Source organism: Alosa pseudoharengus, unplaced genomic scaffold, assembly GCF_046254945.1.
Source record: "Alosa pseudoharengus isolate Yale_2024_CS ecotype anadromous, Long Island Sound unplaced genomic scaffold, YU_APseudo_1.1 YU_APseudo_1.1_scf_1, whole genome shotgun sequence".
Classification (NCBI taxonomy): Eukaryota; Metazoa; Chordata; class Actinopteri; order Clupeiformes; family Clupeidae; genus Alosa; species Alosa pseudoharengus.
This window is the reverse complement of record NW_027468564.1, coordinates 881,983-954,071: the sequence shown is the minus strand read 5'-3', so window position 1 is coordinate 954,071 and position 72,089 is coordinate 881,983. Positions and strand designations below refer to the sequence as shown.

General features: G+C 41.4%; 2 protein-coding genes across 2 annotated transcripts; both read right to left on the bottom strand.

Annotated features, from left to right (window-relative positions):
- Positions 1–13,286: 13,286 nt before the first annotated feature.
- On the bottom strand, positions 13,287–17,599 carry LOC143120859 (stonustoxin subunit beta-like; the record flags this gene model as incomplete). The annotated part of the gene is made up of 3 exons (XM_076281403.1): positions 13,287–14,616; positions 16,055–16,098; positions 17,568–17,599. Coding segments are annotated over 3 exons (621 nt in total), but the record flags the coding sequence as incomplete, so codon positions are not given.
- A 1-nt stretch (position 17,600) lies between these two features.
- LOC143120698 (NACHT, LRR and PYD domains-containing protein 3-like) lies at positions 17,601–51,386 on the bottom strand (the record flags this gene model as incomplete). The annotated part of the gene is made up of 12 exons (XM_076281395.1): positions 51,300–51,386; positions 39,781–40,049; positions 35,798–35,835; positions 33,452–35,231; positions 32,779–32,952; positions 31,989–32,162; positions 30,344–30,514; positions 27,774–27,944; positions 24,735–24,905; positions 24,092–24,262; positions 18,625–18,795; positions 17,601–17,739 (listed from the first exon to the last, which is right to left on the bottom strand). Coding segments are annotated over exons 1-12 (3,432 nt in total), but the record flags the coding sequence as incomplete, so codon positions are not given.
- Between the last annotated feature and the right edge of the window lie 20,703 nt (positions 51,387–72,089).

Here is a 72,089-nt window from a genome sequence, read left to right as displayed (position 1 = left end):
GACATAATTCACATTCACATACAGTGATGGCCAAAAGTGTTGGCACCCATGCTAAAGTTGACTGAAAAGAGGAATATAAAATCATCTTTTGGAAATTGATCTTAATGCCTTATGTGAAAAATGAGGAAATATATAACCTTTAAGGACACCAATTTTCTTAGTGAATGAATAATGTATCATAAATAAATAAATGTTCTTCCTTAAAATACAGGGGTCATAAGTATTGCCACCCCTATGTTAAATTCCCATAGAGACAGGCAGATTTTTATTTTTAAAGGCCAGCTATTTCATGGATCCAGAATACTGTGCATCCTGATAAAGTTACCTTGGCCTTTGGAATTAAAATAGCCCCACATCATCACATACCCTTCACCATACCTAGAGATTGGCATGGTGTTATTTCAGTTAGCTGGTTTGATTTGCATTGAGCTCAATGAGCATGAGCAAAGGCATTAAGATCAATTTCCAAAAGATGATTTTATATTCCTCTTTTCAGTCAACTTTAGCATGGGTGCCAACACTTTTGGCCACTGTAACTTAAAAGCTAGCCAAATGAGCGTGTTTACATGCACCCTAAAAAACAATTACTGGCAATAATCGGGTAACTGGAATAATCCGTTATTCTGTGTTTACATGCATTTAAGAAATCCGATTACCAAAACCGAACGTGTTTACATGATTCGGTCAATTGTCAGGTTTTTCTTCAAGTTTGTGATATAAAACCGTGACGTAAAACTGTCATCAAAACTTGTTGCTGGTTACTTTGTCATGCGCAGTGGTTACGCGGTTACTACCAGTTGCTACTGAGCTGTGAAGAATGGTGTCGTTAGCGTCTGTACAGGTCAGGGCCGTCATAATGTGGGTTTTGCTCAACATTATAGCTCAGAACACGGCTGCCTTACTTCTGGCACTACACTCAAACAGACAGAAGATCCGCATTTATACGCCAGGCTACTCCAATCAGCGTTATCAGCCTTCCTCCACTCCCGCCCAAGACTCGAGCCTGTTGGATGCGAGTCAGGAGCAAAGATTGGTGGCATGATGAAGTCCTGAGGGAATTTTCTGATCAGGAGTGGAGAGAAAATTTCAGGATGTCTAGGAGGTCTTTCATGAAGCTGTGTGGCATGACAAAGGATGGGATGAGCCCGGCAGGGGCGTCACTAGACCTTATTCACTGGGGCACGTGCCTTACTAAAAGTCTCTAGTGCCCCAGTAAAATTCTAGCGCTGCACTCTAAAAAATACTGGGTTATTTTCTCAACCCAAACGTTGGGTTGAGGCTGTCAGGGCATTCTGTGGGGTTGTTTTTACTCATGTTGGGTTATTTTCTGTAACCCAGCTTGTTGGGTTGATAGTTTAGGACAGCGCCCCTCCTCTCTCCCACCTGACGTGGAGTACACTACCCAGTACCTGGGTGACTTTAACACAGCTGCATAGTTATTTGAGAATTCGAAAAAACATCGTTATTCTTCCAACCGTCCAGTCCACCAGCTGTCAGCATGCAATGGAAATCAGGCGATTTCGTAAGGTATGTATCTTAAACTTTTTTTAAATGTTTTATCCAGACGGATTTTAAAAGTCCACCCAGAGATGTAGAAGCTACCCTTCATGATATGAATGGATATTCTGCCTGCCAATTTCGTTCAGCCTCAAACAGGTTAACAATTGTGTCATTCATGCTAACGTTAGCTAACATTAACTTACAATTACTGTTCATGTTAAATATACACAAAGACAGACTCATAAAAACATAGTTCTTTGTTCACTGGGTATGAACTGCTGACAGAAACAAAACGAACTTTTACAACGAACTAAAATGAGCATACCAAGCTGGTTAACATTAGCAGACCATATAGCTAGCATAAATGCTAATTAAATATGCTTCGTGGTGGTTGTAGCCTAGACTATGGTTGCAGCAACGTTTGTCAGCTAATATTAGCCACCACAGTTGAAGTAATGTTAGTCTCTTCACAAGCCACACGTACGGTAATAATAATGGCAAACAACATCTTATTAATTCATTCAGGGTAGCTTCATATTATAGCCATGTAACTTAACTTTACGGGGTGTTTTTGGTTGTAGCAGAGAAGATGGGCTCTGGTTGTAGCATCAGACAGTCATTTAGCTAACGTTACCCGGTAACGTTAGCATCTAGAACTAGAAGCTACAAGTTATTATAACAACTTCATAGGTGGTCATAATTTCCGAGTGTGTTGCGCTAATATTTTGTCTCCTGGTGGATTTTTAATGTTTGTCAACATCATTCAATGATAATGGTTCATGAAAATCTTGATATAAAGTTCTGTAAATAACAGTGATTAATGCACTCTTTTTTCCCCCTTTGATTCACAGGGGTGATCCCCAAAACGGACGGTGGAATCTGCCTGCCTTCATGGAAGTATCACAAGCTTTTTCTAGCTATCTGTTCAAAAAATAAACTGCCAAAGAAATAAATGTCGAACTGTTTTATTTCATTGCATGGCTATTGTTGCCCATTGGATGGATTTTAAAACATTATATTGTAACATTAATGATTTGCAAACATTTATTTGAATTATTATCAATTAATATGATTGGATTAAGGAGAAAAATAAGATACTTAGAATAACCCATAAATTAGGTCAGCATAACCCAGAAATGACAGTGAAAATAATATAAATCCTGGGTTGTATAAGATCGCCTACCCAACAATTATGTAGGTTTAACCTAACAGTTTTGTTACGATAACCCAATGTTTGGGTTAGACTATCAACCCAACTCATTGGGTTGACCGAACAACCCAATTTTCGGGGCTAATATAACTCAGTGCTGGGCTCGACCACTATTTACCCAGTGATTGGGTTGAAATTGGGTTGTTTTTAACCCAATGTTTTTTAGAGTGTGCTCTCGCTGGAAACGGCATTCATGAATGCATTTCCGTGCCTGCTTTAGTCATGACTCGAGCCTGTCACTTACCAGCCAATAAAAATAAAAAAGGAAAAAAAGAAAAGGGCCATAATAGCCAATCAGAAAATAGCACCTCTGTAGCTGGGTAAGATTGAACGCAACATCCAATGAAAATCGTTCACATGATTCTTCCGAGTGTTTCGTTGTATTGTGGAAACTGCTGGAGCTCATCACATCACTTTAAGCGCAGAGTAAGTTGTCCCCTGTTTTAATGTTACAACAAATTCACAGCTTGTTTGACAGAAAAAATGACAAGTCGATCGCTGTTAGAGAATGTTGCCCACATAATTAGCATCTGTTTTTCAATGCTTAGCGTCATTGTAGCCTAAATTTAGCAACAGTTTACCAGCTAGTGCTCTCTCCTTCACACACACACTATGCGTAGGCTGCATGCACACATGCGGAGAATTAATAATGATTTACGTATACTGTAGAGAGAGTCCTGTAAAAGTAGCTTATACTGTTTGTGAAGCTGTCCTACTGTAAAACTAAACATAGCCTTCTGATAAACTATTCAGAGATGGACTTTAAGAAATTCTTCCTGAGCAGAGGGAGAGGAACAGTGAGGAGAGATGAGGATGAGGGAGGTATGATAATTGCCCACATTAACGATAACATTAGCATTTATGTTGGTAGCCAGCCAGTGCTGTGATTTGATCTATGGTTTAATGGCAAACTTAAAAAAGTTTGCTGCATTTGCAAGGCTACATTTGGAAATTATCAACAAAAGTCAGTATGAAGGCTTTAGTAGGCTATTTAAGCTACAAAGAACTGCAGTATTGCCAGGATGACTATAGGACCCTTGCCTGGGAGGGAAGTATATCGCAATTTTGACTAAAAATAAGCTTCCCTTGTGTTAGTAGGAAAGCCTATTAAATTCATGCAGTGAGTATAGGCCTACTTATGCCTATGTGTTTGAATGTTGCTGGATAGTGGCTGCTACAACAATTGAGGGAGAGTGCTGGTCCTACAGTATGACAGTGACAATTATGATTTTGAAGCTTGTAGCCTACCCGTAGGCTAGCCATTTATTTCATATTGCGCGCACATTTTTTTTTTATGTAGGCTATTGGGAGTTGGGGGCCTGTGCCCCAGCAAAGCTGTAGATCTAGAATCGCCCCTGGAGCCCGGCCCCCGACGACATCACAGTACGTCCAGCCATCCCACTTGAAATGAGAGTCGCGCGCTACACAAACTTGCCAGCTGCGGAGAGTAGCCTACAGATTAGTTGCAAATCAGCTTGCAGTAACAGAGACTGAGCCTGTGATTCTGTATTTATGTTTGTCTTCTGATTTCCTGTCTGTATGCATGTGCAGCAGGAGAAATGTTTTGTTGTGTTCTGTTGATTTGTGATGCCTAATTACTTGTCTGCTGCAGTCTGTTCAATGTGTTTCTGCACAGAACCGAGCGCTAGCTGGGTCGCAGTTGCAGTGCGATTTGAGCCGTGATGTGCATATGACGGAGGCAGTGTGGCTGCTGTAACCTGTTAACAAGTACTGGGTCCTCCTTTTCAGAGTCTGGTGGGTGGTCACCCTACTCTCTTCCTGTCCCTGTCACATGCACACACACACACACACACATAAGCTGATGCCAGCAAGTCTCACCATTTGGTTGCTATCTATAGGCAAAGATTTGGGATATCCTCATTTTGGGCCATTTGACCTCACTGTTAGCCACAAGTGTTCTCCTTTTCAGAGTCTGGTCAGTGCGGTTTGAGCCTGGTCAGTGGTCACATGTAGCCTCCACTTCCCCTTTTAAACACAAAAAGGGACCATCACCCGCTCTGTTCAATGTGTTTCTGCACAGAACCGAGCGCTAGCTGGTCTGTTCAATGTGTTTCTGCACAGAACCGAGCGCTAGCTGGTCTGTTCAATGTGTTTCTGCACAGAACCAAGTGCTAGCTGGTCTGTTCAATGTGTTTCTGCACAGAACCAAGTGCTAGCTGGTCTGTTCAATGTGTTTCTGCACAGAACCTAGTGCTAGCTGGTCTGTTCAATGTGTTTCTGCACAGAACCGAGTGCTAGCTGGTCTGTTCAATGTCTTTCTGCACAGAACCGAGTGCTAGCTGGTCTGTTCAATGTGTTTCTGCACAGAACCAAGTGCTAGCTGGTCTGTTCAATGTGTTTCTGCACAGAACCAAGTGCTAGCTGGTCTGTTCAATGTGTTTCTGCACAGAACCAAGTGTTAGCTGGTCTGTTCAATGTGTTTCTGCACAGAACCAAGTGCTAGCTGGTCTGTTCAATGTGTTCAAGTGCTAGCTGGTCTGTTCAATGTGTTTCTGCACAGAACTGAGTGCTAGCTGGTCTGTTCAATGTATTTCTGCACAGAACCAAGTGTTAGCTGGTCTGTTCAATGTGTTTCTGCACAGAACCAAGTGTTAGCTGGTCTGTTCAATGTATTTCTGCACAGAACTAAGTGCATTACACGCACCTCAGGAAATGAATAAACTACTATTTGTCAGTTTATTCGCTCTTGGTGATACATGCGTTGTACATGCTAAGTTTGTCAGAAAAACAAGGTGTATGATGATGACTTGTTGACTTGTTGGGAACACACACACGTACACAGCACACACATACACACAGCACAGACACACACACACTCAGACTAATAATAACAAAGAAAATGTAAGAATAATAAAATTCAATTTGACCCCTGCACCTGCCTATTTTCTGTGATGATGTCCATTCATATTAGTTAATGTTTTCCTCAGAGTTGAATTCTGTATTATTATGATATATCCGAAACTGACTTATAGAAATCACTACACCATTTACATGGCAGTAGCCATGGCAACATGGTTCATTTTGTGAGCACACCAGGGGCGTGCAGAGACCTTTGAAGGGGTAGGGGCTCAAATTTTAAAAAAGGGCACATGGAACAACATTTTCAGAAAACGGTTTAACTTTATTTAAAACTTAATTTTGATTACAACCCAATAGAGAATACATAGGCTACATGCAAATTATATCAAAATAATTCCTATTCCCTAGCCTATAAAGCTTTAATCATCTGAACCTGAGCTGGACATTTTTTTTTTTTTTTGCATTTAAATTCTAGCATCATGCTATTTCAATGATGATGGTGGGACAGGCTATTATATGGTTTAGCAATTTGCAAAGTAGTCTAATGTACTGATAAACATTTTATACATTTTCATATTTATTCATTATGTATCAAGAAGAATGGGTGTAAATAACAGACAGAGCTGTAACACATTTTTTTCATTTCTCTCCTTAGTTCTGAAAATTCAATAGGAGTGCATGTACTGTAGACCTACTGTAGCCAGGGCACAGACAGATAGGTCTTTTCAGATTTCATTAGGCTATTGTCTACACAGAGATCTATAGCAGAGCTATAAGGCTACATCTTATTGATTAAATTCAAAGCTAATTTTAATAGCCTAGAAATCTAGACGCACCCTAGCGGCAGCAAATATGTTATTGCCTAGTCTGGCTTGTCAGGCGATAATTTTAATGTTTATCACATTGAACTACCACCATTAGCAAGCTGGTGTCTTGCAGATTCACGTGCTGTGCGTGTGGCCACTGAGTGAAATGACGCGTAATGTAGCCTACTGTAGCTAAACAGAGAACGACGTGTGGAGTTGGGTTAGTTAAACAACTACAGTAGCCTATGTCGTCGGCTTATGACGATTTAGAAAAGGTTTGCCTACTCTGTTTTATGAACTAGGTCTACTAACCTAAGCTAGGCTACTATAACATAGTAACCTAAACAGAATATGTTATGAACGTTCAGCCTTAGATTTTCGAAGCTGCCAGGTTATTGAAATGGATGGTTAAAACGGGTTTGATAGCCTACTTCATTAAACGCGAAACAAATTTAAACATTTTATTCTCTATCTCTAAGCTGAATACTATTGCATGTTCAGATAGGCTAACTGCCAAGTGACCTTACCGTGCTCCCAACCGTCTCCTGCAGCACTGTGCCTGCGTGCACCTTCTGAGAGTTCACTGAATGTATGACGTCACGGATTGGTGGCCGCAAGGCATTTCAATTAACACAGAAAATTGTTATTTTTGTAAACTTCTAATTTCACAAACTATTAATGAGACATTTTAGCTAATATTCACGTTGGAACTAGCGGAAGTATTACAAATTTTAAAAAGTAAAAAACGGGTCTTGTCAAATGGCACTTGGACATCAAAGGGGCAAAAGGGCAGGTGCTAGAGCCCCTGTAGCCCCCCTTCTCTGCACGTGCCTGGAGCACACACCCAATCATGCACAACACTAGAGTATGTGTGTGTGTTTATGAGTGTGTTTGTGGTTTGTGTTCCGAATCCGACCTGTGGTCATCTCACCCCATCTCTCTCTCTCTCTCTCTGTCTGTCAGTCTTCAGTTCTATCAATCTAAACAAAGACAAAATACCCCAAAATATGTGTAAAAACAGACCATTTCAACTGGACACATTATATTTATTCATTCAGCAGATGCTTTTATCCAAAAAGCTTTACAAAAATGAGAAATGGCATTCAAGCTACAATGCAGAGGAGACCTTATGGAATTACCACCACATCAACAAGACTATTACTAGAGGATGAGATTGCTGAAGTTATAGCTACTATAGTCAAAGTGTAGTAGAAGGAGAAAGTGGGAAAAGATGGAGGTTGCTTCATCCAAGCAGATATGTCAGAGAAACAAAGTGATATGAGCCATGTAAGTAAGGCGCCATGTTTGTTACTTTAAACAAAACTAGACCACTGAAGTTCAGAATTCATATTTTTAGTAAAATAGTGGGTATTTGATATATAGGTCTACAGCAGACACAGGAGAGAGAAGCGTGTTGAGTTCAGGTGCTGAGGTCAGCCATCTCCACCTCATCTCCACTCTGCTGACCCTCTCTGCTCTGACGTCCAGAGGTCTGCTCTCCTCTTCTGCTCCTCAGCTTGAACCAGATCACAGCAGTGACCAGCCCCTGCAGCACACAGCCTGCACACACTATTGGAAGTACAAAGATGTAGTAATTATAGTGAAAGCTGTACACAAGGTGGATCTCTCCCTCATAACAAACCCTGACATTTGACTTGTCCTCTCCGTATACTCTCCATGTGTACACACGTTGGGTTGCAACCTGGTACACACCACTTTTCTCTGCTGTGACACAGAGCATTATTACTCTATAATCCTAAGCCCAAAAAAGACCTGGATTCACTTGATAATTGCCATCCTATTAGCCTATTAAATAATGATTACAAAATACTTGCCTCTGTACTTGCTAACAGGTTGAAGAACGTCCTAGAGACCATAATTGATGAAACTCAATCAGCAGAGCCGGACAGTAACGGAGTAGCCTACATTTACTTGAGTATAGTACTTGAGTACAATTTTGAGGGATCTGTACTTTACTCGAGTATCATTTTTGGGGAGTAGCCTACTCATGACTTTACTCAAGTACATTTGAGAGGCAAATATTGTACTCTTTACTCCACTACATTTCTATCCATAACCGTGAGTACCCGTTACTACCTAAAAGGAAAAAAGAAAAATCTCAGAAACCCTCAATTTGTTGTTTCCCTCTCAAACGTGATTGGATTGTGCAGGCGGCAGGCGCCACTGATTGGGACAGCCTATCAGCAATCACCTTCAGCTTTCCGCCAAAGTCAACTCCATGGTCAGATTTAGATCAGAGACGAAACCCTAGCAGGTCCATCCCGGGAATGTGCCAACCTGTGGCCCCACCTCGCCAGACTATTTAAAATTTCTGAACAAGTTAATGATAGTTTTCAATTACAAAATAGTATTTTGTATTTGAAATACGTATTTTAAATACATGTATTAGAAATACTGCCCATCCCTGGCAACATGGTAAAAAGATGAAAATGACTGAAATGATTTTACTGAAAATGACTGAAATGATTTTACTTCCAATTCCTTTTACATTCTCCAAGGTATTAACGTTAACATTTTTCATAACTCCATGTAGGACGTTTCTGTACATATAAATGTAAGCACTGTGGCAGTAGTAATGCAATATTTAGAAAATGTAGGCTACTCTTGTACTCTTGATACTCAAGTACTTTTAAAAACAAGTACTTCAGTACTTTTACTCAAGTAGACATCTGACTGTTGTACTTTTACTTGTACTTGAGTAAAATTTAGCAAAGGGTATCTGTACTTTTACTCAAGTAATGAAGCTGTGTACTCTGTCCGCCTCTGGCAATCAGGCTTTATGCAAAACCGTCAAAAAATCACCAATAACATACGTCTGGATCTACAGTAATAGACTACAATGAACTTGCTGATGATAATAGCTTAATTCTATTTCTTGATTTTTATAAAGCCTTTGATTCTGCAGAACACCCATTCATTTTCAAAGCATTAGATAGGCCTATGTTTGGGTTTGGTGATTATTTCTCTAGTATTGTTAAGACATTGTATAAAAATGGCAACAGCTGTGTTAAACTGAAACATGGTACGAGTAGCCGCTTTTGTGTAGCACGTGGAGTAAAACAAGGGTGCCCAGTCTCGCCTTATTTATGTCTCCTGGCCTCTCAGCTGCTTACCAGGGCTTGTTAAGCTAAGCGAAGCTAGCGAAGCGGTCATATAGGGATTGTCAAAGGTTTTTTTTTTTTTTTCCCCGTCATCTACTTCCTGAATTTTTGGTCAACGATACCCAGGACACCGAACCACTGGGGCACATGAAATTTGGAGGGTATGTAGCCCCACTAGACTTTTACGGAAAAATTTTGTTTCGTAGAATTGCACTTTCTGTGCAGCCGCACACACACACTCAGGCATGCCAAACAAGCATACACAAAAGTTTCAAGAGTGGGGGATGGAGTAAAATATGGAGACAAATTGAAGTGTGATTTTTTTTCGCCGAAAGGATGTACAGGACTGAGCGGCGGTCATATTTTGTACCGCTCTGCGGTACATCTAGTTTACAACAGAGTAACTTGCAGGGGATCTCTATAGCAGGCCGTCAAATTCTCATTAGTCAATTAGCTGATGATACTATGCTTTTCCTCAAAGAGAACTCTCAGGTGTCTCAAGCCATCTCTCTTATCAGAAACTTTTCCAGAGCACATCAGGATTATGCCTTAATATTACAGTAATCGTCATCAGGATTATGCCTTAATATTACAGTAATCATCATCAGGATTATGCCTTATGCCTTAATATTACAGTAATCATCATCAGGATTATGCCTTAATATTAATAAATGTGAGCTACTATTTCTAAGAAATAAGAAAGCTTCCAACATTTGTGGTGTACCAGTCAAAGATGAAGTCAAATACTTAGGGGTATCAATTCATAGGAATGAGAATTCTGTAAGTTCTAATGCTAACTTTGAACCTGTTATTAAAAAAAACACAATCCAGATTAAACTGCTGGCTACAGATATATCTTTCGTTAAGGGGAAGAACTCTATTGACAAAAGCCGAAGAAATCTCAAGATTGACATATCTTGCCTTGGCTCTCCATGTCGATAGCCCTCTTGCCAAAAAAATAGATAAAATGTTGACTGATTTCTTATGGAGAAATAGAACCCATTATGTTACAAAATCTGTCTTGATGAATACAAATGCGTAATAACTCGTCTTCTATATGGAATTTTATCCCTCAATACATATTCTCCAAAGTGGGTGGGCTGAACTTTCTTCTAATGTGCAATTACAACATAAACAAAATCCCAATTAAATTAGCCAATTTTCACAAACAAGTACTTTTAGCCTGGTCCTTAATTTACAAACATAACTTCTCCCCACATAAATATCTCATCTGGAACAACCAAAATATCTTATATAAAAACAAATCTCTTTATCTAGACAACTGGGTAAAACATGGTATCCTCTTGATCTCTGAACTTGTAAATCCAAATGGTCTTCTCCTCAACTACTCAGAGTTTCTATCTAAGTTTCATCTGCCAGTCAAGCCAAAAGATGTTGCCATGGTTATAGGAGGAGTACCGCCTGGTGCCTTGATGTTATTAAAAAGTCAGCATTCATTTGCTGCTCTGCCTCAGGTGGCTGAATTAAATCCTTATACCACAGCGGTAGGGCAGGTTTGCTTCTCACCTAAAATACGAAAGAATAATAAAAACATCAGAGCGTTGTTCCAGAGGGATATTGTAACCATTCCCTTGGTAGTTCCATACTGGTCAGGATTATGTGATGACATTCCATGGAAGAAAGTGTGGACTTTACCCCTGAAATACTTACTAATAAACAAAGTATGTGAAGTGACTTAGGCTTATCCATAGATACTATCCCTCCAAAAGCTTTATCATCAGAATGAAGAAAGACCTAGATGACACATGCTAGTTTTGTAAAAAATCACCAGAAAAATCCATACATTTATTTTGGTCTTGTCCCCACACTGAGAAATTCTGGGCAGATCTACTCGCAATCTTGTGCACCAAACTTAATTATAATTTTGAGTTTCCTTTTAAACATGTTTTATTTGGCTTCTATGACTTTACTATTGAAAAAAGAAATATTTTTTATATTATTAACCTTTTTTATTAATAAATGTAGATATACAAACAATAAACCACTCCTCCCTTTATTTACAAACGATCTAAAAATATACATTACAGTCTTCAGTGTTCAACGCCATTAGACCATTAAAACAACCTCCTCTAGGCTCTTTCAATCTTGTTGATTAATGCACTAATAGTAATTATTATTATTTTATCTTATTTTATTATTTCATTGTTTTTATTTGTTCTCATTATTTATTAATGTTTTTTTTTTCATTCCATGTCCTTATGTTTTTTTGTCTGTTCACCATTGTATTATTTTAACTACTTGTCCCCTGGTATGTTATATATGATGTAACTTTTGATAACAGTTGATGTTGTGTATATACTGCATACTGTACCTCTTGATGAGTTTGATTAAAAAAATAAATAAATAAAGTTACTTACCTGTTAATCAAATCCAGTATTTACCATTCAGAGTGCCGAGTCATTGACGAAAAGTAAGTTCATATGATGTTTAAATCGTGTTAATCCACACTGGTATGCAAGAGGTTTTCTAACATAGTTAAACTTGCTTTTGCTATAGTTTACTTGAAGTAATATAATGTAATTGTTCTATGAGATTGTAATTTTAATATGTTTAGCGCAGGAATTTACCACCTGACGTTTCTACTGTTGTAAGAACGTAGCATCTCCTAATGGAGGAGAGATGTGCTGTTGTGCTACATGTGCTGTTAACGTGATTACGCAGTACCGTTTTACGCCGCTAGATGGCAACATTGACCATGGAATAATTGTAGTCACAAACAAAAGTACTTCTAAACTGGAAGGGAATTAGTGTTGTATGTGTTTCAAGCCTACGATTTCAGCTTGATGAGCATAATAGTGATGCATTTATGTATAATGAGCTGCAGAAATATTACTGTAAGTAATTAGAATCTAAGTCGTATTTTGTTTTTATAATTTCAGACGGTGTGTTTAGCCTATACTATATTGGCAATTCTGAATATCAATGCTGGAACAATACAGAGTTAAGACCCATCTCTTCTTTGTCCTATATTCTGACCGATATACCATCCAGTATAGTGCCACTACCCTACACCCGACTCAGCGCAACCTTATCACCTCCCCAATGCCCCTGGTTGCTGCATGAGGTAACACTGTTCCCCATCAGAACCGTATGTGTACGGTAAGCAGTGTGAAGAGAACCTAGGCCACCAACTCACAGCTGCCCTCACTCATCTACCTGCAGGATACAGTATCTGCAAAAAGTGATATCTTACTGTTTTAATCTTATATATATATATATATATATCTTATATTAAGATAAAAAAATGGCTGTGTGCATCTACTGTACTTGCAGGCTACAGTATGGAAACAGGAACCTTAGTTATCATACTACTGCAATGTACTCATCTGGTACAGTGTTGCACTGAATGGAGATATGGCCTTGGTGGTTAATGCATGTCATGACCAACTACAGAAAAAAGATCACATACTCATAATATTTTGTTATGGCATAGAAAACAATGAAACAAAACAGAAAACAAAGAAATGACCACAGGTTCATCACGAGTCCTTTCAGAATTTTTATTTAGACATGTTTTAATTTTTAATTTTAAATTCAGAAACACATTTTTATTTACATATTTCAAGTTAGAAAAACAAGCATTTTTTTATAGTTCTGTGTGAACAAATATAGAAACACTGACACCCCCAGACCGGTAAATAATTTTCAAAGAAATTCAGCAAATAACTTTAGAGAGAACAGAATGCATCATGTTGTTGCTGAAACATTCTTATAATCCAGACATTCATTTTAGGAAAAGCGCAGAATATGAAGAAAACATCAGCATTTGTATAGTATCACCCAAACAGTAGCCTATACATTGATATCAATATGGCTATGGTATTTGGCAGACACACATAACAACAATACAATCATTCAATTTAACAGTTTACAATTTAAAAAGTTGATAAGACCACATTAAGGAGAATGACAATAATAAACAACAATGTCAATTCAATCAACAGCCTAATGAATATAAATAAATACTATAATATAATCTCAATAGCATAACACTTGTGTATGAACAGGAGTGTGTGACTCTGGTGTTCCTGCAGCATGCTCAACTGCCAGGGCCACAGAGAATGAATGTTGCTACGGTTACATGGTTACTGCGGAATGTTGCAATTTAAGTTGGATGTTGCTACGGTTACGTGGCTACTGCGGAATGTTACAGAGTGTTTTGTGTTGATGAATTTGTGTTTTAATTTTGCAGTTGGTGAAATGGCCTCATTTATACAGAAAGAGAGAAGGAAGAGAAGAGGGGGAAGAGAGAAAGAGAAAAGTGTAGAAAGAGGGTGATGAAGTCTGCAAAATAGACAACAGTTTCTCTCTTACACACACACACACACAAATCTAAAAATGGAACAGCAGCAAACAGGTGATGGATGAAAAAGAGAGATAAGAAGAGAAAGGGAGGAGGGGGAGATGAGGGAGAGAGAATGAGTGGAAGAGGGAAAAGGGAGGAGACAGAGAAAATGAAGGGTCAGAAAGAGAGAGGTGGAGAGTAAGGGATAAGAGAGAGAGAGGAAGAGAAGAAGAGAAGGGAGGGGAAGAGAAGAGAGGGGGAGTAGAGAGAAAGGGTGACATGTGGACGTACCGGTTGGAGGACGAGCTCATGTGATCTTGCGCAGGGACACTGAGGAGTCATACCAATAAACCATAAACCCTGGATAGAGGGGCTCAGTGAATGTGGAGTGGAACGTGTGCAGGTGGGTGAGTGTGTTAGTGGAGACGCTGTAGAAGGACAGAGTGCCGGCCGGCCAGTCCAGGTAAACTCCTACTGTTCTGGAGCGGGAGGAGGAGGCAGGTATGTCAGTGCGTTTCTTATTGTGCCAGACAGAGTATCTGTGATTAGAGTAGCAGCTCAGACTCCAGGACTCGGCATTCAGTCCCATTATGACGTCATCATTCCTCCCTTTCCTCTCGATGCTTTTATAGGCCACAGATATAAGAGCTCCATTATCTCCACTCCTCTCAGCCTCCCAGTAGCAGCGTCCAGTCAGACCCTCTCTACACAACACCTGAGGAGACCAGTCAAATCTCTCTGGGTGTTCAGGATACGGCTGCTGCTCTAACACACGTGTCACCTTTCTGTTCCCCTCAGAGAGAGAGAGACGTCTGTCTGCTGTGTTTGGGTCCAGTGTGAGATCACAGGCATCTGCAGACAAGAGGAGAGGACATGAGAACAAACACACACACACGTCAACACAAACACACTCCTACACACACACACACACACCATGTCAACACAAACACACAAACACACTTCTACACACCCTACCTACCTACACACACACACACACACACACCATGTCAACACAAACACACTTCTACACACCCTACCTACCTACACACACACACACACACACCATGTCAACACAAACACACACACACACTCCTACTCACCCTACTAACACACTCAAACACACACACACACACACCATGTCAACACAAGCAAAAACACACACACACTCCTACACACTCTACCAACACACACACACCATGTCAACACAAACACTCCTACACACCCTACCAACACATACACATACACACACACACCATGTCAACACAAACAAAAATACACACACTCCTACACACCCTACCAACACACACACCATGTCAACACAAACAAAACACACACACTCCTACACATCCTACCAACATTGCTATTAGACACCCATACACACCTAATGCTAAAACATGTGACAGACAGACATGAGAACACACACACACACTCCTACACACCATGTCAACACAAACACACGCACACACACACTCAACATAACAAAACACCCTCACTCCTACACACCCTACCAACACACACATACACACACATGTCAACACATACACACTCCTTTGCACCCTAGTACCCACACACACACCCACCATGTCAACACAAACACACACACTCCTAAACACCCTACCAACACACACACGGACACCATTTCAACACAAATAAAAGACACACACTCCTACCAACACACACAGTAAACACAAACAAACACACACACACACACACCACACACACACCACGTCAACACAAACACACTCCTACACACCCTACCTACACACACACACACACACCATGTCAACACAAACACACACACACACCGTGTCAACACATACACACTCCCACACACCCTAGTACCCCCACACACACACACACACAATGTCAACACAAACAAAATACACACTCCCCTACACACCTTACCAACATTGCTATTAGACACTCATACACATCTAATGCTTAAAACATGTGAAAGACAAGAGAAGAGGACATGAGAACACACACACACACACACATACACACACACACACACCCCTACTGAACCTACCAACACACACACACACACACCATGTCAACACAACCAAACATCATGTCAAGACAAATACACAAATTGCTATTAGACACCCATTCACACATTCAAGCATAAAAACATGACACACTCACACACACACACTCCTATTCACCCTAGCAACACAGTCACACACACTGCTATTAGATACCCACACACACATTCAAGCATGTGAATGATAATACTATATAAATACTATATATATACAAATACTGAATAAACAAAACAAAAAAAACTTACATCTCAGCAAATGTGGCCGTGCTCTGCTTACAGAAGCCCCAGTTCTGTAAGAAAAACAAAATGTCACACACATGTACCATACAATGTCCAACTAGTTCTCAGAAGGAGACAATCATGATGTAAAAAGCCCCAACACTGTCTGTCCTGCACTTAGATTAGAGTTAGTGAGCAACATGAGGGCTACCTCTGAATAACAAATGCAATTTCCAACAGTGAAACTCCATTAATGTATATGTCAGGGAACACCAGCAAGACCTTCACAACCCACCTGTGAGTCACAGACCACATGTTGAGAACCCTAAATTAATGATTGTTTGTTGCATTACTGGTTACTCACAGTGATAATAGGCCTTATAGACATTTAACTTTGTTAAATTTGATCTACTTCATAGGGGTCCCAATATACAGAATTAATGGCCTCTCTGACAGACAACAAGAAAAAAAGTATTTTTTTTAGTATTTCTTGTAACATGGAGATAAACAGCTCCCTGTTTTTCTGTTAATCTCGCAGCATGGAATCTGAGAGGCGTTCAAATTTTACATTTGTCAAATAGTGATGAATGTTTGTGAGTAAAACAAGAAAAAATGGTGTTGAGGGTCCATAACATTAACAGTAACTCTTCGTCCAGCTCCACTGTGGGTGAGTTGCGCCAACAAGGATTAAGTTTTATCCATTAATCGGGTTGCACCAAACTTTAAACCTAGTTTAAAGGTAATTAGGTTTACGTTTAAACCATCCTTGAAACATTTAAACCAAATCCTAATTTTGGTTTAAATGTTAACATAAACCTGGTTTCATTTTAATCCTGTTGCTAAACTGCTTTAAACTCAGATTTAAATTTCAGTTAGGGATTCATTTTAAACTTGCTTTAAATGTCTTAAATGGCTGCATATATTTGATGGATTGACGAAAATCGAGTCCACAAAGGAAAATAAGAGACCGTCTCAACCCTATGGAGTTTTATGATGAGGAATTTTCAAGGAGGTACAGATTCAACTAGGAATTTGTAATAAGATTACATTTAAACTGCAAGTGCACAATTAACATGGCAGCAACCTGATTATCTTTAAACTAGGTTTAATGGACAAACCTTGATTTAATCCAGGTTAAAACGTAATCCTTGTTGGTACAACCCACCAGTCGAGGTTTTAATCACAGGTTAAGGTTTTAATCGTGGATTTGTTAAACCATGCTTAAAATTAAGTGGTGCAACAAATTCAATTTAAACCTGGATCTACAAATCCTTGATTAGGCCTACACCAAAGATTATTTTAATCCTTGTTGGTGAAACCCACCCTGAGTGTTCAAAAAAGTTCATGGAGAACTCAAGACAAAACAGAAAACTGTTTGTAAAAGTTCCTACACATTCAGCTACGATTGTGAATGTGAACACACCTCTAAATATTTGCATTATTGGATGCTGCATCAAAGAGATAACAAATACACGTCAGTGTAAAGCAGCTATTACAATACATATTTGAAAATAGACCACTACACACGGTCCAAACATACTCAAGTATCGCCAGTTTACAGACGGGATCGATCCTCCAGTCTAGCAGATAACAGCTTCAGTCCTGATTCTCCAAGAGTGTTGTGCCTCAAGTCCAGCGCTTTTATATGGTTTGAAGTCAGAGCTGCAGCCAGAACACCACAACCCTTCTCTGAGATGAGACAATCAGAGAGCCTGAGAAAGAGAGAGAGAGAGAGAGGGAGGGAGAGGGAAAGAGAGAGAGGAAGGGAGGGAGAGAGAAAGAGAGAGATGGTCCTTTTCATTCTTACCTGCATACAACTGGTGACTGTTTAAATCTGAAGTTATTTGTTTATTTTACAACAGATATGTCTGGATAAACTATTTATTAATTGATTGGACAAGAGACATTCCTAGAGTGGCGATATCTCAGGACATCCCCACTCAAACACGCTTTTTGCTCTGAATTGTCCAATGTGAACATTCCATTCATTCAAAGCGAGATAGTAGCGATTTCATAACATCACATTTGACAGCTATTGAGTGGGAAAATGGAGTAAGTAGAGTAGGGTGAATGTTCAATTTAGCAAATGACATATAGACAAGCGAGTAGGCTCTGCAAATTGGACGATTTGGAACTACTTTAGGGTGGAGGATGAATGGGGGAAAAAAAATCTAAATAAAGGACATAAGAAGCAATTTGGTGTCTTCCAACATGATTAGTTGGTAGTAGAACTGTTGATGTATGAAAGCAATATGGTACAAGTCAGAGTGCCATTGGTAGCAGATATTTCCATGGCTGTGATTACCTGCAGCACAAGGCCCAATAAAACCTATGGTGATATGTGCTACCAACCCCACTCTCACTTGTGCGATATTGCTTCATTATAAACTAATATGACACAGATTTGATCAGTTCACAGACATTTTAAGACTCACAAATAAGCTCAAAAGTAGAATGACACCTGCACAATGATATAAACAAGGTGGGATATTAATTGCTGCTTTTTCATTTGGTTGACCAGTTAATGTTTATTTTTATATCATCATGGTTCTTCTAACTAATGAAGAATTTTAAGACAAAGATATGTCTTCACCCACCTTAATGTGTGTATTTTGCAGTAGGAACTGGACAGTCCCTTAGAGAGCAGCTGAGCTCCAGAATCCCCCAGGTCATTGTCACTCAAGTCCAGCTCTTGTAGGGAGTTTGGTGACTGTAGAACTGAAGCCACCATCTCACAAGATTTATATGTGAGTTTACAATCAGCAAGCCTGCATAAGAACACAACAAAAGATAACATGAATAAATGGAAGATATAGTGTTTACACAGTGCCCTGATACATAAATAAAAATCAAGAACACAACATCAGATCAGATGGCTACTGTCGCCATACTCGGGTCGGCGGCTGTTCAGCTGGTCAAATAATTCACTCACACTGATTTAGTATTGATGTTGTCGCTGAAGCTATCTATTTTGTTTCATAATGATTTATTTATTCATTGTAATTAGCATATGTATTGATTGTTTTATTTATTCTTATTAATTTTCTTTATCTAACAAAGAGGTTAGTTGCTCAGGTGCTGTGTGATATGAGCTCATGAAGGCCTATACATTTTAGGATTTAGGGAAGACTTGTTCAATGAAATGGTATTTTAATATCATACCCTATCTCTCTCTCTTTTCTTAATACATTTTATATTTTTCTTAATTCTTACACATTGAAACGGAATATATCGTCCATGTTATTTGGTTAGGATTAATTAAATTGGATTAATGCAATATCCTGTTGCAAACCCCTGTAAACCCCTCCCTCTCTGTAGCCGCTAACATTATACACTGTCTGTATTGAGAACCGAGAGGTGCGTTGGTTGAAATTCGCAGGCGAACACTTGCAAATAAGTTTTTGGCAAACGTTTGCAAATACTCGCAAAGTGTACAGTGGAGTTGTACGTGGGCTTGACGAAGGTAACAAAGCAATTACCGTTACAGTGGAATGTTAACACCAAATCGTTCAAATAGAGTCGGGGCTCGAGCGGCAGACACACAAGCCGTTGGCGAAAGCAGCCGTTGGATCCCCACAGACTCGAGCAAAGCAGGAGGGTCGTTGGGCACCAGACGTAAAATCAGCGGATCTAGCAGCTGCCCTCCAGCTAACTACTCAAAGCCTGGCGAGAAGAGTAAATAACGAGGCACATCAGACATCAGATCCTACAGTTACTCTGTGTGATTTACTCTTGTTGAACTAGCTTCTATGCCTAGCTTCTACTAGAATGTGAATCACTAACATTGGACACCATGCAGAGGTGAACCACTGCCATTAAAAACAAAAACGTCAAGCAAATTATTAAAAAAAATACTCTTAAACTTATTTACGAGTGGACATACATTCATTACAAAGGTAACGTTAACTTATTGAAGACATTTCTCACCAGTCTAGAGTTAACACCGTGGTTAGCTAGACTGTCGGCTAGCTTAATAACAATATCGTTAACGTTAACTTAACGTTACCAGAAAAGTTGAGCTGTCAACTGTAGCAGCGCCAACGTCCTTTCTCCAGTTTTCCTAAATAACTCATTCTAGTATAACGGTTAACCCAAGAACTTAAAAAGTTCTGAAAGGAAAGGAATACGAGTTCAGATGCCTACCTGGCGAGAAGATTCAGGAATTGTCTTAAAGTCTCAACAGCAAAACGAGGCACAGCAGAGATACAGTACTCGCTATGGTTCACTTGTTGAAATATTTCAGAAATAACTTCAACGGCTGCGCTGCAGTATATATCCCAACAGTGACGTAAGCATGACGAACTGACTGTATCTCTCGTGCGAGATAAGAAAGAGGAAAGGATAGGAGAAAATGGATAGAAACGGTAGCCTAATCTTGTATAATAAAATATAATATAATTACATAGGTTGGTACATAACTAGGTGTATAACATACACCTAGCAACCACAATTATAATACATTGCAAATGACTGACGTAAATATTGGGTGGGTTATGTGCAAACACTGTCTAGATTAGGCTGTCATCTCCTTAATGAATCAATGTTAGCTTGTAAATTAGCTGGTAGCCTATGCTATGTATGGTTTAGCCAAAGGAATGACACTTACGTCAGGACCGGGTGGGTAATCGGGAGAATTCCCGGTGGGCCGCTTCACTTTTGGGCCGGTCGAGGAAAAAACATATTGACATTTTCCACGTTAGTATATCTTCTCTAAGTAGACTATCGCCTACACGTTCCGCATTCTGTGCATGACACCGTTGCCTGGGCTCCATGTGAGCGAGCTCTCCCCTCCCCAAAAGAGTTGGCTGCGGGTCCATATAGCCCGTCTTTTCCAAAAAGTTTTCTCAGATACGGATAGCCGGCCGGCCTATACAGTAGCCATAAGCGTCAGGAAGGATGGATGGTAGAAAGAGGCCAGGAGGGACTGAAACGGCCAGGTAGAATGCTGCTAAATGTGCCAAGCTTCCAGATTACAGACAAAAGTGGCAACTGATAAAGAGAGATTGCCTATAGGCAATGATTATTAGCAGTGTAATTATTGGGCTAATATTAGACGTTTGTAGCGTTGTCAAGCTATTCGCAAGCAACATATTCAATTAGGCTACTTAAAATATTAGCCTTTTGTATCCATTTCATAGACTTTGCAGTATGCAAATATTGATAACAAAACTGAAGCTTGATCTGTGTAGGCCTATGCGGTAAAAATTGTAGCCGAGCAGCAGATCAATCAGTCGACCACTGAAAATGATGAGCCCGAAATTAGTGAAGAGGAGGCCATGAGGGACAAGTAGCCTAGAGAGGATAAATTAAAGTTATTTATTGTAAGAAAGAGCTATTATTCTACATGATGAACCTTGTTTGTTCAGAAGAGGGTGTAGTAAAGGAGTAGGCTAAATCACCAAACAACAATATAGCCTATCCATGCAAAAAACATGTAGCCTAAACATTAGTTCAATATGCCTCTTTGTGGAAGCGATAGACTACATTTCAAAGGCTTTCTTTCTTTCTTTCTTTCTTTCTTTCTTAACTTGTGGTAGGCCCATAGTGGAATATTTTTTGTTAACTCTCAATTTAAGTGAATTATTATATAACCTTTACACATTGTTGAACCATGGTACTAATAAAAACTACAGGATAGTAAGAGCTGAAATGTTGTTTAATTTATCCAATTTCCGCCACTATGGAAAACGTGGGCCGGTCTTGGGCCTGAAACTCCCGGGCTGAAAAGTGGCCCCACTCCGGCCCTGCACTAGTAGTGAGCTCTGACACTAAGTTACCTCTCCAAGCAATCTGTGAGAACTTCAGTGAGTATACCTTAGTGAAAAGAGTTATGGTTGGTGGTGATTAAGATTAGGCCTATGTGGAAGTGATAGGCCTGGGCCCAGTTTCCCGATAACGACGAAGACACGCTCTGAAGAGGGTTTTCTACGATTCATCTTACGATCGTTCGTTTGGTTTTTCCAACTGTTTCCCGAACATGCTCGTAGCGTGAACGCGCGTGCACTGCTCTTAAAGCAACACCAAAGAACTTTTCCTCTGTCGCACGCACTATTTGTTTATCCAGCACTGGCTTTGGAAATAACAATGTCCACAGACAAGGTAGAATATGTTGCATCAGATGCATGTCACATTTGTAGTTTCTTATGTGTCATTCCATCGAACTACAGATCCGCTACCCGATCTGGCAAACTTACATAGTGCGGTTATAGCCGATAGAGGGCCGCGAAGCGAATGCAGAAGTGCCGTTCACCCTGTTACGAGTTGATGAACCACTGAAACGATTTTGGAAACATTATTTTAAGGTAGAAAAAACTCTTTGGTGTTGCTTTAAGACGCTCTTAAGGGGAGCTGTCCACGTTAATAGTTCTGAAATATTCTCTGATTTGATAGTGATGTCAGGTGACTGCACGTCACAGCTATAGGCCTACCATTTAAGCTTCGGATCTACACATTAATTCACATCAATACGAAAATAGAAACACTTTGACATCTGCATGTAAGCATCCCAAGTAGGTTATATACCACACACAGACATAAATAATTGTAATTATTTAAGATTAGATTGTTGCACCATGCAATAGGCTTTTTGGCTGTGTCACTTAAGAACACGTTTGAAGATAAGAAAGAAGTCGAGTAAAGTGAGGAAATGTGTAGGCTTAGATTTTGATGCAGTAGGCCTACAGACTAAACCACATGTTCCTTTCTCTGCTTGTACCTTTATAGGCCTAATAAAATATAGCCCTCACTTAGCAAAGATAATGGCAGACTATTCTGGCAAAGTCTCGTTTCATAACTTGATTGCATTTGTGTCCGCTTTTCATCACATTATTATGACCATTAAATGTAGGCTATGCTGTTTTGCACGCTAAAATCTGATTCATCACAGGTAAACACAATAAAGAATGGGAACGTAAATTGGATTATGTATTCTAAGTTGTAATTCCTCTGTATGTCCTGTTGGTGACCTCAGTGAGAACTGTTAAGACGCTCTTAGCCGGTAATGACAACTCTGGAGCACTCGTAGATCTACGAGTGTTTTCACGACGCTCTTAAGCTACGATGGTTTCGGGAAACAGTCGGAAAATCTTAAGACGTTCGTAAGAGGGACTTTAAGACGCTCTTAGGCTTAAGATGCTTTCGGGGACTGGGCCCTGGGCTATAATAAAACTAAACAACCTTTATCAGGCTTGTGTTTTGTACTCGCGTTATTTTAGATGGAGGGAGAGAAGTACACACAACTGGGTTGGAAGCAGCCAACTGCTGATGAGCTCCAGATAATTAGCAAACATGACCTCAAGGACCACATGGACATGTAGGATAGGTTCTGGATGAAGAGGAAGACAAGGATGTGCTAGAGGAGGAGAGTAATCTCCCAACTGTGCGCATGTAGGCTACATTTGTGGTTGTGACGACAGTGTTGCTTATAACAATAATGACGGGGATTATATTATAGTTTATTTACATTTGTAATTAAAATTCTACTTTTCTCATCACTCAATTTTTTTATTTTGAGTTTGGTTTACCATTTCTTATCAGGTTCCAAGTCAGGTAGAGCATCAACGCGTCTCACTTTGCTTATTCTTACACAGACATAGACACCAACTCCAATAGCATTTACACCCCATTGTCTGCTAGGCGTAGATGGACACAAACACACACACAACCATGCCACAGCTGTGATGGAACGTACACACTATGGATCTGGTGTGAATGTGGCATTAATCCGAATGATTATTTATTGAAATAAATTTTTCTATTTTTGATAAACTCTGATTTCCGTCTCCATTTTATGTTACGGCCTTTGAGCCGGCCGTAACAATAGTCAACATACATAATCAGGAGACATTATTCTTCTGTAATGACATAGAACACACACACACACACACACACACACAAACACAAATCTAAAAGGTTTTAATAAGATGTAATGTGGATAACTTGTATATGTAGTGATCTAATGAATGGCATATTGTCCTAACAACGGTGTCTGCCAATATTTGCCTAATTAAACAAACAAACAAATAAAACAAATATCAGGAAATGAGTGCATGGCCTTATTCCAACCTTAATATCTGCAGTATGCTGTTGGAACTTGACAGTCCTTTAGAGAGAAGCTGCACTCCAGAATCCCCCGGGTCATTGTTACTGAAGTTCAGCTGTAGCAGGGAGTTTGGTGACCGTAGAACTGATGCCACAATCTCACCCAATTTATCTGTGAGCTTACAGTCAGCAAGCCTCCATAAGAGCAACAAAAGATAACATGAATAAATGGAAGATATAGTGTTTACACAGTCACAATCAAGAGACATTTCACCAACAGTGCAGAAATCATTCATGTGTACACTGGTCAAACACCACAAACACACACACATGCACACAGGCAGGCACGTACGCACACAAGCACACATGCACACACACCTGATAGATTTTACTACGATGTAGTGCTAGGTATGATGTAGCTAAATTGTAGGGGTGCATTGAACAATATATTGGCCTAACTTCGCCACCAGCCAATATTGCCCTTGTTGACTGGTACCGGCTTATCTGTAAATGATGGCTGAGGTTTATCTGTAATGTCGTATAAATTCTTCAGCTGAACAACTTGCATATATTGTTGTTTCACTGTCACCATAGCATATTACTAATAATAACAATTAAGGAAACAAACAAATACAAAATATCAGGAAATGCATGGCCTTACACCAACCTTAATGTCTGCAGTTTGCAGTGGGAACTAGACAGTCCCTTAGAGAGAAGATAAACTCCAGAATCTCTCAGGACATTGTGACTTAGGTCCAGCTCTATCAGGGAGTTTGGTGACTGTAGAACAGAAGCCACAATTCCACAGGATCTCTCTGAGAGTTTGCAGTCAGTAAGTCTGCATAACAACATGAGAAAACATCAAATATTATGATTATCCCTTTTGTTTAATGTTCGGCTGCATGGCCCTGCTTCCGAGTGACATTACTGGAAAAATATGAAAAAAAAAATAATGAGACGCAAATGATTTCTTGATAAAAAGCGTGACCTAAGACATATGCAAATCACATAGCCTTTCCCAGATATGGGTGGCCCAGATAGTCTTGAAAAAGAAAGATATAGTATGTGGTCGTTGTATTACAGTTAGTTCAACCGTGGCCAACTGGTTAGCACTCTGGACTTGTAACCGGAGGGTTGCCGGTTCGAGCCCTGACCAGTGGGCCACGGCTGAAGTGCCCTTGGCACATAACCCCTCACTGCTCCCCGAGTGCTGCCGTTGAAGCAGGCAGCTCACTGCGCCGGGATTAGTGTGTGCTTCACCTCACTGTGTGTTCACTGTGTGCTGTTTGTGTTTCACTAATTCACCGATTGGGTTAAATGCAGAGACCAAATTTCCCTCACGGGATCAAAAAAGTATATATACTTATACTTAACTAGCTGCAGGTGACCGCTTCTGCATAATTTCATGGACTGCTGAAATATAACCTAAACTATTTTTTACTATTTCTTAACTGGTCCAGGGTCAGGAAAAGGGCAGCAAAAATCTCTGCAGACCCCTCACATCCTATTCAACCTCCTGGTAGGTGATACAGGGCACTGCTCGCCAAAACCAGCCGACACAAAGACAGCTTCCATTACACTGAACAAAGTCAATCAACACTGTTCTGCTCATCTACCTCATGTATAATTCAATTTTACAATTACAAAATACACAATATCATTGCACTGAACGCCTTGTACTATATGTATATTTAAATCTTAAAAGTCTATACTGATATTGCACTATTCCATACCCACTCTTCAATGGTATATTGTATCTTGCCTTGCCTTGAGGTGTCCACACCATGGCAACCCTGACAGGGACAACAAGGAGGCGGACACAGAAATATTTCCATCTACCTCTGAATTTAAGTGCACCAGATTGATGCATTTAAATGTTAAAATATTCTAAATTTCTTTTGAGGGGCCTTGTCCCCGGATCCCTGTAGTGTGGCTTGGTTACAGGCCTGCCCCCACTGCTTAAAAAAATCCTAGAGGAAACACTGCTACACCTTGCATTTTCATAATAGGGGGAATAATGTATCTTGGTTATGTGGTAAATTTTCATGAAGATGTCGTGTGGCCAGGCACCAGCCAAAAAAACTTACTGAAGAAGAACAGGCCAGCGAACCCTTCTTTGTCGGTGAGCTTTTTCTTTTGGCAGTTTGCAAACGGAGTGCGTTACCACCACCATCTGCTGGACAGAGGTGTAATGTCAAGTGTACCATGTAGCCTCGTTCTGGCCTCCGGGTGAATAAGGCAAATGGAACGGCGTTTTTAAGCACCAGAATTTCTCATCATGTCTTGACAAGGTTTACACCAATCATCATCTTCTAATGTATCCTTATGCTGAGAAGTCCACTCTTTTAGCCCCAAACAGGCTATCGTTTATTCGCGAAGCATGTTTCAATCAACACATTACTCAAGATGTTTGTATTGTTGTAGGCCTAATAGTGAATGAATGAATGAATGATAAAGCGATGAAAAAAATGTACGCACAGTGAGTACAGGATTACAGCTGGCGGTGCCAATGGTCAACGACAAAACAGTTATACACACAGTTAATTACTTTCACGATTGACTGACAAAGGGTTACCATCGAAAACATAGCCTGAAAAAAGCATTTCCTCCAATAATGTTCGGATAACTATAATAAAAAAACCTAAGTACATTATCATTATTCCGAAAATCTGTATCAAAATAGATTCAGAAGAGTGGACTTAGCCTAAGGCTATGTCTACACATGTCTTGCCGCTTTCACACCTTTATCCACACTGGTAAAAAAAAGTCTTGCGTCTGCACGAAGAGGTGAAAACGAGTGAAAACACTGTAGTGCATATGCCTATGCCAGGCCTGTAGCCTATGTGGTACCTGGCGGTGCAGAGCTTCACACAAAAACATTCTCCCTATTTTATACAGCTTATGCGTTCTCCGAAGCAGTTCCGTGAGAAATTCAACCTGAGTTTTCAATTTAACTGTTCAACTAAGTTCATTTACCACATTATAATACATTTCTATGATGCCATTTACCTTTGCTAAAAGGCAATAGTTTTTGCCATGTATCAAATCGTGCATCCACATTGAGTGTACATCTAATGTAGGCTAACATGGTTTCTAAGAGACGTAGACAGGTTCATTTCTGACTTCACTAGACTATGAATGCATTTATTTACAGTATGTTATGAGACATGTGAAAGAAATGAAAGACACCAGCACTACGCACAAATTAATTTAAACTAAAATGGCACTGCCCTAATAACCTTTGACTAGTTATCTCACATCAGTCACTGACAGTAGAATGTATCGGGAAAACACATAGCCTAGGGAAAACACTGTTCACCAAGTCATGATAAGATATTGGCACAGCACAGCAGTTGATTGTGGTGTTTACTGAGTGTAATCCTAGGTAGGCTAATGTCATGTATGAAAACTAGTATTACCAGGGAATACTGTAATGAGTGCCAGGTCGAGTGCAGCTGGGTTTAAGGGTCAGAGGTAATGGGGCTATGTCTTCATCGCCAATGTTGATTGCTGTCCACACAGCAAGTGCAAACCGGAATTTTAAAAAAAACCTGGAACTCGTTTTCAAAAAGTATAATTTTTGGTCACCTAAAATTCCCGTAGTCGTGTGGAAACAAGGCTAAAACGATAAAAAACTTTACTGTTTTAACAAAAACTGTCTTTGTGTGGACATGACCTAAGACTACAAAGAAATGTCTGCACCCACCTTAATGTGTGTATTTTGCAGTTGGAACTGGACAGTCCCTTAGAGAGGAGCTGAACTCCAGAATCCCCCAGGTAATTGTCACTCAAGTCCAGCTGCTGTAGGGAGTTTGGTGACTGTAGAACTGAAGCCACCATCTCATAAGATTTCTCTGTGAGTTTACAGTCAGCAAGCCTGCATAAGAACACAACAAAAGATAACAAATGGAAGATATACTGTCTACACCAGTGGTCCCCAAACTTTTTCTTCAGAGGGCCAGCTCACTATGCCTGGCTATAAGAGAGGGCCAGAGAATCGGAGTATGTCAGCAACTGTAATAGCCTTGAATATTAATCCATTACATTTAGTCATAGGCTATTGCAATCTAACACCATTGTAAGCAGTGTTTATTTTATATTGCCATCATGACATATCGATAAAATGTATTTCAACATGGAAATAGCTTAAATTAAATAATACTAACAAAAAGTCTTTAAAGCAACACCAAAGAGTTTTTTGTACCTTTAAGATAATGTTTCCAAAATCGTTTCAGTGGTACATCAACTAGTAACAGGGTGAACGCCACTTCTGCATTGGCTTCGCAACGCTCTATCGGCTATAACCGCACTATGCAAGATCGGGTAGCGGATCTGTAGTTCGATGGAATGAGACATAAGAAACTACAAATTTGACTTTCATCAGATTCTGATGTCGCAATACATCATACTTTCATAAAATCATGCAACTGATGCTTTAAAGTAACACCAACATGCTTTGGTGTTACTTTAAAGCATTCCCAAAAATATGTTTTATTTAAAATTTTGAACTGTCTTTGCATACACAGCTAACAAGTTGTGAACAAGCAATATCCTACAACTAATTGAAAGTTCTCAAACTATGAGAGTTTTATGAAGTGCTGGAAAAACTGGAGAACTGTGTGGGGCAATTCCACGGAAAATTGACTTTTTGTCACATCCATAACGCCAGTGAAATGCCTTGGAATTTGTATGATGTGAATGATAACATTCATTTTTTGTGCATTTTTTCTCATGTACATTCTTCAGCCAAAAATAGCAAATGCTCAAATTTCATGTAATCATTCACATCATACCATACCATCACATTTTATTGGCATTATGGATGTCACATAAAACATAGTTTTCCATAGAATTTCCCTGTGAGTTCTGCTGTCTTTGTATTAATTTGAATGAGTGAAAGAAAATAGTCCCAGAAATATGTTCAATATAGTTAGGACTATTAAAACAAATTTTAGAATACTTTGAGTACTGATGCAGTCAGCATAGGCCTATTATCTTACTAATCTATATCTTACATTGTTTGCAGGTAGGACTACATTCCATTCAACTCAAAAAAGCACCAAAACAACCACCAGTGGACAAAAAGGTATTACAAGTGTACTGTTAAGCCTCTTTATAGAGGATGAATGGGGGAAATTACAAAGGTTATAGTTTGACGGTGTGCCCTGATAAATAGCAAAAAAAAAATCAAGAGACCCTTAACCAACAGTGCAGAGATCATTCACATGCACACCATGACACACACATTTGCCTTGTTGTCTCTGGTACTGGCTTATCTGTACATGCTATGATAATAAGATGGCAGCAGAGTTTAGCCAGTTAGAGCCGGAAATTGGTCAGATTGACATGTAGTTGTTCGGCAGAAAAAATATATAATATCCAGTGGAAGATATGATACATTAATTAATTAATTAATTAATTAAATAACATTAAATATGCTTGTATGCTTGTTGCACAACATTTACAATATGTTATCATGACAACTCAAATAAACATAGCCTATAAAACATTTTTTATTTCAAGTTTGCTCTAGCAGTGTAGGCTTTTATTCTATGAAGTCGGGCCACAAGTACGCAGGAATTCTTGGAGTGGCAGCTGTGTTCCAGTGACTCTGATTGATTAAGGATGGCTTCAAGGTATTTATTGGGACTATTCCTATTAGGAGGGTAGTCCAGGGCAACTAAATGGATGTCGCCACCATCCATCTAAAACTTTCAGTAAGGCTCTGTAGGCCACTCTCAGGTGAACCTTCATGACCGTTCATCACAGCTGTTGCTTCGTTAGAAGGCTACCAGGTCTGTGGGGAGGGGCCGCTGGGAGTGAGAGTGTGGGGCTGAGATCACACAGAACTGAACTGATAGCCTATAAACAACAATATGATGCCTGTTTCTAAGCTCACTGGGAATTCTCCCAACTCTGGCGATTGGAAGAGCCAGATGAACATGGCACATGGAAGAGCACAGAGGAACGTGGATGTTTGTAGAGGAAGACCGATATTGTAACACCTATTTTCTGGAGTTTGTGAAGGTATATTTTGTTTGCTACCCACACATCTTTTGAGTTGGATTGAATGTTTTGCATTGGACTATTACTTAAAGACTTCTCTGAAATAAAACTTCTGTTTGCTCGGCTTCACGTTTTGGCAGTTCTCTGCTATACATCCCACCTGCTTCAAAGAAAAAACCCTGTCATGATATCACACATATTATTAACAAGAAAGATTAAGTACACAAACAAATACAAAATTATATCAGGAAATGCATGGTCTGCACCAACCTTAATGTCTGCAGTTTGCAGTCGGGACTAGATAGTCCCTTAGAGAGAAGCTTAACTCCAGAATCCCCCAGGTCATTTTCACCCAAGTCCAGCTTTATGAGGGCGTTTGTTGACTGCAGAACGGACACCACAATCTCACAGGAATTATGTGTGATCTTACAATCAGCAAGTCTGCAAAAGAGTTTGACAATATATTATATGACAAAATACTATGCAAGGTGTTTGGATACTAGATGTAAAAAAAGGGTTTTTACCAATTTTTAGGTCTGCAGTATGCAGTGGCAATTATAGTCTGATAGACAGAAGCTGAACTCCAGAATGTGACACGTTGTATAATTTTACAAAACGTTACACGTCCTTTCAAGTTCACAAAAAAAAACAGGTGCTGATACAGTAACTCCATCTGTAGGAGTTGGTGTGATGACCCTAAAGTAATTTAACAACAGCAAATAAGGCTTTGTCTCAGATGGCATACTTCTGCACTTCCAATACCTAATTTGAGTGCATGAGCGCATTCACACTGAAAATTCCGACAACACAAAGTGCCCTGCTAGTCCCCGGAGGGCACTCATAGCGGCTGAGTGTGGAACGGTGGACACTTTTCACCCTCAACAGACGCCATCTTGGCTACATAGCGGAATCTGGAGCATCAATGTAGCTCAAACAAACAAGATCTGGCAAAAGGGCATTATGAGAATGTAAAGACTCAATGCTCTTAAAGTGACAATGCACCATTTAAGTAAAACAGCATTTCTTCATAAATTAATGTATAAAAACTCACAGTAATGGTCTGTAAATTACAGTGTCACTGTAAACGCGATGCTGAAAATGTTTACTTTTTTGGAGGACAATGACAACTGGTAGCATAGACATACTGATAGCTGTAATTAAGCCTGAATGACACATATTTATGTGGAAAGACAGTAGCCCTACGCCATGAGCAACTGAGCCAGGCAGTCGACGGCCGTCGGATGGACAGCCATTCTGGACTTTTCCCAAACGCACACATTGCCAGTCCACCATTGCAATGATGTGTATATTTTACCTCTGCTATGTAGCATGGCCACACAATAAGCCTTAAGGGCATCAAGTAAGGAAAACGGAAAGTTTTGTGCCGTCTGCAAAGGGCTAATAAATGTATCATAACTTTTGAACAAAAGGTGACAAATTGATTCTGTTTTTCTGCTGTTCTGTAGAGGATACAATTGTGAATCTGTCATACATTCTAGGTTTTTGTCCATTTTCAACAGAAATGTGTGTGTGTGTGGGGGGGGGGGGGGGTCTTGGCAAACTGATATTTCTGTGTTTTGGGGGTTTGAATTTTGAAGAGATTACATTAGTATATGGTATGTGTCATTTCAAAGGGCTATGTCTCTGATTACAATGGTGGGTATATTGTATTTCTGCCCTGTAGCATAACCACGCCTTTTTGTGTCACAAGGGTATCAAGTCTGAAAAAATGGAATGTTCCAGTCAGTTACGTGCAGTCAGTGTTATTTCACAACTACATGCAGTGAGTGACTCACACAACAGTCACGGTAACTAGATATTACATCATCACTATACCCTCCAATACAATCCCAATATTAAGTAGCCTAAAGTTATAGCTGTTTTGACCTCATCCTATTGTAACCACATCACTAACCTCAGTGTTTCCAGCTTGCAGTTAGTATGCTTCAGCCCAACAGACAGCAACCTCACTCCAGAATCCATCAGAGAATTAGAACTCATATCCAGCTCTTTCAACAGGGAGTGTTCGGACTGAAGAGCAGATGTTAGGACCTCACAGGATTCCTCTGTGAGACCACAACCAACCAATCTACAGTAACATAACACATGTAGGAGATTGGTTATTGCTAATGATCTACATTTAATGAGATATTACATAACATCACCAATACAACACTAGTATTAAGTAGCTTGCAGTTACTATGTGGTATAATGGTGTGGTATAATACACAAATGTATATAGGTTTGTCATTTACTGAAATATTTAGTTTAACAGTGCATATGTGCTATGAGGAAATGGTTCCCTTCATCCGAAGTCTCCCTCTGTGGAAATGTCCAGAGAGTGAGAAGACTCTTTGCTGTAGGGTTAGGGTTAGGGTCAGTCTGATTCTCTTCACCCCAAGGACACAAACATACCTAGGCCATTAGAAGGCTAAAGGATCTCGTCACATCCTTATCTCTGTTAATACTAACTGGATGGATGGATCATTGTGGGGGGGGGGTCTCTTGTGATTTTCCATGTGTGTGTGTTAAGGGTATAAGAACTGGCTTCACCCACATATGTGTGGGATTGTTACTTGACATTTGCTGTGGGTAACATGCTCCCGGTATCGAGAATAAAGCTGCAGTCTCACACCAGTTGTCTTGGAGTAATTTTGACCACAACTATTTTATTGACCTCATCATATTGTAACCACATCACTAACCTCAGTGTTTCCAACTTGCAGTTAGTATGCCTCAGCCCAACAGACAGCAACCTCACTCCAGAATCCTCCAGAGGATTAGAGCTCAGGTCCAGCTCTTTCAACAGGGAGTTTTCTGACTGAAGAGCAGATGTTAGGACCTCACAGGAATCCTCTGTGAGACCACAACCAACCAATCTACAGTAACATAACACATGTAGGAGATTGGTTATTGCTAATGATCTAAATTTTAACGAGATATTGCATCACCACTAGTCTCACTATCACCAGACCCAGCTCAATCTTTTAAGATAGAACATTGGTCTGGGGAGTCTGCAATGTATTTTCTATTGCACAAGAGGCTTGATCAACGGCCATAGTTCAGATGACACTTATACGCAATTTGATAGTAAACAAATCCAGATGACGTTTGCAAAGCGACACGAAAATTCCAGGTGGATGAGCCAGTTTGTGATTGGTCCACACAAAATTGTAAAGGAAGCAGGAGAAAAAGATGCACAGGGTTCCAGTCTGAGCTGCAGGGCAAAAAAATTGCCTGCAGATCAGGCTGGGTTTACCCTGTCTACATCACCACTATACCACAATACAACACCTGTATTAAGTAGCTATTTTGTTGTTCTGTAGTATAATTATAATTTAGATTCAAATACATGACAGAGCTGCTATTCTTACTCACCGTGCTTTCCTACAAGCCTTCACTACTATAAGCAGTCTCCTACGACCCTCATTTGATGACTTGTACTTAGCCAGGTCAAGCTCATCCAGTGTTTCCTCTGACACCAGAAGCATGTAGGCCAGACTTGAACATTGGGCAGGTGAGAGCTCTTTTCCAGAGTCTATGTACTGCTGAATCTCCTGATGAAGGGAATTGTCCTTCATCTCCAATAAACAGAGCAACAGATTCATGCATCTTTCAAGGACTTCTTTGTCCTCACTCAGAATTATTTTGATATTCTCGGCTGTTTCCTTGAGACTGTCTGAACTGCTCTCCGTGCATGTCAGAAGACCTTGTAGGAGTTTCTGGTTGGACTCAAGTGAGATGCCCAAGAGGAAGCGAAGGAAAAGGTCCAGTTGTCCATCTTCCTTCTGCATGGATTTATCTATTGCAGTTCTTAAAAACTCAGCCATGGAAAGGTTGGAAGGGGATTCTTGTGAGATAAATTGTCTCAGGGCTTCTATGTTCTTAGTCACAAAGGAGTGAAACACAAACAACGCAGCCAGAAACTCCTGAATGCTCAGATGCACAAAGCAATAAACTTTATGTTGGTCAACAGCACACTCACTCGTGAAGAACTCAGAGCACATACCAGAGTACAATGTAATGTCTTCTTCATTGATGCCACACTCTTTCAAACTGTCTTCATAAAACAAGATATTACCCTTCAGCAGTTCTTTATATGCTAGTTCAGATAATTTCAAAATAGCGTCTTTGTTGAACTCCAGACGTTTTTTAGCATCTCGTTCAAAACCTTTGCCATATTTCTGGCCCTTCCTATTTGTCTCCGTGAGCAAGAAATAGATATAGACCTCAGTCAGTGTTTGAGGCAAGTCACTTGTACTGGTAAGACTGATCATTTTCAGAAGCACAGACGCTAAGATCCAGCAGAAGACAGGGATGTGGCACATGATGTAGAGGCTCTTTGACCTTTTAATGTGAGCGATGGCTGTGTCCGCTTTTGCTGGATTCTCAATCTTCTTCTTGAAGTATTCATCCTTCTGTTGGTCATTGAATCCTTGTACTTCTGTCCACCTGTCTATGTATTTAGGAGGAATCATTTTGACAGCAGCTGGTCGGGAGGTTATCCAAATAAGCGCATTAGGCAGTAGATTGCCTTTGATGAGATTGGATATCAAAACATCCACTGATGCAGTCTTCAAGGGATCATGTATGTATTTGCTCTGTTCTACATTCAGGGAGAGTTTGCTCTCATCCAGACCATCAAAGATCAATAGGATCTTCGACTTTCTGAACATTTGTGGATTCATGACCTTTTCATCCAGTTCCAGATGAAAGTCAAGGAGGAGTTGGTGGAGAGTGTATGGATCATTCATCAAGTTTAACTGGCGGAATGGAAGTGCAAATATGAAATCAACATCCTGATGTGCCCTTCCTTCTGCCCAGTCCAGAATGAACTTCTGCACACATACAGATTTTCCTATACCAGCAATGCCTGTGGTCATCACAGTTCGGATTTTCTTATTATCCAGTAAACACTTAAAGATGTCATTACAGTTGATTTTGTCTTCATTTGGCCTTTGGGATTTTGATTGTGTCCTGCAAACCTCATGTTCCTTATTCACCCCTTCACTCTCTCCCTTTGTGATGTAGAGATCTGTGTAGATCTTACTCAGGAGTGTTTTGTTCTTCCCATCCTCAAGACACTCATGAATCTTACCAAACTTCTCTATCATCCACTTCTTGTGTTTTGCTTTGACTTCCTGCAGAATTGCATCTACTGGAAAAAAAGAAGCATAACAAGAAATCAATCCACTGTACTCAGCTTATTCATACATACATTTTTGCATGACATATACATTTACTGTATGCACTTACCTTCAAACTGTGTATATTTTAATTTATGATGAGTGATGATTCATGGAAAATTTTAGAATTTATGTCCATAATGATCATAATTATGATTCATTATTATATTAGTTATACATAACTAGTGCATCATAATTATGCTGTACATATTTTAGAAGTGTGTCATTATAAAAGTTTAACCATCTTTCTTATTTGCTCCCTCTCAAACAAAAAGTAAAAAGAAAAAGTTTCATAAGAAATCATTCAAGTGCACTCAGTGAGAAGTATTCAGACAGGTACAGGTAGGTGTAGAATGTGTTAAAGTACTCAGACATGAGGTACAGGTAGGTGTAGAATGTGTTAAAGTATTTAGACATGAGGTACAGGTACGTGTAGAATGTGTTAAAGTATTCAGACATGAGGTACAGGTAGGTGTAGAATGTGTTAAAGTATTCAGACATGAGGTACAGGTAGGTGTAGAATGTGTTAAAGTCTCACTATCTCTCTCTCTTGACTCTGCAACATCCCTGGAGAAACTGTAAGAAGAACACAATGCAAATTCATTATAAATGCATTTAAATTATACACTTAAATACATACAACATAATATTCTCAGAGTACTGGGGAAATACTGTTGTGTATAGTGTGTGTGTGTGTGTGTGTGTGTGTGTGTGTGTGTGTGTGTGTGTGTGTGTGTGTGTGTGTGTGTGTGTGTAGGCCAAGAGTGGTTAATCGGGAGCTTCGGGAGGATTCCCGGTGGGTCGTTAACATTTTGGGCCTGTCTGAATATTGTGAGCTTAAGTGTAGCCTATTGTTTCCGAAGTTCATTTGCTTCTCCCTCGCAGCACTTCAGCCTGGCCTCTGCTGTTGCAGTTTCCCAAATATTAACAAAGTAGCTCAAGCTATTCGGAAGTCGCAACCAAGTCTATATCTGCAATAATTTAGGGGAGTAAATGAGCGGCCCCTCCTCCAGTGGCATGAGTGGCACGGCCCTGATGAACTCTCATGTGGGCAGGGGAGACATGTAGTCGGCCTAATAATAATTACTGTAAGGTAGTAACCCCAGATCTCAAAATCCCTCAAAAATAAAATGTAATTACAATGTGTGTTGGGTCCTCCTTACATGGAAGATCTAACATTCAGTTTCAGTGAGCAAGATGCCCCCCCCCGAAAGGGCCGCTGGACCTTGTAATTTCCTAGTAAAATTAAGTGTATTAACTCCGGCTCTGTGTGTGTGTGTGTGTGTATATTCATAAGAGTACTGAAGAAATACCGCTGTTTACGGTGTGTGTGTGTGTGTGTGTGTGTGTGTGAGTGTGTATGGTGTGTGTGTGAGTGTGTATGGTGCAGTGGTGGACGAAGTACACAAATCCTGTTCTTGAGTGAAAGTAGAGATACACATGGTGAAATGTTACTCCAGTAAAAGTAAAAGTCCTCCTTTTACATTTCCACTTGAGTGGAAGTACAAAAGTACTTGCCTTCAAATGTACTTAAGTATCGAAAGTAAAAGTCCTGAAATGTATTATGATTAATACAGTTGCATTTACTATTGTTGAAATGATTCGGCACAGACATAGGCATTCATTGAGCCTTTCTCCTCCATTCAAGGACAAAATCAGCTAATGATTGTTGTATGTAGAAAGAACTTAAAATAACTAAAAACTATTGTGATATCTTATCTTAGATACTTCAAAGTAACCACATTTTTCTTTGTTGAATGCTTTACACTTTCGGACCAAATCAAGATGTTCCCTTTTGTGTTTGATAGTGTCAGATTGTCTATCATTGTCTATCATTTGCTCAATGTCGTCAAGAGGCTAGTTATGGTAACATCAATATAAGTATAAGTATATATATACTCTTTTGATCCCGTGAGGGAAATTTGGTCTCTGGAGGTGGGGGGGGGTTGCAAATTTCTCCTTTGGGAGACAATTTAAGGACTATCTTATCTAATCTTATCTTACCTTGTATTATATCTTATCTTATTACAGTATGTAATAATCAAGGCTTTGAACCGGTTCACAGAACGAAAACGAAAACCAGAAACTTTTTATGTTTTGCTAGGAAGAGAAACAAAACCAGAAACTTTACATTTTGTTATGTTCCAGAACAGAATCGTTTATCTAAAATAATGGTAACCGGTTAATACCATTATTTTTTTCATTCTTTGACAAGATTTCTGTGCAATATGACTTGGTGAGGTTCACTTCCCGTCATTTACTCATCGGGATAAATGTAATAGAGAAGTTTGCCGCCAACAAGTAGCCTAATCAAGATCGTATCCCAAGCTGTAGCCTGTCTCTCAAGCTCAATCATAAGAGGTAAATATTGTACCAAGTATTTCACAAATGTTTGGTTTTAAATATGAATTCTATCTATTTAGGCTATGAATTTCCCATGCATTGTTGAAAAAATCTGCTTAGTCAAGCTAACAAAAATATAGCTAAATAATGTTGGACAGCTAGTATTGACAGTACCTTGCCAATAAATGACATGGCAAACATTTTCCTTGTCTTAATTCATGTATAATACTGAAAAAAATGTAGGCATGTCAGAATTACAGTTATGCCGCATAATGTAGCCTATAGAGCTTTTTTAATATTTGATGATAAGATAGAGAGTTAAGGAAAATTATGTAGATTAACAATATAATTTTAAAGTCCTAATGATCAGACTACTTATTGGTATGTGCCGCAGCTGACATGGAACATTATTAATTTAACTTTATTTTTGTTGTTCTAACCGGTTCAGGAACGTGAAAAAACTGAAAATGTTAAAATACTGTTTCTGTTCGGAACGAACCAATTGGAAAAAAATTCTGGTTCAAAGCCCTGCTAATAATAAATCATTTTACTGTAAGGTAATAACCCCGGACCACTTGCACTTGTAATTTCCTGGCAAATGAAAGTGTCCCGCTCAGGACGTGTGTGTGTGTGTGTGTGTGTGTGTGTGTGTGTGTGTGTGTGTGTGTGTGTGTGTGTGTGAGTTGTGTATATCTACCTCTCTTTTAGTTTGTCTGCAAGGTTTCAGCAGGATATTTGCACAGATGGAAAACACTCCGACTAAAACAGGCTTTCATTATCATCTCTTTTTTTTTTTCTTTGGAAAAACCTCCCATACTCGGGTGATACTGTTGCTTTTGTTATGGGATCGAAAGCCACAAGCTCCGGCATTCACTTTGTGTGTGTGTGTGTGTGTGTGTGTGTGCGTGTGCATGTCTAAACTCACTTTAGTTCTGATGGGACCGGTCCACTACTGAATGCAGGAGGGTTGGGCATGTACGCATCACTCCTCATGGACACACCGCTGGGCACTGGAGATGGAGGTCTCTGTGTCTGTGGTCTGCAAACACAAAGACACAATGCATCAAATCAACATTAATAGTTGAATATGTACCCAGTTAATGTTACAAACACCCCCTCTTAAACAAGACAATGCAAATTCATTATAAATGCATTTAAATGATTCACTTAAATACATACAACAGAATATTCATAAGAGTACTGGGGAAATACTGTTGTGTATATAGTGTGTGTGTGTGTGTGTGTGTGTGTGTGAATATCGTGAACTTAAGTGTGGCCTATTGTTTCTTAAGTTCTTTAGCTCCGCCCTCGCGGCACTTCAGCCTGGCCTGTGCAGTTGCAGCCCCTCAATGGCTGTTTCCCAAATATTATCAAAGTAGCACTCGCAAAAACTGTTCAGAAGTTGCAACCAAGTCTATATTTGCAATAATTTAGGGGAGTAAATGAGCGGCCCCTCCTCCAGTGGCATGAGTGGCACAGCCCTGATGAACTCTAATGTGATCAGGGGAGATAATAATGAATTATAATAATTAATTTAATAATTAATTTTACTGTAAGGTAGTAACTCCAGATCTCAAAATAAAAATAAAAATAAAATATCATTACAATGTGTGTTGGGTCCTCCTTACATGGAAGATCTAACATTCAGTTTCAGTGAGCAAGATGCACCCCCCCACCCCACACCCCGAAAAGGCTGCTGGACCTTGTAATTTCCTAGTAGAATTAAGTGTATTAACTCTGGCTCTGTGTGTGTGTGTGTGTATATTCATAAGAGTACTGAAGAAATACCGCTGTTTACGGTGTGTGTGTGTGTGTGTGTGTGAGTGTGTATGGTGTGTGTGTGAGTGTGTATGGTGTGTGTGTGTGTGTGTGTATGTGTGTGTGTGTGTGTATGGTGTGTGTGTGTGCGAGTGTGTGTGTATGGTGTGTGTGTGTGTATGTGTGTGTGTGTGTGTGTGTGTGTGTGTGTGTATGGTGTGTGTGTGTGTGTGTGTGTGTGTGTGTGTGTGTGTGTGTGTGTGTGGTGTGTGTGTGTGTGTGTATGTGTGTGTGTGTGTGTGTATGGTGTGTGTGTGTGTGTGTGTGTGTGTATTTGTGTGTGTGTGTGTGTGTGTGTGTATGGTGTGTGTGTGTGTGTGTGTGTGTGTGTGTGTCTACACGAGTTGTGTATATCTTTACCTCTCTAGCTTGTCTGCAAGGTCGTTGAGGTTCATCTTCCTCAGGATGGTCAGAGTCATTTTCACTGAGCGCTCCCCCCCATAGGCCTCCTTCATCATAGATGCAACATCAGTAGCATCCTTGTCCTCCAGCTTTCCTGTGGGGATGGGCTCACACCCCTCCACCGTCCTCTCAGACAGGTACGTCCTGAACCGCTTCAGGTCTGCAGACCCCAACTTATCCAGAGTTCCGAAGAGCAGGTCCAGAGAGTTCTCAGCCATGACGCTCACCTGTCATACAGACACATACAGATAGTTGGTCTCTGAGGGATCAGATCAATACTGATCTTGTATCTCTATATTTATAGATTATTTGTATCAAAGAATAGAACAGTTTTAAACTAGGCATATTATGAACAATGCACATATCCATTACATTAATACACAGAATTAGATGTTATAATCCCTTGTATCAAAATCCAAGGTAAAAACACATTCAGAAGCGCCTATTCAAATTAATTTATAAAAAAGCACGCTAACCACAAATCTGCCAACAAATGGTCACAAACACAAGACAAATGGCCCATCCAACAGCAGTATATAGTATGCGGCATGTCATTGGGGTTATCAAGTGGGCACCCTCATTCGCCGATGTTTCGTTAAGTTAGGCCCACGACACCTCATGAAGGCTAAACAGTGAAACCAGCGTCCTGGAGACACTCCCCTCCATGCTGTCACCATATTACCACATTGTCATTGTCACAGTCATTACCATTGCAAGCGCCTCTGATTGATTAATCACCACTATGTGGATACTGTTTTTAGAATTGATTTAGATTAAGTGTTAGTATAATTTGTACTTTTGTAAATTGTATTTTAGTATATTTTTATATATTGTATTAAGTGTCAGTTAGTATAATTTGTATTTTAGTATATTTAGCATATTCTTTATCTTCTACTGTCCTTATTATATTGCTTAGTTGTGTTTTTATATTATATACTTTAATTACTCTTTCTGCTGTTAGAGAATGTGTTTGTGTTGTATGTATGCTACTGAGACCTTGAATTTCCCCTGGGGATCAATAAAGTATCTATCTATCTATCTATCTATCTATCATTGAAATATCCAATACCCAAATTACTCTTAACCAACCACCATCAACCTAGGCACAGTCCGTCACAAACACAAAACAAATGAGCCAGTTAGCTTGCCCACCAGGAAGGGTAACTTCTCTTTACCCACAACCATTCGCTTGCTCGTTCTGCTGCCAAGGACATGTTACTAACCAAGGACATGTTACCACCTGCCTTAGATTTCGTCAGAGGTGGGCACAAATACATCAAAAACTATTTTGTTATAAATTACAAATACTGGCTCATGAAATGTAACAAAATAAAATACAAAATACTGATGTGAAAAATGCATTTAATTAAAATACAAGTAATTAGTAATTTGGAAATACAAAAATACCCACGCAATAATCATTGTATACTAACAAGGCATATTATTGAAAATGTATCCCCAAAAGACAAGAAATACTATTTTTGATTGGCTGGCAGGGGCTATTAATTCTGTACATTGGGGCACCTATGAAGTAGATCTGGTAAAAAATGTAATCACCATCTCATATCAATGTAAACAATGATTGAACTCACAAGCAGGCTTCGCAACAGTGGAATCAACTGTAACAAAGCAAACTACCCACCATCATTTTCCGTAATCAATGAAAGTAGTACAACAAATTGAACAGGTTGGCCTCTTTTTAAACTGAACTACATTTCCCTTGTTGTGCTATAAATGCATGCCTACTGGCAACATGGGGGATGAACAGAATAACAACCTATAAGGTGTCCCAATATACGGAATTAATTCACTTGGGAGAGAATTCCACTCTCGGGAGGTCTTTGTCTCCTCCATTATTTCTGCATATCAGGACATCTCAGCGGATGTTACTCCTTACATAAACTCTCATGTCAAATCCAATTTTAATACTGTCCTGCAGTAAGAATGAACATCAGCTATTAGGTACTCAAGGTCATGGGGTCAAAGGCCGTGGTCCTAATTCTCCCTCAGTATATTATCTGTATCGTTTTAAATTTTTAGTCTTGTAGCACTTAACACACCTGACAAATCAAACTCCTAGTTACTTTGTAATTTCTTTCAACTTCCTGACATGTTCTAAGGGGTTTTAAGTTGTCTACAGGGTGACAAAAAACAAACAAATTGAGTTTACACCCGTGTTGTCCTTACAGAAGGGTGATAAAATTGACCATTTTGGCTCCCTCAATTGACTTTTCTTTTCATTTTTTTCAACTTTACAAATGTTCAGAGGGGATCGTAATAGAAGAAAGTTGGATCTAACACTTTTAAGTTGGTCACAATGTGGCATACCACAGCAAGAAAAATGTAAAATGGGTAAACATTTCATGCTTTTCTTCCAAAAAGATAATGAAATGTTTAGGTCAACTTTACAGTTGAATATAGGGAATTGCCCAAGGGATATCTCCAGGCACCCAGCCTATTCTTAAAACCAGATTCACCAAGATTCTGGCCTTTGGCTTTATGATAAGCATTGCCTATTGTCATGGTTATAGCGGGTAGTATATTTAATTGAGTGATGACATTTTGGCTTATTTGAGAAGTATTTAAGTAGTTGAAATACTCAGATACAATCCCTCAAAGTATTTTGTTACAAACTACATTTAAGTTTTTCCAATCCTGCAAAATACAAATTACGCTAAAGTAATTAAATATGTATTTTAAATACATATAATTAAAATACTGCCCATGTCTGGACTTCGTCCACAAATGCCTAATTCAGACAGCAAGCCAATAGCAGACCTAGCCACAAACACTCGTGTGCCGATTTCAATAGGCCTTAATCGTGCACTCCAACCTCGCTTGGCTGCCTCCTCTGCATTTTCAGTGTATTTCGCTCTATTCAGCTCATTGGCCTCTTCCGCTCTGTCTTCCCAAGGAACTGTAAGTTCAATGAAGTAAACTATCTTCTCTGAATCCAACCACAGAAGTAAGTCATGTCGTAGTTTAGTACTCACTATATGTGGAGGTACCGCCATCATATGTGTCCCTAGCTTGTCTGCAAGGCCCCCAAACATTAACAAGTCAGATTTTCAATTACAAATATCAGTTGGGAATGATAAAGAACTGCCTATAAAGCTAGTAGAAAATGTGTTATGTCATACAGACAACATAATTTAGTTGTATAAATAAAATTGTCTGTAGTTGTCTGTAGTGTCTCAGCTAGCTGGTAAATCAAATATGGCTGACGCTGAATAAAAGGCTGGTGGCTCATGTCCAGGAGCTGTAAAGGAACTTACTGGAAATCAGCACTAGAGAACCACTAAGCCTGAAGTGTAACATGCTCTCTACGTCTACTGAATCACAGCTGAAAATGTATTCATTCAAGCTCTACATAAAACATTGGACTTTAACATTAAGTTGATGTTATATAGTCAAGTCACCAGAAGCCTACTTCACTTAAGTGAACATATTAGTCTATTGACATACTCCAATATTTAGATAGACCTGTATGGTTTGTGAACTAAATACATGAGTAGGAATCACCAGACCCTGTTGTTGATGGCTTTCAAATGGAGCACAGTGTTCCAGTGCAGCTTAGTAACTGATTTACAGTTGGATCTTGTTGTCTACAAGCACCTTATCTCCTCCCTGACTCTTATCATGAGCACAGATCTCACTGGCAGAATATGCTGATATGAGAGACTACATGAGGCACCATGCTCTCTCTGCAACAGAGTTAGAAATGTAGTTTAGTGTTTATGTGATTTTCGCCGTAATTAAGCAGATTTATTGAGATTGGTGTGTTTGGGGCCTCCTTTGGAGAAACAGTGTAGGGGAGATCGGGGCTGGCTGGAACACTTTTCACTCTCGGCTATATTTCTCCGTCTTACAATGCGTTGAAATTATCAAATTGTGATTAACTGAAAGCTTGGGATCTCAGCTACAAAATGTATACATTCAATGTCAACAAACTATCCCTTGTTTTGAATTATATATGATTAAAGTGGTGTTGTGCACGTGTGCCAACCTGCCCCATGCACAGGGTTGGTTGGCACATGTAGTCGGGGTTGGTTGGAACACCTATGTTATAGTCCTTTGCAGTACCCCTTTTGCTTTTGTTTGAAGTGCTCATCTATATCACTGCCTGTAGGGCTTTGCTGATGTCTTTCCTGTGTGTTTTTCTTCAGTAGGGCCCACCGTCAAGACCAATTTGGTCCCTACCGATTTTTTTTTTTACTTCAAATGTTTAAAAATGTCTGAAATGCTTCCAAATGTAAAACTATGTTCAGTAATTACAATAACAATGCTAAAATAAAGATTGATGATGTTTTTATGTGTAAAATACAAAGTTTATAGATTTGTCACAAAATAGCCATAGTGAATGTATGTGCAACCAACCCCAAAATCAGTGTGCCAACCTGCCCCGCCCACATTAGGTCAAACTTTTTTGCACAAATGCTGTTAGCCTGCTAATATCAGTCACCTCAGATTTTCAAACTTCATTTTAAGATATAGATGAGTCTCCTAGCAATCAATTATAATAAATATTTTTTTATATATCCCTAACTATTACCCTTCTATGATGTATTTAGTGGGAGGTGCATATTCTAAGTTTTGACACTACAAAATTAAAATGTTGTTCTCACCTAAAGGGTTAATGACCTGGAGACCAGTTACATACGTGAGTTTACTACATACCCAATCTCTCGGTGCAGCTATCACAAGAGTTACACAAGTCAGACTACGTGCCTATGTTACATCTACGTCCCCTGAGACTGCGCAGAAAGCCTCGTCGACCAACAGGAAACGGTTTAAATTTGTTTCAACCGCCTCGACTGACGTCTATGTGATGACTCTGTCCATATCTTTTACTGTCTATGGTTTTATGTACGCCAGTGCCTGAAGGCATGTTTTGTTTTAACTTTCCTAAAGACTAGATGTGACAGTGGTGTGTAAACATTAGAAAAAAAAAGAAGAAAAAAATTGTTTAAGCACCGCTATCACATTTAGTTCCATTGATTACATTTGAAGCTAATTGATGCAGCAGACGCTCTGCAAACGGAACACTACAGTTACGTGCCCGGTGAAGCTTCCCTCTTAGGAACATGTTGTACGGGGTCACATGACATTGGATAGGCAGAAAATCAGCACAAGGACAATATTCAACCCTTGAGTCAAAACAGCTGCAAAACATTATTTTCTGTCCCTGGCTACCATTCATAAAGTTGTCTAAGTCTAAGGGCTGAGCTACACCAGACACATCACTGATTTTGTGTACATACCTCTACCTTTACAATATTCTTTATATGCTTTTGTTTAGAGCATGTTTCTATGCATAAATTAAGATTAACAAACCTTTTATTTTCATTTTCACCCTTAAACCATATCCAATTCCATTTCACAACAAAATAATTAAAGGCACCCACCTTGAGATTGTTTTAACCACTGAAGATATATTCTACCTGTTCTGGCTGATACCTGTTTCAGAGTGAACTTTGTGTTCCTGCAAGAAGCTGTTATAAAAGGTTTTACAGCTTAGATAACACACAGCACTAAAGCCCATGCTTCAGCGTTGAGGTTGTTTCCTTAAAGACAGAAGTGTGTTCATAAACACGTCGGTTCCAGGCAAGGCTAGTCAGGTAAGTTTTTTTGTTATGTGCAGGTTCAGTGAACCACATTTCCCAGAATGCACTAGGCATGATAAATGTACACGTGAGGAGATGAAGGCCTATTGAGACGTGACACCACTGAAGTTTGCAGCAAAGTCCACCTAGCAGTGTCAGTGTATTATTTTTATGCACTACACAACATAACAGTAAGTTCATTTATAGAGCACAAATCTAACACACCCGTCTGGAGCCCGTGTGGGTTGGTTTTGGGCTGACAAATGGGCCCCATCTGGACTACCTAGCTGGGCCCAGCTAATTATGTCCTCGGGTTCCATGGTGGCCCTACTTGGGTCAGCCCAGATGGGCTGCTGATGGCCTTCATGTAGGGCCCACACGGGTAACCTAATGCTTATCTCACACTACAGGATAATCCGCCTGATTTTGGGCCCGATTTATGCACAATTTATATACAGTATGATTGGGTAGTGTTTTGTGTGTGGCTGTCTTATAAACCCCCAAAACTGCTTAGTATTCCCCTATTGCTGTATTCAATTAGAACGCTTGTTTATTACACCTACTCCTGGCAATATGAATGTCTCTATAATATAGCTAGCAAGACCTACCATAATCGGGTAGCAAAGGAAAAGAGCTGGACAGGACAGCTGGATTAGCTGTGACAGGTGAGGTAACATTAAGTGCTAATGTTTACCAAATATAAATTTCCTTTGTGATAAGGAAAGCTTATTACCTATCACGACACATACTACCTCCATTGTTGAACGTTTATAACCAGCGTCTCCAGATGACTAGGCCTACTTTTTTTAAACGGCAAGAAGCAGGACGTATGTAACAAAAAATGTTTTAGCGTAGAATCCGTGTAACGATGCTTATACGCATTTAAAAGGCAGCAGATTTACAGTTTCGAACAGAGCTATAGCCACATTCAATCTGGGATGGTTATCTTTATTAAAATCCTGTAGTGTGTGATCCTCCATTGTTTTCAAATCTTGTAGTGTGTGCTTGTTTCCGATCAAAGAGAAGATCATCGGTTGAGATTATCTTTATGTGTGTGATGCCACCCAATTTTAAAATCGTAAAAGATCCTGTAGTTTGAGACAGGTAAGTTTTGCCGAACCATCTGGGGCCCGTAAAGGCTGTTTGTGGACTGAGAAGTGGGCCCCAACTGGGTAGCCCAGATGGAGCAGCTAATTTTGTCCTCAGTTTCCATGGTGGCCCTACATGGGTTATGTGCTGATGATGGGCACTTCACCGGTGTCATGTAGGGCCCACATGGGTAACGCAGGTTTAACCCATCATGGGGCCTACAGTAATAACCACATGGGTAACCCAGGTTTAACCCATCATGGGGCCTACTGTAATATAACCACATGGGTTTAATCTGATTAGGCTGATGGGCCGCTGTGTGAAATCAGCTACCTATAGCACAAGGAAGTTAACATCTCTCCTGTGTATATTTGAAAAAATAATTTGTTATACAGGCTGAGTTTTAAGGGTTAAGATAACACCAAGGGCAAATGTTCTGCTTATAGTAGGCAAGAATACCTTAACATAATTTTGTGACAAAAGTTTGCCATTATTATTCACACTCATCAGAGCACGGGATATGGAAAAACTGTCCTCGACAGACACCAGCAGCTCACCCTCCCTGCCACTTTACTACATGGACACAACTGACTACATTTAGCCAGACAATGAGGCAACATGCAAAAGCACACGATTCCAAAATATTAAAGTCAAATTATATAACTCTCAATAATAAGGAGTTTGTTTTACAAGATGCTGTCATCACAAAAAATGAACCTGCATGGATTGCAACTGACTACAACTGAATATTCTGAAGGGTGCTATATGGAACCACATAGGTTCTTAAGCATGGAACCATTTCACCAACAGAAGGTGCTATTTCAACGCTCATGTTGAGTGATGATAGTGAATTGCTTGTAGGGATTATGGATAAATGATTTTCAGAGTATTGTCAGGATTTCCATTAAGGAGAAGATCATTCTTGAAACAGTAAGGGCATTTTAAAGGGTGCACATACCTCCCTAGTCCCTTCTGGGGGCATTTTAAAGGGTGCACATACCTCCCTAGTCCCTTCTGGGGGCATTTTAAAGGGTGCACATACCTCCTTAGTCCCTTCTGGACAGCAGTGGCCTACTGGTTAGCACTTCAGGCTTGGAACTGGAGGGTTGTCGGTTCGGACCCCGACCAGTAGGCACGGCTGAAGTGCCCTTGAGCAAGGCACCTAACCGCTCACTGCTCCCCCGAGCGCCGCTGTTGATGCAGGCAGCTCACTGCGCCGGGATTAGTGTGTGCTTCACCTCACTGTGTGTACACTGTGTGCTGTGTGTGTTTCACTAATTCACGGATTGGGATACATGCAGAGACCAAATTTCCCTCGGGATCAAAAGAGTATATATACTTATACTTATACTTTAAAGGGTGCACATACCTCCCTAGTCCTTTCTGGGTGCATTTTAGAGGGTACACATACATGTAGGCTACCTCCCTTCTGGGTGCAAAATTGATTACTTTCTCAATTACCATTAACCTGCCCACTTGGAGGTGTCACAAAGCTGGGCTAATAGTGGAGTGGAGTAATAGTTGTAAAAAAAGTTCATATTCACACTGTCAACACTGCACATTTAAATTGTGTACATCTGGTGTTGTACAAGATATTGACAGCGCAATGACTTCAAAAAAGACCAGAAAAGAATGTTAAGGCATTTGTGGAGAGTGTTCTTCCTACAGCTCAATGTGAGCTATTTTGTTGCTCTGATTGGTTAGGTCTATCCAATTGAGGGCAGAGGCACTTTCCCCCCTGTATCGGCTGAAACACGCCCATGTCCCAATGGAGCAGTATCAGATTCAAATTCTGACTAGAGTTAAGTATGATGTCAGGCTATACAATGAAAGCATTTGGCTGCAAAATCACAGGGTGCTTCACATAAGATATTTTGACTTAATCATGTCTTGGAACTGGATGTGTTAGTCTAGTATCCTATCATATTGGTCATACTGCTTGGTAAAATATTTTACATTAAAAACCTGTTTTTTTGTAGTGCAATCTAGATGTTAGCCAGATAGATTATATAGCCTATTTCTGAAGTAGTAACCTAGTCTATCTACAACCCCAAAACAGAAAAAGTTGGGACATTGTGTAAAATGTGAATAAAAACAGAATGTAATAATCTGCAAATCTCTCAAAAAAGGACACAGACAACATATCAAATGTTGAAAATTACAAATTTGACTATTTCATGGAAAATATATGTTAATTTCGACTTTGACGGGACGGGGTAACAAAATGCTGAAAAAGTTGTGTAATGTCATGATAAAGAAAACAAAAGGAAGAATATTTCACAACTAATTAGGGTAAGTGGCAACACGATTGGGTATGAAAAAGAGCATCCCAGAGAGGTAGGGTCTCTTAGAAGTAAAGATGTAGGGGTATTCATCACTCTGCGTAAACTTGTGTGCGATAAAATAATGTCATTTTAATGCTTCTTAACATGAAATTGTGATGTATTTGGGGAGTTAATCATCTACAGGACATAATATTATTAAAACATTCAGAGAATCCAGACAAATCTTTGCAAACAAGGGATAGAGCTGAAAAACACATTGGATGGCCGTGGTCTTTTGGACCTCAGATGGCACTGCATCAACACCAGACCTGTTTCCAGACCTGTCATTGTATGGGCTCAGGACAACCTCTGATAACCATTTTCTATGTGCACAATACTCAATTCAAAAACTGCAGCCAAAATTGTAACAGCTAAAATTGTATTGAGACATGATACAGAAAATGCCACCCTCTTATCTGGGCCTGAGCTTTTTTAAAATGGACTGAGGTAACATGGAAAAAAGTCCTGTGGTTAGACCAATCAAAGTTTGCCATTCTTTTTGGAAATCATGGACTCATCTGGGCTAAAGAGGAGAGGGCCTATCCAAGTATCCAGCCTATCCAACTTGTTTAGTGCTCAGTTCGATACCCAACATCTATGATGGTGTGGAGGAGCATTAGTGCCTACAGCATGGGCATCTTGCACATTTGGCAAAACACAATCAATTCTGAATGATGTATACAGGTTTTGAGCAACATATACAGGCAATGTCTCTTCCAGGGGCTACCTTGAATATTTCAGGAAAACAATGCCAAAATGAATTCTGCACATATTTAAATAGTATTTCTCAATAGAGGAAGAGTCCAGGTGCTAAGATGGACTGTCTGCAGTCCAGATTTGTCAGATTATGTGCATAATGGAATGGAAAGCAAAGTAATGGGACAACATTTCATTCTCAAAACTGTAACAAATGGTCTCCTCAGTTTATAAACATTTACAGAATTTTGTTAAATGAAGAGGTGAAGCAGCACAGTGGTAAACATGCTCCCGTCCCACCAAATTCATATTTTTAACATATATTTTCAATGAAATAGTCCAAATTTTCATTTTCAACATTTGATATGTTGTCTATGTTCTTTTTTGCCGCTAAATATGGGTTCATTAAACTTGTATATTATCACATTCTGTTTTTATTTACATTTTACACAACGTCCCAACTTTTTCTGTTTTGGGGTTGTAGTTTGGCCCTATAAATAAGTCAGGGATATGGGCTGGATAAAGGACGAGCCTGCTGCTTTATACGCGGATATGGTTGGAGTCTCCCACGGAGTCTGATCAGATCCATCGCAGTGTGCAAGTGGACATCATTCCAGACCCGTTTCGGATTCGCTGCAGAGTCAGTTTGCTATCTGGGTAAGGTCTGGAGACATACTGTACTCTTCAAAGAGACACAGCTAATCATTTCAATTGCATCACATGTTGCTAGGTAAATCATCAGCTGCAAGGTTCTTAACGATTCTCTTCTCGCAAAGTTCGTTCGTCATAGACTACATCTCATGTGTCACGTAGCCTTCAACTTTCAGGTCCACAGGAAAACCACAGACATTTACACAAGCACGTAGTGTAGAAGAAGAAGAAAGACAGGATATTGCAGACGCTCTCACAAACTCTAGCTTACCATATGTCCAAAATATATACCATCAATGTGAATTATACAATATAGTTGAAATTCTGCAGAATTCGGCACCACGAGTCCACAACTCTCTATAGGATGACATACATGACTGCACCACGAGTCCACAACTCTCTATATGATGACATACATGACTGCACCACGAGTCCACAACTCTCTATATGATGACATACATGACTGCACCACGAGTCCACAACTCTCTATAGGATGACATACATGACTGCACCACGAGTCCACAACTTTCTATAGGATGACATACATGACTGCACCACGAGTCCACAACTCTCTATAGGATGACATACATGACGGCACCCAAAAGGATCATTTTTCATGTAGGCTACATCTCATTTGGCACAGACTACATATTTCTGTTCCACAGGAAAACCACAAACATGTGCACGAGCACATAGTCACGTAGGCTACATCCTTCAGCTTCACATGAAAACCACAGACATTTGTACAAGCACATTTGTTTTTAAAAGAACATTTGCAGATGCTCTAACAGACTCTACTATATGCCAATAAAATTGACTACTCCATCAATATGATAATACAATATACAATATCAATACAATTACTATACAATATAGTTAGAATTTTTACAATTCTGAGAAATTATCATAATATTCCAGCATCCTCCACATTTGTTGGCACCCCCGGTACAGTTGAGCAAAAAGGCATTAAAAATCCCCTTATGGCAATTCATCTCATTGTCTCATAATGAAAACAATGAGGAAACACATTTACATTTTTTCATTCGGCAGACCAAAGCGACTTAAAGGGATACCAGGCAAGCCTGATGCTTTTTCTCTACGAAGCTCCCCCTACCATCTGTACTTGTCGATACGTGTGCGAGCCCTCACTCGGTCTGAAGCTGTTTTCCTTTTCTTTGCATCTTCCATCAAGGGTTTTTCGCTGCTTCTTTGCCGGCTCTGCCATTATACACACGTTTGCAACAATCGCTAGCGTTTCATTAGCCTGCCTCGTGCTGGGGATGCAGGATGTAAACTGATCGATCCTGCTTCTCGCGATGTCTGAGACTTTGTGAGACTGAAGGTCGGCGGGTAGGATACACCGAACTTGCAAGTGGGATATTCTTCCAGTAGGGGCGGGGGAGAGAGTCTTCATTCGCCCTGTAATGAGTCATTTAACCATATACCGACTTACGAAGATGATTAATTAACACGAAAACGTTGCCTGGTGTCCCTTTAAAAACATTTAAGCATTTTAACATGTAAGCTACAGGGCTACTGCTACAGCAAAAGAAAACAATTTAAAGGCACCCTTAACAGTTATCTGACCTTTGACCACAGCCTCATAACATGATGAACAGCCCTTCTGCCATTGTCTGAGGGGCCCTCTGTAGGCGATTACCTAACAACTTTCTAGTCCGCACCCCTCTAAAATCAAAAACGCAAAAGATATGCTATGATACAGGAATTCAGAGATCTTTTTCTACAGACTGCTGTTGGTGCAACCCTAATTCTAATGATAAGTGGTTGCATCAATATCATAGCCATGATAATGTTACTTTATATTACAAGACATTCATGTAGGCCTAGGCTAACAAATAAATAAAAGCGCTTTCTAACCTAATTCATGGACAATCCAATGCAGTCAATGTAGCCTTGTCTAAAACAGGCTAGGCTATGTAAAAATGGGGAACGCCTGGACTTAAAAATAAAGTAGTGTAACGTGCATGCGGGTGGTCAAACCGATGTGTTCTGTGTTAATGTTCCCAGGGTGCAGTGCGGTTATTAACTGTGGTTATTTATGTGTTATGCTTACAAGTATACAGTGTGTGTTCATGTATCAGAGGTGCGGGTTATGAATAACGTGTATCAGAGAATGTTATTCCTTGTCGTTGGGTGGGTGGTTATGTGTCACCCTTCACCCCTTGTTCTGTGTCCACCTTTAAATAATCAGTGCAATGAAGATGTATGTGAATGCATGCTTATGCACGTTGTGAAATAAATGGTTGTCAAGCTGAATAATCTGGTTTCTGTGAGAAGACAACGTTACACTGGTGTCAGAATTGCTGAGAATCTACGCCTTCTCGAAAATGAAGAGATTTGATGGTGCTCCGATCTCTATTGAAGACCTCGTCAAAGAGATTCGTCAAGGACCTGGGAAAACAACGGGCGATATTCCGGCAGCCTTTTTCAAGGCTGACATGCTCGCTTCAGCTCTGTGCCAGCGCGGGGAAGACGTACCAGAGGGAGCCAGCGCGCCCCGCCAGGAGAGGGACGGGACACGCGTGTGGTTACCGCGTGATGCACCAGGGACCCCTCTGCAACAGTCGGGCCGAGTGAGCGACGAGTTGCCCACCCTTGTGCAGCGCTTGGACTTGGGGAGCCCGTTGCCGAGTCAGAGTGAGGGGATACAAGCGAGTCTCCGTCAAGCCGAACATGCCACTGTGTCGGTGCACCGTGAATTGACTTCCAATTCCAGTGGAACGGGGAGAGAGACGGCACGCCGGAACATTCCCAAGTTGCCCCGATATAAGGGAGACGAGCCACTTGAAACATTCCTGGCTCAAGTACAACTCGCCGCCAACTTCGGGGGGTGGACAGGAGAGGAGACCGGAGTGCAAGTCACACTGGCTCTTGAGGGCAAAGCACTCCAGGCCCTATTGGATCTACAGCCAGATGAACAAGCAAGCTGGCCAGCGTTGAAAGGAGCACTACAGCGCCGATTTGGTCAGAAAGTTTTTGCTTGAGACAAGTTGGCCTCACGGAGACGAGACGAGAGGGAAGGATTAGGGGCGTACGCTGCAGACCTTCGCCTCTATGCCCGCCGGGGCTACCCTTCATTCGACGCTGTCCAACAGGAGGAGCTGGCACTCCAGGCGTTCGTCCGGGGCCTGCAGCCTGAGCGATTGAGGGAACATATTCGTCTCCGTTCTCTCGATTCGTTGGGCGCAGCTCTCGAAGAGGCAGAGCGGGTTGAACACGTCCTCCTGCGATCCGCCGACAGCAGACACCGTATCCGTCAAGCCGACATCAGCGAGAGTGAGGAAGAAGGGGAGGAAGCAGCAGTACGTTTTGCCACCGCAAGCACGTCACAGCGCTCCCGTAGGCTCTCGAAGATAACATCTCGCCGGTCAGATGGGTGCTTCCGCTGCGGCGAACAAGGTCATGTAGCTCGCCATTGCCCAGCTCCTTCACCCCTCAGCACAGCACCGCGGCAAGCGGGGGTCAGTCAGTCTACGTCCCAGTTAAACTAGAGGGGGGCGCCACGGAGGGAGGTCTGCCGCTCTCAAGAAATAATTCCTCCCTATGGAAGATGCAGCTTCGAATCGGTCAACTGGGCCGTGTCTACGGGCTGTATATGAACTGTAAGACTGAAGGCGTCCTCTGCCGAGCACTGGTGGACACAGGATCCACCCTCTCCATTATGCGCCCTGGCACGCTGGCAGGTACGGATGACCCCCAAAACAACGGCTGGATACGCACCAAGAAGAAAATAGCAACAGTCACCGGTGAAAAAGCCAAGATGATCGGTAGGAAAGTCTTGGAAATAGAGGTAGCCGGCAAGACAATGCATCATTCGTTCTGGTTAGCTGATATCCACGATGAGTGTATTGTGGGGTTAGATCTGCTGGCGGGGTGGGGAGCCACAGTGGATGTGCTCAGACAACAGCTATGTCTGGGCACTGAAGTTGTGACCCTGCAACCTGCCGATGGAGACTGCTTGCTGCTGAAGGGGATCACCGAGGTTACAGCACCAACAAGCCATGAAGACAACCCAGCCACCGAGGAAGATGCGTCAGTTGAGAGTCGAGGGTGCCATCGGAAAGCAACTACAGGCCCAGCGACAGTGCAGCGAGCCGACGCTTCATTATCGGACAAGGAAAGAAACTCTGTTTCTACGCCAGCCTGTAATCCGCTGCTACCACGCACACAGGGAGCGGCGCCATCAACAGAGACAAGACAGGCTATTGAGGAACTGTTTAAGCGAAGCAGCGAAGGACTGGAGCGTAGCCAAAAGGTGCAGCTGAGAGAGTTACTGGAACAGTTCACGGACATTTTCGCGGCCAGGGATGAAGAGTGTGTCCGTACTAACTTGGGCCAGCACGACATCGATACAGGAGATGCTCACCCTATTCGTCTCCGTCCTCGGCAGCTTCCCTTGGCGAAAAGAGTAGTTGCAGAACAGAAAATTAAAGAAATGGCTGCAGCCGGCGTGATTGAGCCCAGTAACAGTCCATGGGCTGCTCCTGCAGTGCTAGTAAAAAAAAAAGACGGTTCGACTATCGCCGCCTGAATGAAGTTACTCGAAAAGACTGTTATCCGTTGCCTCCATTGCAGGCTCAAAGTGGTTTAGCTCATTAGACCTCCGCTGCGGATATTGGCAGTTAGAGCTGACGCCCGAAGCACGGCCAAAGACTGCATTCTCCATTGGCGAGGGACTATGGCAGTTTAAAGTCCTACCATTCGGACTTTGCAATGGGCCAGTCAGTTTTGAACGATTAATGGAGAGAGTCTTGGCGAAAATTCCAAAGAACCGTTGTGTAGTCTTTCTGGATGACATACTTACGCACGCAGCGGACTTTGACGCAGCTCTCCATAATCTGCTTGAGGTGTTCAATGCTATCCGACAAGCCAACCTGCGTTTACACCCCAAGAAATGTCACCTGCTTCGGCGAGAGACAGTTTTCCTTGGCCATGTAGTCGGGGCGGGTGGTGTGTCGACTGACCCAGCTAAAGTGACAGTGGTGAGAGAATGGCCGGTGCCGCGGAACATCGGAGAACTGCGGAGTTTCTTGGGGCTGGCGTCTTATTACAGGCATTTTGTCTGTAACTTCTCCACCATCGCCAACCCATTGCATCGCCTGACACAAAAAGGACACCTGTTCCAGTGGAGCGAGGACTGCGATACAGCATTCAACAGCCTCAGGAAGGCGCTCACCGAATCCCCGGTGCTCACATTCGCTGATTCCAACAAACCATTCATCCTAGACACCGACGCCAGTAACGTGGGTGTCGGTGCTGTGTTGTCACAGGAGGGAGAGGATGGAGAACAGGTGGTCGCATATTTCAGTCGCGCTCTCAGCCGACCTGAAAGGAATTATTGCGTCACGCGACGCAAGCTATTGGCGTTGGTCCTGGGTATCCGTAATTTCAGGACTTATCTGTATGGAAAGCGATTTCTACTGCGCACTGACCATGCGTCGCTGACATGGCTATTGAACTTTAGGAGCCGGAGGGGCAGCTGGCTCGATGGCTCGAGATGTTACAGAACTACGACTTTGAGATCCACCACCGACCCGAACGCAGACGCCTTATCTCGTCGGCCATGTGAAAAAGAGCAATGTCGGCACTGTCCGTGTCAGGAGGCACGGAATACAGCGGACGCGATGGTGGCAGCCGTACGAGATCTCACTCCGGTAGTAAACAACGGTGCACAGCCATCAACAGCTGCAAGCGGCGAGTCGCAGCCTACAACACCAGATGGCAACGAATGGACGTTCATCGACCGCCAAGAGCTCCAGAGAAACCAGCGTCAAGACCCCATCATAGCCCGGGTCTGGTCTTGGCTGACAACAGGACAGAGACCGCCCTGGGTTGCTATCTCGGCTCTGAACTCGGAGGTGAAGGCACTCCATTCACAATGGCCCTGTTTCGTGGAGCAAGGGGGGCTGTTGTACAGACGATGGCACGCTCCAGGTGGACAACGTGAAACACTCCAGCTACTTGTGCCTGCTTGTCTACGGCAGCGAGTCCTTTGCCTGGTCCATGGCTCGGTGGGGGCAGGTCACTTCGGCATCTCCAAAACACTGCACCGGCTGCGGTCCCGGTTTTACTGGCCGGGATGTCGGCAGGACGTGGAGATGCATGTCCACCGTTGTGATTTATGTACAGCTAAGAAAGGACCAAACCGTCGCTCACATGCACCCCTACAACAGTACCAGGTGGGCACACCTATGGAAAGGGTAGCAGTGGACATTATGGGCCCGTTTCCTGTCACTGATGCTGGGAATCATTATGTGTTAGTGGAAATGGACTACTTTACAAAGTGGCCGGAAGCATATGCAGTTCCGGACCAGAGCGCTGCTACCACTGCAGACCGGCTGGTGAAGGAAATGTTTTGCCGGTTTGGTGTGCCTGAGGAGCTACATAGTGACCAGGGGCGTAACTTTGAGGCTGATACGTTCAAAGAAGTGTGCCGGCTGCTGGGGGTCAGAAAAACTCGGACTACGCCTTTGCACCCACAGAGCGACGGGCTGGTCGAGCGGTTTAACCGCACGTTGGCTATTCAGCTCGCTATTTTGACACGCCGCCGGCAGCAGGACTGGGACCTCTATCTGCCCCTGGTCCTATGGGCATACAGGACGGCAGTACAAGAGTCAACGCGGTGCACCCCCGCGGCTTTGATGTTTGGAAGAGAACTCCGTACCCCGGTGGACCTGGTGTTTGGGCCACCCCCTGAACCGGAGGTGCCTGGTCGCGCGGGACTGGAATATTTCCATAATCTACGAGAACGGCTGCAGGAGGTGCATGAACTGGCGAGAGAACATTTGATGGCAGCAGGCGCTCGCCAAAAGCGAGCTTATGACACCCGTTGCAGAGGAGAGGACTTTGCAGCTGGGGACCAGGTATGGGTGTTTTGTCCTGAGCGTAAAAAGGGAATTTCTCCCAAGCTAACTAGCCAGTGGGTAGGGCCGTGCCCTGTACTAGCAAGACTGTCTGAGGTAGTCTATCGGGTGCAGATAGTGGGTAGAAGGCGATCAGTGGTGCTTCACCGCGATCGCTTAGCGCCATACCAGCCAAAGTCTCAGTTAGAAGGGGAAGCGGAGATCTCAACTGTGCCCGCTCGGGAGGGGGGGCCAGGTACCAACACTTTAGACCTGTGCGGTTCACCGGGCCAGACCACGGAACCGCATCAGGGGCGGTCCCGACGGAAACGCTAGCGTCCGCAGCACTTACAGGACTTTGTGTTATTCGCCGAGGGCAGCTGACCGGCTAGGTGGGGGCTGTGTAACGTGCATGCGGGTGGTCAAACCGATGTGTTCTGTGTTAATGTTCCCAGGGTGCAGTGCGGTTATTAACTGTGGTTATATATGTGTTATGCTTACAAGTATACAGTGTGTGTTCATGTATCAGAGGTGCGGGTTATGAATAACGTGTATCAGAGAATGTTATTCCTTGTCGTTGGGTGGGTGGTTATGTGTCAACCTTCACCCCTTGTTCTGTGTCCACCTTTAAATACCATATCAGTGCAATGAAGATGTATGTGAATGCATGCTTATGCACGTTGTGAAATAAATGGTTGTCAAGCTGAATAATCTGGTTTCTGTGAGAAGACAACGTTACAGTAGCCTAATCAACCCTTCATCCTTTCTCTCAAACGTTTCCCTCGAAATGCAACCCTGTGATATTACCTTGAAATCTCACACGCATAAGTATCAGACATAAGTGTCAGTGGCAGACATACAGACCTACATGTACATACAGGGAGTGAGTGAGAGAGAGACCCAAAGTAGCTTAGACTACGAATTTGTCTAATAAGAAGTCTGTAGGCATATTCTTTTGGATTATAGTTTGGGAGCAATTAAATGAAAATTCAGATGCATTCTGAATGGTGCGTGTTCTCTTAATTTACTTTATTACGATTTAGTTTTATTTTGTGTGAGCTGATTGTAAAAACAAAGACCTGTGATAAGATATCCCGACATTGTGCACTTGATCGCACCACTCCCTTTCATTTCCGGTAGGCAAAAAATGCAAGTTATGGCCTCATTACACCAACAAACTTTGACAAGATTTGGGAAAGATTATTGAAAGATTGGAGTCTTTTGAGTAAAGCTTGAATGGGGGGCATTAGTTAAAAGACTACAATCTTTCAAGAATCTTTCCGAAATCTTGTCAAAGTTGTTTGGTGTAAGGTGGCCATTAGCCATATGGGTGCGGTAGTCGTAGGCTTATCCTATCTTAGTAATAAGGCCATATGTTACAAAGCAAAACAAACAAACTGTATAGATCTACTTACCACGAAATAGGTTCCTCTAGTGAAATAATAAGTTTCCAAGACGTCTACATCCAACAAAGCCTGTCTGTCCGCTACACGTCTCAACAAAGTGTTGATAACTGTAGGGCTACAACCTTTCACTTTCGATTGAGTTGTCAGTTAGTAGCCTAGTAGGCGTCTGTGGTCAGGATGACAGAAGCACAGATTAGGGGATCCGTTCATGTAGAATTTGTTCATTTGAAATTCAATTGAGAATCCAAAATGAAAAAATGAAGAAAGAAAGACTTTAATTATGTGTTTATTAATGTAATGCAAACGTTTGTTTTTCAGACTTTACTTTACTTGCAAAAAAAGAACAGTGCAACTGATGGCCATTTTGGTGCACAAAGCAGAACTGCTATAAATCTGATTCGGCCCGTGGGCCATAGTTTACCCACCTCCGGACCAGATAACTCCGCAATCTCCTCCAGCCACGTCTTTGTTACCTTCTACAGGGCTCTCAAGTGTCATGCATTGAGCGTGACGGTCACTCATTTAGGTCTTTTGTCACTCACTCCCGCCACACATTGTATTTCTCACACAGAAAAAACTATTTATAATATATTTAATATGCCACAGCACCCAACATTTTTCTGGCCGCACTGCTCTGACTATGGAACCGGTGTTACATGGCACTGGCACCCATGTTAACTGGCTGCGTTGGTGACGTTTCACGAGTGATGACGTTTCTTCGACAGATGTGGCCGCTTGCAGATTTGTCAATTTTTGATGGAAACTGGAGACAAACAAATACAAAAAAGCATGACATATTGAAATGTCAACATTGTCTGTAGTACGCTACATGCACTGGAACATGAATACCAAAGAATAACTTCATGTGGGTATCATCCTGCCTCCTAAATGAAACTGCTTACATCAGTGGTCCCCAAACTACGGCCCGCCACCTCATTTTGGGTGGCCCCCCAAAACATGTCTGTGGTATATAGCATCTGGTCCGCACGGGAGTACGACATCGTCAAACTATAACCTCCGTAATTTCCCCCATTCATTCTCTATATCTTCCCCCATTCATTCTCTAGTCTTTATAGTACACGTGTAATACTCTTTTTGTCCACTGGTGGTTTGTTTTGGCGCTGTTTCGCGTTTACCAATCGAAAACGGAATGAAATGTAGGCCTACATGCAAACAATGTAAGAGGCCTATGCTGACTGCATCAGTGCTCAAAGTATTCTAAAAGTTTATCAATTAATTGTTAATAACTAACTAACTTCTATTCAAGTCATATTTCTGGGACTTCCTGGGATAATTATTTCCATTTTTTATTCACTCGTTCAAATGTTCATCCAAATTCACAATTCACAAAGTTCTCATCAGGTGAGTGAAAGTTAGAATGGTGGTCATTTCAGATGTTTTTGCCAGCACTTCATAAAACTCTCATAGTTGAATTATTAAATTATTTGTAGGATATTGCTTGTTCACAACTTGAGCTGTGTATAGGTTTACCACACATTCTGGTTTTCCTGGGATTGTTCTCTTTTTTTAATGTGTAAAAAACCAATGCAAAAACCAAATGTCCCGTTTTTTTGGTGCAAAGGCACTTCTATTTTTTTTTTAAGTATTCCCTAGTTTCACTTTCAATAAAACCTACGTTCCGCTCCTGCAATCCTACTATTTTTCTTAAGTTATCTTGATTGTATCCAGCTGTCGGAGGCAGGCATGCGCTTATTTGATTGGTTGTAATGCAGACCTGCGAAACGAAAGTTTACCTTAACCATCAGCATCACCTAACAACTACCGGCCGCGCGCACCAAGCATGTCCAAGAGAGTGAGTGCGTGCGGGTAGGCAACAGATTGGAGAGGATAGCCTAGTAAAAAAAAAAAGAAATTTCGGTTCGATTTGGTTTGATAAAATGGGGCGCGAGACGGAGGAGGATATAGGCCTACAATCAAAGTAGGGCCAGCGGCGAAGAAAAAGAGATACACATTAGGCCTACACAACGCCGACAGGGTGAAAATGGGTAACTTTTCGGAGTGGGTAACAACTTAATATTATGCATAGTATTGTTAATGTTTTATGGATTAGCCTTATATCTTAAAAGAGCTGGTGAAGGGGCATTATAAGAACCGGTGTGCTGTGATCCTTCACTTTCCTTTTAATCTATTGACGACTGCACCTCACCAGCACCTGGAAGGCTATGCACAGGAACTTTATCCCTTTTTGGCATTATAAGAACCGCTGACAATGAATGCACCATTTATAGTTAACAGTATAACATTTGCAGCATTTGTTAATAAATTATTATTTAAAACCAGTAATAGGCTTAGTAGCCTATAATTAAAGACATTTAACATTAATCAAAATCATACCTTTTTTTTTGTGGGGGGGCGGGGGGGGGGGGGGTTGGGTCGGAAATGACACAGCTAGGGTTGCCACATTTGATTTTTCACAAATCAAATGTGGCAACCCTAGCTGTGTATGCAAAGATACAGAGTAATAAAATATACTTTTGGGACTCCCTGCTAATACTTTTGGGAATGCTAAAGTCTTTTTATTTGTATTATCTCATTTGAGCTACATTTTACATGGCATGATGGCAATATAAACACAGCTAACAATGGTATTAAATTGCAGTAGCCTATGATTAAATGTAATGGAATATTCACCTAAGGTAGACTGTTGTTGTTCACCGCACTAAGCTATTTATGGTTACTGATATACTTTGAGTCTCTGGCCCTCTCTTAGAGCCAGGCATAGTGAGCTGGCCCTCGGAAGAAAAAGTTTGGGGACCACTGGCTTACATGATAACCATTCAACTACGTACTTGCACCACAAACCAGCTGACAAATTTGGGACAGCCGTGGCCTACTGGTTAGGGCTTCGGGCTTATAACCGAAGGGTTGCCGGTTTGATCCCTGACTAGTAGGCGGGGGAAGTGCTTGAGCACTGCTCTCCCATGCCCACATCCACGACTGAAGTGCCCTTGAGCAAGGCACCTAACCCCTCACTGCTCCCCGAGCGCCGCTGTAGCAGGCAGCTCACTGCGTCGGGATTAGTGTGTGTTCACTATGTGCTGAGTGTGTTTCACTAATTCACGGATTAATGCAAAGACCAAATTTCCCTCACGGGATCACTAATACTTACTACGTATACAAATTCCAGTAAAATTTACTTGACTTATACAATTAAAAGAAGTCAACTGATATATGTTATTATGATTGTAGCAAGTTAACATGGCTGATCATGGCATGATGATATGGCTACCTACCGTGTTATCTTGCTACAGCAGTTGCCCAAGCCAGTAGGTCTGCAAAGTGTCATGGTTAAGTTTTTAAACGTTTCACTGACTGCTGGTCAGGCTCTCTGTGGCCACCTACTGTAGTCTATCTGTAGCCTAAATTGAGGAAGCATTGCTGGTCTAAAAATAAATAAATAATAATGATAAAAACACCTGTGATGGGGGAGGATTGAACCCCATGTCGACTGTGTGAAATAGCAATGTGTGGTGTGGGCACTAACCTGTTGCGCCACAGGAGAAGCACCATTTTATGAATTGAGAAATAAAGTATCAAAAAAACACATCAAACCTATGTTTACCCATGTTTACATGTCAGCAACATTAACATTAATAGCCTATAAGCAGTGGTGGACATTACTTGAGTACATTTACTCAATTACTGTACTTAAGTCGGTTTTTCATGTATCTGTACTTTACTTCAGTATTTCCATTTTGTTAAACTTTTTACTTTTACTCCAGTACATTTCAAGGCCAAATATCTTACTTTTTACTCCACTACATTTTGTGACAGCTGAAGTTCCTTTTGGAAAAAAGACTGTCCAAATACATGTGTACTTACATGTATATTTTCTATTAAGAGAGCTAGGCTTTAAATAATAGTCTTGCCTAACCTATGTTATTGTCATATCCACTATTTACTGTACCTTGTTGACCCCTTTTCACAATATTGATTTTACCACAACTAGCCTCTTGACCCTATAGAGCAAATGATAGACAATGATAGACAATCTGACGCTATCAAACACAAAAGGTAACATCTTGATTTGGTCCGAAAGTATAAAGCATTCAACAAAGAAAAATGTGGTTACTTTGAAGTATCTACGATAAGATATCACATTAGTTTGTTTTTAGTTCTTTCTTACATACAGCAATTATTAGCTGATTTTGTCCTTGAATGGAGGAGAAAGGCTCAATGACTGCATGTCTGTGCTGAATCATTTCAACAATAGTAAATGCAACTGTATTAATCATAATACATTTCAGGACTTGAATACATTTGATACTTAAGTATATTTGAAGGCAAGTACTTTTGTACTTCCACTCAAGTGGAAATGTAAAAGGAGGACTTTTACTGGAGTAACATTTGACCATGTGTATCTCTACTTTCACTCAAGTACAGGATTTGTGTACTTCGTCCACCACTGCCTATAAGCCTAAGGGTTTTGACTCCCTGTGCGCAAATTTTGTGTACAAATATGGACACGTTACAGCCTAGACTTCTCCTGGCTTTCAATGCCTGTGTTTCATGAACTGAATTTCTAAAGAATAGGCTGGACAAAAGGATACACAATTAGGCAACACATTTTTATTTCATTGCTGGCGTTCATGTGCCTCTATATACTTCAGGTAGGGGCGGTCACAGCCTAACCTCAGTGAAACGTTTGTAAAACTTAACCATGATACTCTGGAGGCCTACTAAATGGCTTGGGCAACGGTAGCAAGATAACATGGTAACCAGATAACATTTTAACTTGTTATAATGATAATAACATTAGCTGACTTCTTTTAATTGTACAAGTCGAGTAAGCTGGTTTGTGGCATAAGCAGGTAGACGTCAGATTATCAAACAAGTGTGGGATAATTTTTATTTTTCTCATTGAATGTTTAGTATACCTTATATACATGTAGTGAAATCTAATTGCCATCTCCTTACTCTGACCCTTGTGTTACAAGCAGGTCAACTTATTAGTGGTTCAATGCCCACGTGGAGTTAATTTATGCTATTTTGGTTTTTGGGTTGCATATTCATGGTCTAGTGCAGTGTTTCTCAAACTTTTTCAGACGAAGGACCACTTAACCAATAAAAAAGAAATGCACGGACCACCTAGCTTAAAAAAAAAAAAAAAAGATTAGACCTACTTCAACAGTATATTAGCCTACACAATAGGCCTACTCACTGAACCACCTTGCTTATTGTCTCTGCACTTTGCTTATTGTGTCAGAGGATTCATATGATTTAAACTGGCATATCTTGCAGACAGTGTTGCAGAACTGTTTGGATTTACATACAAGTTGGTTCAATATTGCAAACAACTCATCTATATTATATTTTATCACGTCTGCTCACGGACCACTTGGGATAGCTTGCGGACCACCAGTGGTCCCTGGACCACACTTTGAGAAACACTGGTCTAGTGCATGTAGTACTACAGACAATTTTGACATTTAAACATGTCATGCATATTTGTGTTCGTCTCTAGTTTATATCAGAAAGTGACAAATCTGCAAGCAGCCGCATCTGTCAAAGACTCGTCATCAATCGTCAAACGTCATCAACACAGCCAGTTAACATGGGAGCCAGTTGCCATGTAACACCGGCAAGAATCAAGCACGTCTCCCCTGGAGTTCTTAGTCGAGCCTGCCTCTTTTCAGCCAATCAAAAAAAGAAAGGGGCAATAGCCAATCAGAAAATAGCCCTATTGTATCTGGGTAAGATTTAACACAACAATCAATGGGAAAAAAGCATATCCTGAAAACAGAAAATAAGATGATAAGTACATGATGAGCAATGTTACATGCATCACGTAATGACAGCTATCTGAACAAATGTGCATTGTAGGCCTACACCAAGCAAGCAAGCAAGCACAGTAAAAGGTACACCTAAACGTGAATTTGCCAAAATCTATTTTGAATACATTAAACTCTTAACTCAAAAAGTAACTGCTACATAATTCACATAGGCCTATCTGGGAATTTACTTTGTTCATAGATGGGAACTAGGCCTACAGAGTCTTCCTGTGGACTCTGCTGCCCTCTACAGGCAGACCAGAGTCACTGCATATATTGTCGTGATGGAAACAGAAAAGTTGAGAGTGAAATTTTGTGCATTGGGAAAATAACCCGATTAACTGCAACCATATTTCACTACAATGATCCACAGACATGTATGAGAGATTGTTTGTGTGAGAGTGTTTGAGAGAAATTGTTTGTCTGTGAGAGAGAGATTGTTTATGTGTGAGAGAGATTGTTTATGTGCAGTGTGTGTAGATCTTTCTGCATGTGTGTGATGGGGAGACAAATCGTGTTCAGAAGCAGTTGATAAAGTGGTTTAAAATTGCGTTGGTATTATACTTTATGAATGTGTACATTTAGCAGCAAGTGGAGTAAAAGTTCTGTTCTGACGCCCCTTGAGGCCTTTTCCTGTCAGTGCAGGTTGGACCTGATCAGGTTTAACACACGACAGAGCATAGATATTAGAAAGCTAGATGCCGCATTGGGCTCCCGAACGCACGTAAATAGCGCCGCCATCTTGGTGGGGGCAACAATAACTGGAGGTCAATGGAGACACACGTGACTCTGACTGGAAATCAAAGGTGTCTCTGATTGCCGGCAAGTGTTGCTGTCACTCCCCCATAGACAGTAAACGTGCTGCCCCCAGCAATATGGCGTCCGCATTTACGTATGCCACCTAATAGAACTCGTGCCCAATGCGGTATCTAGCTTTCTAATATCTATGCGACAGAGCACCTCTGGAGCAGGGCATTGTGGGTAGTTAAGGGACTCTCTCTCTCCTGCGGACACAAATGTTTGTTTTTCTCTTCAACGTACGTAAGCTAACTTATAGCAGGTAATCTTATTAAGAAGAGAAATGATCTAATATGAATGAATGAACAACCCACAACAGACACCCAGATACTTTTCAAAAATATTTGAAAAATCATTTCCTAAAACTATTTTCAGACATGGGTAATATGTTTTAATATTTCCACATTCAATATATGATAAGACAGCATACTGTACACTAATGGTCTTACAATACCGCAGACACAGGAGAGAGAAGCGTGTTGAGTTCAGACGTTGTGTTCAGCCATCTCCACGTCATCATAGACGTCTTCATCTCCACTCTGCTGACCCTCTCTGCTCTGATGTCCAGAGGTCTGCTCTCCTCTTCTGCTCCTCAGGTTTAACCAGGTCACAGCAGTGACCAACCCCAGCAGCACACAGCCCATCAGTGGAGCGTACGCTCTGTAGAAAGGAGAGTGCACCCCAAACGGATCCCTGTACACTAGGCAGATGGTTCCTTCATAACAAACCCAGACACTGGAGATCTTAGTGTCCCCTCCATAGACTCTCCATGTGTACACTCCACTGTCCCCTGCTGTGAGGTTGGATATGGTCAGAGAGTGATTAGGGTGTAAACTGGACACTGTCACTCTGTCCCTCAGATCCTCAAGCATGAACACAGATTTCTTGTACTTTAGATTAAAGTCTAAAATCAGAACCTGTGGTTGTAGAACTTTCTGACGGTACCACTGGACCCCTTCAAAAGACCAAGAGCCATTTAAATCAGCACTGTGTTCCAGAATCACACTTTCACCGTGAGAAAACATCACATCCAAGGGGGAGACTTGTTTGCAAACATACAGATTAATTCTCTTTATTGGGGAACCCCCCACACATTCATACCCCCCAGAGTGCTGTAGTGACAGAGAGGGAATGATGAGGGAGTAGTCCCCAGTCTGGCTGCCGTTGAGCATGTACTGATCTCTCTGATTACTGCTGAGCCAGATGTCTCCATTGGGAGTGAACCACCACATTTCATCAGGGAGCTCTCCTTTCCCAATGCAACAAAGAGTCACATTGTCCTTTTCATGAGCAAAGACATTTTTAGGGATTATGTTCAGAGTCCTTTGACTATAACTTTGACACTGTGTTCCTCTCCATGTCATACAGTAGAAATCAGTAGAAGAGTCATCTTTCATAATCCCAGTGAGTGTAACCAGCGAGTTGTTGAGATCCACCTGCAGTCTGTTCCTCAGATCCTCCACGAGAGGAGCTCCAGTGAGGAGTTGGTGTCCAGGACCAGAATATTCCCCACAGACATTATCTTGCTCCCGGTCTCAGACCACCTTTCATACCTGTTATATCGATACAGCTGTAGGCTGGTCCCGTGCAGAGAGGGGTCCAGTCTACACAGTACAGCATCGTCATCATACATGACTACTGCTTCCTCAGATGGCATTTCATCACGTTCTGCACAGACAGTGAGACGGAATCTTCTTTCTTCTACAATGTCTTCATCTCTCCACTGCACTGCCCTGTAGTCTCCACTCTGGGACATACTGAGGTTGTTCATTACAAAATGGAGTCTGTCAACACATTCCACATTGCACCCCTCTGGAGGTGGTCCGTCTGGTTGTGAGCAGTTGACCAGCAGCATATTTCCGTCTGCAGAAACCCTGTACAGCACGGAGTAATCCAGCGATACCTTGACGCGCCTAAAGGGTGCAATTTTAGCATGTCCTCCTTCAGGTCCAAACACATAATCATGATTTGGACTGAGGTTGGCGCCAACAGTGAAAACTAGCAGGAGAAATCCACTAACGCACACTGCAGTCCCCATTCTGAGTTCTGTGTTGCTGTTCAGTTTAATCTTATGACACTAACAGACAGACCGTGAGATACTGAACAAATCATGTACGTTCTTCTTTTGATTTCCTGTCTGTATGTGTGTGCATGTGTTTGTGGTGGGCCACTTTGTGAACACACACCCAACCTTGCACAACACTAGACTAGACTAGAGCAAGTGTGTGTGCGTGTGTGTGTGTGTGTGTCTGAAGGGTCGGCTTTGTACTTTGTCACATATAATTTCTTTATTACGAACCACCATACCTGTGCTGTCTGGTCCAATCAGAATGATGGTAAGATTATGTTGTTATGGGTTGTATGTTATGGGTTGTGGTCAGAATAAATGACCTTGTTACTTGTTGTTGTGCTTGTTTGAGTGCCTGGTGATCATGGATCATACCACAGTCTCCTCCCTCACCCTAATATGGGTTTGTAACCAGTTCCTCTCCTCACTCCCGTAATGTTACCCTCTATCAACTTGTCTATGCTGCATGAATACAAACATGTTTTCTCTGGAGACAAATATATTTTTGGATTCAGCTTCATATCTTTAACTCTCTCTGATTCTCCTCCTACCTCCTGCCCTGTCCCTCTTTTCAGCCCTTTTTATGAAGTGGATTCAGATCACTGTGGGTCCTCCCTTTATGACATGGATTTGGATCACTGTGGGTCCTCCCTTTATGAAGTGGATTCAGATCACTGTGGGTCCTCCCTTTATGAAGTGGATTCAGATCACTGTGGGTCCTCCCTTTATGAAGTGGATTCAGATCACTGTGGGTCCCCCCCTTTATGACATGGATTTGGATCACTGGGTTGCCTCCCTTTATGACATGGATTTGGATCACTGTGGGTCCTCCCTTTATGACATGGATTTGGATCACTGTGGGTCCACCCTTTATGACATGGATTTGGATCACTGTGGGTCCCCCCTTTACTTTTAGCCTGGTCCTTAATTTACAAACATAACTTCTCCCCACATAAATATCTCATCTGGAACAACCAAAATATCTTATATAAAAACAAATCTCTTTATCTAGACAACTGGGTAAAACATTGCATCCTCTTGTGGTGGTAGTGGGGTAGCGTAACGGTTGGGCACCAGGTGGATTTATCCACCACCACTCAGACAGAGTGAAGTAACTAAAGTTAAGAAATAATAACTAAAGGGCTTTATAAAGCACCACAAAACGGAATATATTGTTCAGGACACACATATGAACACCACACAAGCAAACAAACAACCACAACAGCAGTAGCAGTCCATTCAGCCTATTTTTAGGTCAGGCCACTAGGAGGCGGTAGGCGGTAGCCTCGACAAAAAACGCAAAAAGGCAAGACGCAAAAAGGTTGAAAAACGAGGGGAAAAAAAGTATCTTCAGTCAAAAGACCTCTTCAGCCTAAGGTCACAATAAACCCAAAACAGTATGCAGTAGCAGGGTAAACAATTTAGGCTGCTATTATAAGCTACTGAAATGCAGCACAGACATTTTATTTAGGCTATAGTTAATTGGCTACTATAACGTAGCCGACTGCTTCAAAGCTCCCAGTGTGGATAAACCAATAAATACAAAATAACAATAAATAGCAAAATCACGGTAACAAAAAGAAAAGCTCTCCAAAACTAGAGCACAAACGTGATTGCTTTCAGTTTACAGTTTAGTTCAGATTACAATAAAGGCAGGCCGGCGCCGGAGGAAAGGAAAATGTAGAAATAAAAATATCCCCAAAAGACAAAATAATAATCCCCAGGAAAACCCCTAAGGAAACCCTCCCCGGTAGCCTATGTAATCTATATTCAACTTAAAGTCGCGCCACTCACAACTAAATAACAAGAGCGCTTTTAAAGAGGACGGGACAACATGTTATGTTTGGTAATTGATCACACAGACACCGGTGATATCGTTAACTCATGTATCGTTTACTTATCAAATCTGAACTTCCCGCTGACAGACCCAAGTATCAAACATTCATCAGTCAGGCATAACACAATGCTCTCAGCACAATCGAGCAACTCACTGAATCACAATTCAATGCATAATTGAACGCTAACATAATGTCTTACACACGCTTGTGTGCAGACATAACATTTCCCCCCCTCCTACAGGATTTCAGACATGAAATTTGGATTGAAAGTCCTGTAAGTGCCCAGGGCTGAAACGAGTGCGAACAGATCGCGGAGAGCCATGAGGCTGAGGCTGGCCAGTGTGTGATGAATAGGTACCAGTCCCGGAAGGTGGATCAAGAGGCGTGTCGGGGACCTGTGTGGGAGCTATCTGGGGCACCGGCTGTGGCGTCGGGATTAGAGGGTGACACGGGAAGCAATTTTCACTCCCGTCCCATCCCGAGCCCGCACAAATACTCCCGTCATATCCCGATCACGTGACAGCCCCCCCAAAAAAATTCTGTCCCGCAAAATCCCGAGAGAAAGATTCCCGAATCCAGAGGCACGATTTGGGGTGTCACCACCGTTGTATGTGGCGGAGGGGGCACCCTGCGGAGGCCGCATGAGTGCCACCGAGTGCATTCATTCAGTGAGAATGTTGCTGCACCCAACTGGCGGGTGACTTGGAGAGGGGAGGACCAAGATGAGGCCAGTTTGTTGCCTCTGTGGGGCCTGCGGACCCTGACCCAATCAGAGACGTTGATGTCGGGAACCTTAACGCGTGCTGACAGGTCAAATCTTTGCTTCGTCTGCCTCTGCCGACGGGCAACAGAGGCCTTGACCCCAGGGGGTGGGCCCTTGAGGCATGACGGGGGCTGAGGCGGTCGAGGGGAAGACGGAGCTCACGGCCAAGCATGAGAGACGCTGGGGAGACACCTGTTGTTGAGTGCTGAGTGGCTCTGTAATGAAGCAGCGTGTGCCGGATGGCCAGTGGAAAGGTCCATCCCTGGACCATGTGCGCTCTGAGGCTGTTCTTCAGTGACTGGTGGAACCGTTCAACACCACCATTGGCTTGGGGGTGATAGTAAGCTGTACGGACATGACGGATGCCTTTGCTTTTGAGGTAAGACGTGAACTCTGCAGAGACGAGTTGAGGGCCGTTGTCAGTAGTTATGGTGTTTGGGATGCCCCAGCGGGAGAAAAGAGAGTCCAGGAAGTTGATTATGCTGAGATTGCGTATCTGTCCATGACGTCACTGCGCAGCGCAGTTCAAACCATTACAGATGGGAAACAACATATTTGTCAGATTTTAGCCTTCCATTTTGTTTTGTTTTTTAAAGGAAGCACCAAGACTCAAAACACATTTCCTTCACCATTATCAGGCTGAGAGGTCACCGAGCCAGTGGTGATGAGCTCAGGCCATTTCGAGTGAAGGTCATATATGACCACAAGAAAGCGTTGATGGTGGGGAACCCCCTGTATCTCACCGCATATGTCCAGCTGTAGGTGGTCCCAGGGCTGAGAAGGCCAAGCAAGAGGTTGTAGAGGTGTAGGCAACTTTGGGATTCTTTCCTTCTTCCTCAAAAGTTGGACGACTCCCACACGCAAAAGTGCATCCAATTTGAATCCTCGTCGCCACTGTAATGTTTGTGGTGCGTATAGTTCAAAGAAGAGATGTTGGAATTCGTTTAGTATCTTTACTGTTAGAACTTGCAGGTTACATTCACACACACCGTGCTCAACTCTAGCTCTCGATTGCGTATCTGTCCATGACGTCACTGCGCAGCGCAGTTCAAACCATTACAGATGGGAAACAACATATTTGTCAGATTTTAGCCTTCCATTTTGTTTTGTTTTTTAAAGGAAGCACCAAGACTCAAAACACATTTCCTTCACCATTATCAGGCTGATATAGCCTGAGAATACCCATTTGGCACAGGATTTGCTCTGGAGGTTCCTCTGACCAAGAGGCCGCTGAAGCCCATTTCCAATGTCCCTGAAACATGAGCACACAAATGCAATTTCTAATCCTCCATAGACCTGAATTTCTTTGGAACTGAGTAAACAACTGCATGTAATACCTTCGTTTACAGGATTGCTACACTTTTGAAACGATTTGGTAAGAATTTAATCTACCAATTTAAGCGCTTCTTATGCATTATGGTTTGTATAGTATTGTTTTATTTTCATTACGCTTATTAATTTGACATTGTTGTTTATCATTGATATTCATCTTGTCATTTTCATTGTTTATTTCATTGGGTTATTGCTTGAATTGACATTGCTGTTTATTATTGCTATTCTACTTAATATAGTCTGACCAACATATTAATTTGTTCCCTCTTAAATTTGAGTATTACTGTATATTGTTTTGTATTTGTTTGTCGCTTTGGACAAAAGCATAACCATAACCATAACCATATGTGGTAGGACTTTTACCAAGTCTCACTACTATGTGGCCTTCTATAAGCAAAACATTGGGGTGTCCTTATTTTGGCCATTGTCCTTATTTTGGGCCATTTGACCTCACTGTTAGCCACAAGTGTTCTCCTTTTCAGAGTCTGGTCAGCGCGGTTTGAGCCTGGTCAGTGGTCACATGTAGCCTCCACTTCCCCTTTTAAACACAAAAAGGGACCATCACCCGCTCTGTTCAATGTGTTTCTGCACAGAACCGAGCGCTAGAGTGCTAGCTGGTCTGTTCAATGTGTTTCTGCACAGAACCGAGCGCTAGAGTGCTAGCTGGTCTGTTCAATGTGTTTCTGCACAGAACCGAGCGCTAGAGTGCTAGCTGGTCTGTTCAATGTGTTTCTGCACAGAACTGAGTGCTAGCTGGTCTGTTCAATGTGTTTCTGCACAGAACCAAGTGTTAGCTGGTCTGTTCAATGTATTTCTGCACAGAACCAAGTGCTAGCTGGTCTGTTCAATGTGTTTCTGCACAGAACTGAGTGCTAGCTGGTCTGTTCAATGTATTTCTGCACAGAACCAAGTGTTAGCTGGTCTGTTCAATGTGTTTCTGCACAGAACCTAGTGCTAGCTGGTCTGTTCAATGTGTTTCTGCACAGAACCAAGTGCTAGCTGGTCTGTTCAATGTGTTTCTGCACAGAACTGAGTGCTAGCTGG